This window comes from Silene latifolia, chromosome 1, assembly GCF_048544455.1.
Source record: "Silene latifolia isolate original U9 population chromosome 1, ASM4854445v1, whole genome shotgun sequence".
In the NCBI taxonomy this organism is placed as follows: Eukaryota; Viridiplantae; Streptophyta; class Magnoliopsida; order Caryophyllales; family Caryophyllaceae; genus Silene; species Silene latifolia.
In genome coordinates this window covers 194381856-194453944 of record NC_133526.1, presented here as the reverse complement: position 1 = coordinate 194453944, position 72089 = coordinate 194381856, and the positions used below count along the sequence as shown (strand labels likewise).

The window sequence follows — 72089 nt, the reverse complement described above, 5'->3', positions numbered from 1 at the left end:
TGAATTCATGGTTAGACAAATTTCCAACGGATGTTCAAGTCGAAATCCTCAAGGGATTACCCTTAAAAAGTCTACTACGATTGATGAGTACATGTAAATCGATTTACGCGATTATAAGCAGTCCTTCCCTTATGTTAGCATCATCGATATACGACACGGGCTACCATATTTACTCCTACAACAAGGGTGGACTCCAAAGATTTTTGTCATATCGCGACACCGGTAAACAATTTAAATTCTTCAAAGAAATCACTAGTATTTCAATCGAACCCGCTTATTCCTTACTCGGTTCGATTTACGGTCTGGTCTGTTTTGCTAAAATTTATCACCCGACCGATTCTAATATTATTTTGTGGAACCCTTTTTTGGGAAAGAGTCTATTGTTACCACCTCCTACTCCGGTCTCGACTTGTGGAAAATCGTGTGCTATAGGGTTTGGATTTGATCGTTTTGGTATCGACTATAAAGTTGTTAAAATCGAGATTCTACCTGACTACAACAAGTGTTGGGCCTATGTATATGCACTAAGTTCTAGGGATTGGAAGACGGTCGATGGGTTACTCTCGAAACCCGTGTCAAGTATTATTGAAGACGGTGTTTTTCTTAATAACTCTATACATTGGATAACAAAGGGATCAAATTACGACCAATGTTCGATTTTGACTTATAATTTGTACAAGGAAGAATTTACCGAGACGGATATTTTATTAAATATGGATTACAGGTTTATGACGCTTACGAAAATCACGATTCACGGTGAAGAGAAACTCGTATTATATCAATACGATCAATCTAGCGAATTTTACGTGTGGGTGATGGAAGAGTACGGTGTAACGAGTTCTTGGACTCGAGTTTGTGTTATGGAATCTAAAAGTTGTGACGAGTACATTAAGGTGTTACATACTAGAAAGAACGGTGAAATTGTGTTAACGACGTCTAAATCGAGATTGCTTTTGTGTAAGATTGACGGTGATGATAAAAAGAATACAATTACGGATATCACGGTTGTGGACGAGGAGGAGGTGGTGGAGGAGGGGAAGGTGGTGACGAAGAAGAAGAATGTTCAGCTTGATTATGTAGGTCCGTTTATAGGAAGCTTAGTATTTGTTGATGAACAATGTACGGGTTCGTTATGTGGGAAGAGAATTCGATTGAAAGACGATGAATTCGACGAGGAGGAGGAGAAGAAGAAGAAGATGAAGAATATGGCGGCGATGTTCAAAGAGGCTCGAAACAATGTTGGAGTACAAATTCAGGAAAATGTGAATCGTCAACATGAAAGTTTCATTAAGTTGATTAGTATTCTTGGGAGTAAATAACATGGCTGGCTGCGGGTTCCTTCGTCACAAAAAAAAAAAAAAATGGTTTAGATGGAGCTTAAATGCTTAATGGTGTGTTCGCAAATTATAATTAAGACACGACCCATTTTTGTAAAAATGTTATTCATTTATTACTAATAAATGAGTTACCTTTTATACAGTAAGACCGTATCACCATATAAAACCGCACAATAATCATTGTCATTGTTAAGAGAGACTACTTTTTAGGTAGTTCTTTACTTCTTTATATACTTTTGTGTAGTTGTTTTATTATTGATTGCATTTCCGTATGACATTTTTATTTACGTTTTCATAACAAGCTTATACAGTATATGATTATTAATACTCCATTCGTTCTTTTATACTCCCTCCGTCCCGGTCAATTGTTATCCTTTAATTTTGGCACAAAGACCAAGAAAATAGGAAGGGGCCAATTAGCAAATGACAAGTGGAAGAAATTGAGGGTGAATGATCAAATTGTTCATCAAGTTTATTCTTAAAATAGAAAGGACAACAACTCACCGAGACACCCAATATGGAAAAGGACAACAAATGACAGGGACAGAGGGAAGTATGTCATTTTAGCTTCTCGAAACACTCATTTCTTTATTTAGTATCTCCCAAAATATAAGATTAAATATTAATGATATACTCCCTCTCAGTCACTATATTGTTCCCATTTGATATGAGCACAATACTTAAGGAAAAGTATTAAAATAAGAGTAAAAGAGTTGTGTGGGGTTGGTGATAGGAGAGATGGACGAATTATTAGTAGTTAAATAAAGAATTGTGGGGCCAAAACATAAAGGAAAGTAATAAAACAGGAGTAAAAGAGTTGTGTGGGGTTGGTGATAGGAGATGAATGAATAAAATAAGAGTAAAAGTTACCAAAAAAGGAAATGAGAACATTAGTTGAATAATCCGTTTCGGGAAAGTGGGAACATTATAGTGACTGGGAGGGAGTATGTATATTTAAATGAAATAGTTTTTTTTTTAAATAAAGAATTAAATGGTGTAACTAATACTCTTATAATTTTTGAACATATATTTTTGTAAAATCTTGCAAGTTTTAGTTAAAATTTCCGTTTTTTTTTTCGAGTGTGTCTTATAGCATTACTAGTTCGTCCCCGTTGGAATTTTTCGCCCTCGCTAACCTCAAATTCTGGCTCTGCCGCTGATGCTCGGATTAAAGATACAAAACACAGGTGTAAATATGATATGCTTCAAGAGTGATGTTAACTTGTAGAGAAAATAAATTCACTTGGGATAATGTTTACATTTGAGATTACAGTTTACAGGAACAAACTACATGCCAATATGCCATCTAGCTCTCAATGCAATATCAAAGATAGTAAGAATGACACCGCAATGACAGTGTGGAAGGTTACGTCCGAACCCCAGAGATCCCAGGTCAGTAACATTTAGGGTGGCGAATCAATTTCAATATGTTACTACTCATGAATGATCATCTGAAACCGTAAAACAAATAAAAAACGATGAATTTATGTTAAAAAATAGCAAAAATCGTTTAATATTGCTAACAGAAGCGAACCCGATCATGTTTAGCAGAAAGACGGGTATTCCTTGCTCATTATCAGACGGCATTTGGGCTTAGTCGTCTTTATAAATGGTACCCAACTGAAAACCGAAACTAAGGTTAACCCAATTATAATCCATCGATTCAACATGATTTGAAACTAATAAGCAAAACAACCGGTTTGTCGGGGTAGTGACGACATATATCCTTAATGGGTTCCTAATTAATCAGGTTAAGGTTTACAAGTCGGATATATACTCGGATTAAGACCCTGTTCTTTTGGACATAACTTAAGTTCTAATAATAAGTTCAATTCAGTTCAGTTCAGCTCTATTAAGTTCAGTTCAGTTCAGTTCAGCTCCATTCAGTTCAGTTCAGTTCAGATCAGCTCCATTCAGTTCAGTTCAGTTTAGAGTAGTTTATTTCAACATTAATATTATTATTCTTATTTAATATTCTTATTGTTATTATTTTTAGTATATTAATTTATTTACTATTGTTATTATTTTATTAAAATTTATTATATTTATTTATTATTATATTATTATGATTAATGGCAATATTAGGGTATTAATATTTATTATATTTATTTATTATTATATTTGTTCCGGGTGTAATTTCGGAGCAGTTATTGTGACCACTTAAGCTTGTAGAATGATGTCGTTGCTTGTCTCTTCCTTTCACTCTCTCCTGTAAAGATGAACAAACTGAGGGCTCGGCTTGGGGCCGAACGTACTCACTCCGACGCTCAAGTCAGTAAACTTAGAGAGATAAGTCGTATGTTAACTTGACAAAGTATATTGTAGAGAGATAAGGGAGTTTATACCAGATTATTGGATTTCTAGTTATTATTCGCTAATTTTCTCAATGAGAGATGTGGAGTATTTATAGACTTTCACCTTTTGTCACGTAGTGGGCAGTGGCCAAGTGGCCAAGTTGTCGTAGCAGGTGGAAAGACTGTCTTACCCTCGGCCGAGGGACCCATGGCAGGCCGTCAGACCTGGTTGACTCCATGCCGAGGGGACTGGATGTGAGTACACGGATATGCCTCTCGGCCGGCTAGTTGCCGAGCCGAGACCCAAGTGACAGGCAGACAGGCTTCTTTGACTTGTTGTCTTTTGGCTTTGACTTTGGTCAATATGTTGACTCGGTCAGCGGGTGCAGAATATGCCCCATCAATTTGCCCCCAGCGTAGTTTATGCCGTGGTATGGACCTTCGATGCGTGTTGAGCGTATTCTGCGCATGTTGAACTTCTTTATCGGCTTGGTTCTGTTCAGGCCGTACCATATCCCCCCTCCACATGGTTGTGTAATGGACATCCAATGTGGAAAAGAAAAAGGCGCTGGCCGAGACCAAGGTTGGGAGTGCCATTTGCTTTTGATTGCCCCCGGCCGGTGCTGCCAAGCTTGGTTGATCAGCTGACCGTTGGAAAGTAGATACCAAGGAGCGTGTCAAAGAAGATTGGTTACTATTATGTCGATTGACATTCCGTGGCTGCATGCTTGACACGTGGCCTGGTGCTGATTGGTGGACGCTTCATGGGCTTTGCTCCGATTGGTCCGCTGAATGGGCTTTGCTCTATAAATAGAGCAGTATGCCCCTCAATTGTTCCGCAAAACTTCTTTTTTTCAAAAAATTTATTCTCTCTAGTTTTCCAAGAGTTTCCTCTCTCTAATTCTCGAAGCGTTACTCGGCGTAACATTTCCTTTCAAGGTAAACAAACAAATTCTTCCCCAATCTTTTATTTGTTAAGTAATTGTTGCCACCATGTCTTCTGCTGATGCTCTGCCTAGTACCTCAACTCCGGGGGGCGAACCGTCGCATCTCGATGAGCAGGAGCCACTGGTTGTCACCCCGGTAGGGTTCGGGGGTCGAAAGTCGCCTTCTCCTGAAATTGATGAGAAATTTTTGGAGGATTTTGATGATGACGATGATGAAAAGGCCCAATCTGATTCCGAGAGGCCGCATCTCTTGTAGCACGGCGAAGCCTGTTCGATAAACCCTGATCGCGTTTGGTCGACCAAGTTCGCTTCCGTCGCCGGGCCGGAACTGTTTGAAGACCATTACAACTTCGGCAAGGGGTATAGAATTATTGTCCCTGAGGGTGATCACGCTGTCTGTTGCCCTCCCGAAGGTTGTGTCGGCGTGTACATCAGACATCTGGAGTATGGGCTCCGATTTCCTCTTAATGAACACGTCGCGGCCATAATTAAAGCCATGAACGTCGCCGTGGCACAACTGCATCCGTTGGCCATTAGGACGATTATTGGCTTCGTATGGTTATGTCTCTTTAAGGGGGAGGTCCCAACGGTGAACCTTTTCCGCCGGCTCCACCATCTTCTTGACTACCCTAGGCGGCGAGGGTGGTACGATATCTGAGCGAGCCGGGTTATGTGACCGTCTCTAAGCTGACCTCTTGCAAAGACTGGAAGGGGCGGTGGGTATATGATTAATAGCAATATTAGGGTATTAATATTTATTATTATTATATTGTTATATTATTATTATTATTATTTTATTAATATATTCATTTTTAGTAATATTATTAATAACATATTTATTAATATTATTATATTACATCTATTATTATTATTATTATTATTATTATTATTATTATTATTATTATACTTATCATATTTTTTTTTAGATATTATTAATAATAAATTTTATTATTTAATATATTATAATATTATTAATAATATTATTTATATTACTAATATATTATTATTATATTACTATTATATTACTATTTTATTTTTTATATTACTTATTAGATTATTATTATTATATTTATTGATATTTTATTATTAATAATAATAATGAATAATATTAATATAACATTTATTACTATTATTGGTATTATTGTTATTATTATTATTATTATTATTATTATTATTATTATTATTATTATTATTATTATTATTATTATTTTTTATTCAAATCTATTAAGTTAAGTTAAGTTCATTCATTCCATTCAATTCGATTCATTCGATAATTTAAATTTCAAAAGAAAAGGGCCTAATACCTTTTCGCAATTAATCAGTTGTAGTGACACATATACTCCGTACCAAAACAAAAAAAACAAAAAAACCCTAATATTCTAAACAACCTCGTAAAATCCTACCTGAAATCAAATTATAAAGCCTTTGATATTTATTATTCATAGGTTTAAGGCTATATAATAAAGGAACCCCTCGACTGCATTCAGCCCTTCAAGCTACAGCTCTCGACAATCCGACTCCATGCCTACGCTTAAGGTATCACACTTTGCCTTCGGTTTTCTTTTATCAATGTTTAATCGTTATATTTTAGATTTTTTGTATTTTTTTAGGTACATCGATTCTGATAACATAAACGGGCAATATGACGACGATTGATCGAGGATGGTCAATGCTTCCACGCGAGTTAGTTGAAGAAATAATCTTGAAAATAGATTGGCCGGAGGATGTTCTACGTTTCTCCCGTGTTTGTCGCGCATGGTTTGACGCTTTTATGCGGATTAGACCAAAGTGGACCCCGGCAAACCCTTGGATTTTATTATCAGAGAATACACACGATAACCCAGAGTGTTTAAGAAAAGCGTACAACCCAGGTAACAACAAGTTTTATCAATTCAAATTGCCGGAAACTTTTGGTAGAAATTGTTGGGGTTCGGATCTTGGTTGGATAATTACCTTGGGTCTCGACTTAGAAATGAGTCTATTCAATCCTCTAACAAAGCTTAGACTTTACCTTCCTTGTACCAACACCCTTATGCGGACGACATTTACGAATGCAGAACCTGAGGTGGTATTGTTAGATTATGGAGTCTGCAAGGAGGATTGTGAACACTATCCATACTGGATGAGGGAAGTGTACATCTTAAGGGCGTGTATACTTAAAACCGGTAAACAATTAAAATTATACAATGACGTAAATGAGGACTTGGATGACGATGATGATAATGATGGGCTTTTTGTTGCGGTCATTCATGTCCGTGAGCGTGTAGATTACTTTGATCACAACTTGATTAAGTCGACTTACTTGTCTGTCGCCAGACCCGGAGATATAAGATGGACTCTAATTGAGACTCCTTCCGATTTATGTATTAGAGATGTAATATTTTGGAGGGATTTGTTATGGTTTACGGACAATGAAGGCTCTCTTTGGTATGTTGATCTCAATAAAGGTGGAGGACCGTCTTTCAAATCTATGGAATGTTTAGTTAATCCACAAGAACCCGAAGACGTTAAAAATCCCATGCACTACCTGGTACAATCATCTAACCAAGAGCTTCTCCTGGTTAAGCGATTCAGCAAAGCAACGATACACTACACGATGAGTGACTACTTTGAGACGAACTATACTAACAACGGACTGGAATTTGACTATGACGACAATTATTGTGCTCATCATGACCTTAATAGTATTTATAGGAAATCAATGTCGTCATTTACCCAAAGATTTAGAATCTACAAACTTGATTTGAGCTCTAACATGTGGAAACCTGTCGTCGATACTTCAGATTTTGGTGGAATTACAATGTTTTTGGGTAAAAATACTTCCCAAATTGCTACTGCTTCTAGGTCCGGTACGTGCAAGGCTAATTGCATTTACTTTACGGGTGAGCATATCATCAAATGTGGACATGATATAGGCATCTATAATTTAGACTCGGACAAAATTGAAGCATTCTATAATGGCCATGACACCGACTCTGATTATTGTATTCCTTTTTGGTTTACTCCCCTTCTGTACTAAAGGTTATCCTCTTGCATTGTGACTTGTTTTGCGTTTTATTAGGAAAGTGTAAACTTATGACCGGAACGGAGGGAGTTGTTGTTTACGGTTTTATTCTTATGTTAGGAGTATTTGAATCAAACGTAGTTGAATGTGAGCGATTAACACCTATTATTCTATCAAGTAAATCTACCGGAGTATCCATAACATGATAAAAACAGGTGCGTTCTTGATTTTGGCAAGTTCAATCTCTTGTCTTAGCGGGTCTAACCCGCTTTTTTAACCTGTTTAGGTAAGGACCATGACCAACCAAACCAAGTGATGGCTTAAGTCGAGCTAATTATATTAATTCTGCATCATCAGCGAAAAAAGACCCACTAAGACCAATAGTGGTTCATTATTTTGATCCATAGAGACATACCATTAATAATGTTGAGTAACCCAAGGCGGAGCTTCAACTGGTGTCCATGGAGTCTAGTTGGAAACAAATGTCAACTATGTAAAAAAAAAAGCCCGACCCTATTCTGAGCGAGCTACTGGTTGTTTCATTCTACAAACGGGCTAAACACAAGAAGCTACATACCGTCTTGTTGGCTAGCTACACAAGCAATGAGGCGGAAAAAAACGGTAAGTTTGTGTTTAGTAAAAGAAAGTAAGCCAATGTTCTCTTGTTTGATGAAATGCCAAGATGAAAATGCTACTTTTTTTTGCAGGGGCGATTCTAGGACTTGATCACAGGGGTACAAGTTTAACAATGATTTCGGCGACGGTAAATCGGAAACTAAAATTTAAACACAAAAATTCGCGAGGATAAAGTAAAACAGTAAATTAAAATAAAATTGGATCCAAATAATGAGTAGTCTAATAATATGATATTTTTCTTTATGTTAAACGCAATAGATAGTTGAGTACATACTATTTTATCGTAACTAAATAAATACGAGGATTTTATTTAATTGAAAATAAATTTAATGCTAAATTTATAAGTTATGCAATTATATAAAAATTGATAAAACTACCAAAAAATAATAGAACGAATTTATAACTAACACAATTTTGAAAATAAAAAACTAAAACTAAGCATTAAAAACACAATTTATAACTAAATGAGATAAAAGTGAAAAAATGACTCCCTTAGGATCAAACTCAAGACCATCAGATTGAAAATTAAGTACCAACCACTGAACCACTAAACATTTGATGTTCCTTATTACAACAAACTTCTACATATTTCTGAACAAAGGGGTGCAGGTGCATCCCCTACACCCCCATCAAAACCGCCACTGCTTTTTTGTGTGTATTTTCACTTCTCAAAATTAATTCTACTAATTGATTTTGAACTTTGTAACTCATGTTATGATTTGGGTTGAAATATGACTATGAAATCTTGTACATTGTAAAGTTGCACCAGCAGGTTCACATAGATAAAACTCATTAATTGATTTATACTTTGTATATTTGCCTGTGATTTGGATCCGTTTTCCATAATTTTTTTTGTATAAATCCGCCTTATAAAAGACTAATTAAAATGGTGTATATATTTCACTATGTTTGTAGTGTAAAACATTTTTTGAAAAGATCACCTATATCTTTAATACGTTTCATCACCACCCTCCAATCATCTACACTACCGGCCAAATTATATTCCAATGTCATTATAAACAAAAGTGAGTCAGCACCGCGGTCTTATTACTCGCTTGACCTTACTTCAGTACAAATATCAATGAACATTCAAATGACCAACTTCAAAATACTCTCAAAAATTATAACAGAAAACAATTGACAAGAGGATAACTTTCGTTGTAACTTACAACAGTTGTAAGCAAGACAAACTGTTTTAGGTTTTGTTTGGTAAAACTAACTGAAAAGGTAGTTGAAACTTGAAAAGATAGCTGGAAACTGAACTAACTAAAAAGGTAATTGATTTTAATAAAATGACGTAAAAGGATAGGATAACTATTTCATAATTTGGGTTAATGTCAATAAGGGAGATGGGTTAATGTTAAGGGAGATGGTACTAGAATTTTGTAAATAAAAAAGGATGGGACCCACTGTTTTTTACCTAAGACTTCGGTTAAAAATCACCCAAGTTTAGTTTCGCAATTCGCAAGAGGGTATCATGACTCATGAGTACGGTTTATTTTGAGAATAATTGAAGTTCGGATTATTCACGTTAATTATTCCAATAGATTATTTACCATTACAATTGACTTGGGAAAAAAAAAAGAATGGAGTAACACAGGGCAAGGAGTTATTAGTTATAAAAAGAATGTAGGACCCCTTTGTAACTAAAAAATACTCAAACAAGGTTCATCGGAAAAACAAGAATCGGAAAAACGATGAATTACGAGTCTGACTACCTGTGTTGGGAAACGGCGAAGGAACGACTGCCATTGACTCGTGGAAACTTGCATCCATTACATCGTCGACCACCAGCCGCCGCCGCCGACACCTCCGCTGCTACTACAACACCACCACCACCACCATCCGCCCATGTCACCATCAAAGTCCATTCACCGTCGTTGTCGCCGTTACAACAACCCTCTTCTTCACCACCACCGTCAATTAGCATCGTCAATCCTTTTCACCACACAACACCGCCGTCACCACCACTACCATCCTCTTCACTATTACCGTCAACTAACACCCTCTCTCTCCTTTTCCCCCACAAAACCACAGTTATCGTCGCCGTCACCACCACCATCCTCTTTATTGCAACCTTCTTCCTCACAGTCACCCTCCTCTCCACCACCTCCTTCTTCTCCCACCGTCACATAAAACAAGATGTCTGCACCACCTCCGGCTCCTCCTGTTGACGACTCTCACTAAGCGACGACGGCCACGACAGCCTTTCGCTTCCCTTTCTCACGGCGAAACCTACACCCCTTAAGCTACCCTCCACCAGCCGCCGCTGCTGCCATCACTGAAGCCCCTACCACCACCGTCATCACGACCACAAAAACCACCGCATCAACATTAGCAACACCATCGTCAACTTCCACCGTCAACCCTCCTATGCGTTCGACGACTCCGCCTCCGCCCGCATCTTCTTCTTCATGTTTATCTTCGGATGACGGGATCTCACAAGATGATCCCCGTCATCTGATCAGGTCTCGAAAAAGATGTCACTATCTACCGGTCTTCCATGAAATTACATCATCCCCGCCGTGACATGATTTCTTGTTTTTTGAATAGCAATAAGTATGATATGATGCATGTAATCTTTGTTTTCTGTTGTTTTTTTAATTTTTTAATGATGATGTCATCATCTTTCATTTCTTTACATTTCGTCATTTCCACGTGTTGTATTCTTTGTCCATGACTCCATGAGTAATAGTGTATAACAAGTTCTATTACCCGTGAAATTCACAAGGTTAGCTGTATTGTCACGTTGGTGGTGTTATACAATCCCGAATTTGCGGTTGCACTGAGCCCTGTTGACAAAAAGGACTCGTAAGAATTTTTTTTATCAAACTATAACTATACTGCCATAATATATTGTCAATATATATTTTCTACAATTTACTAAACGTTTGTCATGGATTATTAATATTTTGCCACGAATATTGTTACAGTTTTTAGTGTTTTGTCACGATTATTGTTATTGTCTTTAATTTTGTTTAGTTATTTAATTAATTCAACCTAAAAAAAATTCAAAATAGAATTTTAGAGATCAAATTTCAGATTTATCGAACCCTAGTTTGAAAAATTTTAGTTATAATTTAGAGATCAAATTTCAGATTTATTAGAATTTGGAAAACTTAATTTTCTATATGTATATTATGATTCCTTTTAGATTAATCAATAAATACAAATATTAAGATTAATGATGAAGCATTTAAGCGTCTTGACTTGAGGATATGATATATCGTAGGATGACTTTAAATCTTTTGTACTCCGTATTTGTGATTTTTTTTTTGCATGATGTTTACTATGTAATGGCGATAATAAATTTAGTCATTAATCATTGTGCTATATTATTCATTTTTTTTTAACTGTGCACCCCCACTCTTAAATCTCTGGATCCGCCACTGCTGTACTGATAGTCAAAATCAGTCAAAGAATCAGTCAAATAAACGAGATTTGGAAGACGGAAACTCGCGGATAAGGCCTCGTGGGTCGTCACCCGGTATTCCGATATCAGAACGAGCCCATGACGAAGAAAATGGAATGGTGGTGACGGCGGTGGTTGTGATGGTTGTTGTTGGTGACGGTATTGGGGTGGTTGTTGGAGTTGATATGATGGTTGTTGGAGTGACGGCGGTAGTTGTAGTGACGGTCATAGTTGTTGTTGTGGTGTTGTTGTTGTGGTGACGGTGGCAGTTGTGGTGGCTGGTGGTGTTATTGTTGTGGTGGTGATGGCGGCAGGTGCGGCGTCAGCGGCGGCAGGTGCGGCGTCAGCGGCGGAAGGTGCGGCGTCAGCGGCGGCAGGTGCGGCGTCAGCGGCGCCTGGTGCGGCTACTGGGGTTGGTTGTCGGTAGCGTTTTGTCTTTAGGTTAGAACGAGTGTAGGGTAGAATTTCAGGAAATTCCGGCCCGGTGAGTGAAGGTGGAGGTGGAGGTGGAGGTGGTGGTGCCATCTCTGTCTTTTTTTATGTTTTTCTTGAACTTCCGTCGAGTTAGAATTTCAAGAGTATCAGTTAGTTAGAGTAACGGTGGTTTGTTAATGATGATTATGAATGAGGCTAGGTTCCATTTTTATAACAAACTTCTTTTTCCCTCTCCCAAGTTCGTTACAAGTTTTTCTTTGTTTTCTTTTTTTTTCGTTGGCTTATAAACTCACTTACTAGTTTTCAACCCGTACAAAATTGCACGGGTATGTTTTTAATATTATTGATATTATGATTAACATTTCGAAAATGTTAACCAACATACATGTATATTTTATACTCTATTTCTTTTATAATGATAATTGGTTAATACACGTGAAAAACTTGGAAGGGTTTGAAACTTACGCATGTTTTAAATCCGTGATATTAATGCACGAATTTGGTGTTATAACATGATATATAGTATAGTAAATACAATGAATGGGGAATAATAAATAGTTGACAATGTAAATATTGCTATAAAATGTAAATAATCTATAAAATATTATTAAAAGGCTAGCCTAAAAATGCCACGTAGACAATGCCACATGTTATGAAAAAAAGCCACGTACACAATAACAATGTGACTTGGCAAATTAATATGACATGGATTATAAATTTATTATTATATTGCATTAATTTAATTGACTTATTTCCTTTAAATATCCATCAATATTCCATTAGCTTTAAACTTAATTAACTAAAAAAAACTACAATAAAAAAATACGCATTAACTATAAGTTAATAATTATATGTATTCGAAATAAAAAAAACTGAATACATAATAAATTAAGAACGAAGAAAGAATAAATGAAGTTGAAAAAAAAATTGAATTGTCACTAATTCACTACTTTTTTTTGCAAGGCGCTAATTCACTATTGTTGTTACTATAATTTTGTTGTATATAGAAGATGTTTTACAGAACTAATTAATTGACAAATGAGTATTAAAGATCATATAAAATATTTTCTTAGGAAATATAAAATATATGGAAAAACAAATATTTATTTAATTTAAGTAATTTACAAACAAATTCTGTAAATACTTAAGTAAAATTAAACACTAATAATAGAATTTTAAAAGGGTAGAAATACCTTGTATTTAGTTCATGAAATTATTTCATGTAAAGGATAAGGTTTTGGAAAATATAAAATATATGGAAGAGAAAATATTTATTTAGTTTAAGTAATATATAAACAAATTCTGTAAATGCTTAAGTAAATTAAACACTAATAATAGAATTTTAAAAGGGTAGTAAACTAGTAATACCATGTATTTATTTCATGAAATTATTTCACGTAAAGGATAAGCTTTTGTAAAAAAAACAAAAAAGAAAACAAATTGCATTGTTTAACAATATATTTAGTAAGTAAAAGTGTAAAACTAAAATAATTATATTTAAATGAGACATTCTCCATTCCACTTTCATTGTTTAATTATCCTTTAAAATTTTGTCCAAATTAATTGTTTTTTCGAAATTTAGTATGATAAATGATTAACTATTAGTCTATTAGTATCTATACAATATAATAAAAAGACAAGATGTGTAGTTTATTATTTGGCGTGTGTCATGTTAAGCAATTTTAAGTGCCACATTTTATGTTATTTTTCTTTGCATTTTATTAAGAACTAGGTTTGTGACCCGTGAAGTTCACGGGTTTATCTATTTTAGTTTTGATATTTTTTTCGTATTGTTAATATTTGTTCGAGCAATTAGTTGTTGATCCATTTAAAAATATACAGTCTTGAAATACATAAAAATCAGTTAGTTGATACCTTATTTCTTAGACAACTTTGATTTATTTTTTTAAATCGAATCCTGCAAGTGACAATGTGGTAGCTACTAATTTTGAGAAACTTGACAACGGAGCAATGACAAAGACGACTCATTATATATACGTGTGTTTTACTCCGCAATATAATAAAGTGAGTTTTAAATATTAAAAGTTGAAACCATCCGTATATAATAAATTCCGTATGGAAAAATCTTCAATGATGCCTTATAAGGTTGTAAACTCAATACCTCACTATAGTCATCTCCAAATTATTTCCAGATCTCCCCATCAAACCCTCCCATAGAATTATCTTTGAAGTCTTATCACCACGTGCATGCTTCAAATAGGAGTATTATTTACATCCGAAAAACTTTTATTATATCGTTAGAAAAATATTAGATACGATTCAACGGTATGGTCGGTATCTACTCCATGTATTACGAATTAAATTTACATTTCAATTGCTCAATAATCTAAAAAACACTATATTCCCTAAATCCGAATTCCAAAAGGTTCATAAAATTTTGCAAGTTCCTTATTACTATTTCAAGAATTTGATCAATCTCTTGTTATACTTATGTCCACGATCCTATGTAAAATAAAAATAGTATTAAGACTATAAAATAATCTATTCCGGTTTTGAAAAAAAAAACACATAAACTTAAATATATACGGATTAGAATTTAGAAACCATACTATTTAATATTTATCTGAAGGTTCACTTTCGTTTCCTTTTAGTACGCTTCCTTTTAGTATATGCCTTGATAATAGTTCATATGAAATGAAAAAGAAAAATATATGTTAGAGATGATTATACTCAAGAATACAAAATACAAATTCAAATAGGTTGATCGGAAAAGCATAATAGTAAAATTACACAACAATATATTCTTGATAACAAATTTAAAGAAATATTATAAGATCTCCATTTTGAGATCAACGATCATATTATAATAGTTAAAAAAGCATCAACCACTTAAAAAAGTAAAGAAAATTTTATAGAAAAACAATCAAAAGGTGGGAGTTGGAGAAAACTTAAATTGGAAGAGGAAATGACATAATTAAAATGATTAATTATTGTCATGATGGTTCAAAAAGTAAATTGTGAAATTTTAAAGATTTTTCATTCAATTATTTGTACTTATTTATTTACCATAAATTATGAGAGTAGGTTTTTTTTTTAAGGAGATTATGAGAGTAAGTTTTATGTATTATTCCTGTTTTGACAAAAAAATACATATAAACTTAAAAATATATGAAGTAGAATTTATAAATCATACTATTTAATATTTACCCGAAGGTTCACTTTCACTTCCTTTTATTACATGCCTTGATAATAGTTCATATAAAATGAAAACGAAAATATATGCTAGAGATGATCATACTCGGGAATAAAAAAATACAAATTCAAATAGATTGATCGGAAAAGTATAATAGTAAAATTACACCACAATATACGTTTAATAGCAAATTAAAAGAAATATTATAAGACTTCTATTTTGAGATCAACAATCATCCATTACTTATCAGTCTCTACCTTACATTTTTTTACCATTAATTTTACCTCAGTTTCGTGCCTTTGTATTTCTTCCCTTTTCAGATTACACACATGATGGTTTGCCTTATCTGCATTCACATACGTTTCATGGTGTTTTAAAGTTATATAAAAAATACATTGACCAAAATAAAACATCAACCTGTAAAAAACTTGACAAACGAATCAAAACATTATCACATGTAAGTCACTTAAATTAACCAACTGGAAAACATGAATTCAAAAATGATTCATAAAACCAACAACATAACAAATTAAAATATACTTTATGGGACACAGCAGCAGCAGCAACAACAACAATACTCAACAACAATACTCAACAATAATACTCGACAATAATACTCAATATAATCAAATAAGAGTAGGTCTCCTGAGAGACGGTCTCTTAATAAGTTTTAATGAGAGACCATTGTACAATTTTAAGAAAAAATGGTACTAAAGGTAATAAAATAGGTACAAACCATGATTAATGATAAAATGGGCACATTTATTATGTAAATAAGTACGAAATTATTATGTCACGATCAACAATAAAAGGGGTACGAAATACAAATAAAAGGGTACGAAAGATTGGTCTCTCAATAACTTAGTGAGAGACCGTCTCTCCCAAGTTTTATTTAGTGATCAAATAAATAAATTAAACCATAAAATACAGTCCACAACTTAGAAACTCATGACAAATGAGCATATTTTAAATAAACAAAGTAAATAGAAACAATTATAGGTATTGTAGGTTTTATAGTCATTACACAACCATAAATTCCCATATTTTAATTTAATTTTTAATTTATTTATTGGTATTATTAAATTAGATAATTGATTGTCAAGGACCTCAAGAGATGAATTAAATAGGATAAAATGTTAATGAAAATTATGGGTGTTGAGTAATATAAAGAGTTTTAATAAAATTATTAACATATTATATTACAAAAATTAATTAAATAGGAAAAACTTTTAATTAATTTTGTGTGTATTAAGTATTATAAAGGGTTTTAATCAATTTATTACCATGTTTAATTTTTAAAAAAATTAAATATGAAAATGTTAATAATGGTGGGTGTTCAGTAATATGAAGAGGTTTAATTAATTTATTAACAAGTTTTATTACAAAAACTTTAAAAAAATGAATTAAATAGGAAAATGTTAATAATTGTGAGTGTTTAGTAATATGAAGAGGTTTAATTAAATCCTTAGCATGTTTTATTACAAAAATTTCAATTAAAATTTCAATTTTAATTATAAATTATGAAATTTATTAACATGTTTTATTACAAAAATTTTATTTAAAATGTCAATATTAATTATAAATTATGAAATTTGATGTAAATTTGTAAGGATTATATAAATTTTGGAAGACAATATATTTAATATACAAAATTAATTTAAGAATAATGATAATATCCTTTAATATTATAGATATAAGGGAATTAAATTAATTTATAGATAAATAATTAAAAATTATTTAAAATTAATGTTATGTAATAATAAATTGATAATCCATGTCACATTAATTCGCCATGACACATTAAAAATATGCAACATCATATTTAAATATGTCACGTCACATTAAATTTTAATCTAGGTGGCTTTTTGGATCCTACGTGGCTTTGTCTAGGTGACGTTTATTTGTCATTTTAGGGTAGCCTTTTAATTATATTTTATAGATAGTAAGAGACTATGAGTTGGTATGTATAAATTATGACACAATGAATTATCATAATTAAGTTTATTAGTGAAATTATGATATAATGAATTTGCGTAATTAAGTGTATTAGTGGTGACTTTTCAGTTGCTCACTAAGTTTGTATAAATACCTCCTCATAGAAAAATATGAGAACTAAACAAATACAAAATCAATATTATAACTCTCTCAAGTCAAACACATTTTATATCACTCATCCTTAATTCTCCATGGGGTCATGTGAAATGTACATTGAAGGCAACCATTCCCTCCGCCTCCGTTTTATTGTAGCTTCATAGGATGTAATTTAAAGTTGGCTACAAGGGTTCAAACGGGCTAAACAAAAGGTAATGTAAGGTTTATTTGAACAGTAAGAACCGCCTATCCACATGTACTTAGTCAAATGAAAGTAATAAAAGTGTCAAGAAATCATCAATGTCACACTTATGCAGTTTGATATTACATATTCCGCAAGGAGAAATCACACTCAAGCCTAATTAACAATGAGACCAGTTTATTAATGTTTCTGGCCTAGGAAGCTTTATAGACCTCGGAATTTAAGTAGTTTACCAACATAAATTTGTTAAATCTAATTAGCATAAGACATGTCAATACAGTCAATACTTGAATTATGAACTTTGTTTTCATAAATAACGGGTCAAAATAATGTACACGAACAACTATATTGGGATTCAAATGCAAAAACAATGCAATTTAACATCACTGTTATTTAATTCACCAAGACTCGACCTAAAACAAAGTAAAAACATGTTTATGAATTTTGAAATTTTGAAATTTTTATGGGATTTTTGTTTTAAATGCACACAACATAAATAAATCATATAACATAATTAAAGACTCCTCCCCCAAACCTAAATGTTACAGTGTCCTCATTGTAACGCCTACATCATAGCAATCACACAAAATTTTCCAGCAATCTAAAGGACATTACTTGTTAACTGCTATTAACTTGTTACAGATTCCTGTTTTTATGTGCTTAGAATTTATCCGCGTTGAATAATTGACGATTGTTTTTATATATATTTACAACTAATATTTTCTTGTTTTCGACATTGAGATGGTTTAGAAACCTTAGATGAAATTGGGTTGTAGTAGGCGGTGTTGGATTGATTAATGCTAATCATGAGTTGGAAAAGTAATTTAATGGTAATTGATTATACGGTGAGTTATTGTGAAGTTGGTGATAGTTTGGCTAGTTGGTATTGATTTTAGCTACAAAGCATCAAATTATGTTCGAACTATTATATTACCTTGATGTGGCTAAAGTCGTATTACCAAATCAAAGTAAAACTATCTCAGGACTAACAAGAATAGCTAGTGATAAGACAGGTATCGAATCCACAGGGAGGCGGTGAAAGCTAAGTCTAAGAGTATTTAAATTGCCTAGAAGTAACCAATTTCGGGGGTTTTGTTTTGAGTTGATTCTAACAAACTAATTGCAATGTAATTAAATGATGAATAACAATAATATTAAAAGTCTAGGAATTAGGTTCACTAGGTCAATCAATCGGGGAATATCAATCAATTACTAAATCTATCAAGTTGTTTAAGGTCATAAGATCGGTCGACTCCATTATGCCCTTTAGATCGATTCTAATATGCGGTCGCTATGATTAGATACTCTCTATTTGATTGTCGCAGCCTATATCAATTCTAACCCGGTCGGCGATAGGATCGATTCGCTACACTAATTAATAACTCAGGCCTCAAGCGATTAACTAGAAGAATTACAACAATCAAACAACAACTTTAATGATATCAATAGCAATTAACTGACTTTCCCTTTTAATTAACCTAGATCCCCTTCATCCTAGATGAGGGGATTAGCTACTCATGACTACAATAACAACAACAAATATGATTAAAGATGAAGACATGATTGCAAGTATAAAACAATAATTAAAGAACATAAAACAATGATTAAATTGATGGGGAAAGATTAGTACCATACAAAAGGAAGATTAGGGTTCTTAAGAGTGTTTTTCAGCAATACTTAGCAAAAATATAACGTAATCCAACAATAAAACACGAGTTTCTAATTTATAATAAAAGATAAGTGTTTTAGGAAATTCCGGAAAAAAGCCCGTCAGAGAGGATCCTCGATCGAGTCGCAAGTGACTCGATCGAGGACAGTGACTCGATCGAGTCAGCAGTGACTCGATCGAGGAACTTCTTCACAGGTTCTTCTTCTCTTCTTTGACTTCTAGTCTTCATGATTCCTCGTTTCCCGTGCCATGCTTCGTGTATTCTACCGTGCCGTCTCCGCTAAGCTAATCTCAAAGATCACACTCATATTGAGTCATTTCGCATCGAAACACAAAATAGCGGCAGATTTCGACAATTCATTGAAATAAAGCATATAAATGATATAATAGGCACGAAACGGTATGAAATATGACGTAAAGGGAGCTATAAAAGTATATATGAAAGTGATACATCAAACTCCCCCAAACCAAACCTTTGCTTGTCCTCAAGCAAAGCAATCAGACCAAAACAAAGGACAACAAACATATGGTGAATGAATAACTCAGAGCAAATGTCTAGGCACATACAAGACTCGGCTGTCCATATCTATAACAAAGTAATGACCGAAGTTGTGCTAATAAAACAAATTCAAAAGCACGGGTAATAGACTCACGCAGCTCTTACTCAAGATGTGACATGATACCGAGACTCAACCAAACACCTTTCAACCTTGCAAGACCATTTTGTCGGATTCTCGCGGTTTCACTCATGCACTCATAATGGGTGATTTATGTAAGATAGAAAGAAATAAGACACTCACTCAACTTATGAGATATGCATGCAATCTAATGTGATAAGAGATCCTCCAGCTAATACGCATTCACGAAACAGACCAAGTACATGTATCAAGGACAGAGAGGTGGTAAAGTGGCATGGGTATAGAAGTGGCTTGTGCAAAAGCACGTATGGGTATGTGAGGCTCAGACGGTAGTCGCAGCTCTAGACCAATAGCCAAAACTAATAAGTAATAAATCAAACATCCAACTGGAGAAATAATCTCAACTTTGACAACATATGAGAGAAATGTAAAGGCTCTCCAAATGTGCATTAGACTCCAGTAATTACCACACACGACCTCCTAACAAAACTGAATGAAGCATACATTTTTTTCTCTTCTTTTTTGAATATTTTCATTTTTTCGAAACTTTTTTTTTTTTTCTCTTTTTTTTTTTTTTTTTTTTTTTTTTTTTTTTTTTTTTTTTTTTTTCTCTTTTGTTTTTTTTTTCTTTTCGAGACTTTCATCATTTCATTTTTTCTGCTACATAACATTCTCCTTTTCCACATAAGAGGTCACACAGTTGCTATAAAAAGATAGCTACTACCCACATGACAAATAAAGTCTCAACCCAACCAAAGTAGCTATAACAATAAGGCTCAAACAATCACATCGTCCCAAAAAAGGTAGGCAAATTCTGGAATGTAGCTAAGAAATAGGATATAAAATGGCTACATGGTTCAAACGGGCTAACAAAACTGGGTAATGTAAGGCTTATTTGAACAATGAGAATCGCCTATCCACATGTACTTAATCAAATGAACGCGCAAAAGCTAAGAAACTAATGTCACACTTATGCAGTTTGATATTACATATACCACAAGGAGACCACACTCATTAGCCTAAATAACAATGAGACCGGTTTATTAATGTTCCCGGCCTAGGAAGCTCTAAAGACCTCAGAAATTTAAGTGGTTTACCAACAAAATAAAGTCAAGTCTACTCGGCATAAGGTATATTGTGACGGTCAAGACTTGAGTAAAGAGCTTTGTTCATCATAGCTAACAGGTCAAAACAACGTACATGGACAACTAAATGAGACTCAAATGCAAAGACAAAGCAAGTTGTCATCATTGCTATACAATTCACCATGACTCGACTCAAAATAAACAAAAATAAATAAAAGACATGTTTTTGGATTTTTTAATTTTCAATTTTTTTTGATTTTTTTGATTTTTTCACACAACAATAAATAAAAGCACACAACAGAAATAAACACACTCCCCCAAACCTAAATGTCACAGTGTCCTCATTGTGACGCCTATAGCATAGCAATCACACAGAAAACCAGCAACCTATAGGACACTACTAATAAAGGAAAGAGGGTAAAAAGGAAATGCAATAAAAATAAAAAGAAAGATAATACCACCGTAATGCAAGCCTCCCCAAACCAAATGGAAAAAGAGGGATGTAGTGACCACCGTCACTCTGGGCTCCAGAACCATCATCAAAACCATCAATATCAAAGATATAAGGACATAAGCTCGGGATCGGGAACGGCTGCGCCACGGCCTCTACCACGAGTGGGTCTCCGAACACGGCTGCGACCACGAGTGCCTCCGAGAGCGGCGGTGGAAGTAGAAGCGACAAACGGCCGAATGGGCCTCTCTGGGAACAAGGGATGCCGGTGTCCTCCCCGAAAACAGAAGTAGGCTGAGAGGGGCGGACTGGAGTGTAGAAGGGACGGCCTAATGCACCAAACTCGGTGCTAAACTGTCCAAACTCTGTAGGAGTCACTCCGTAAAGATGAAACACACGGCTGTCGTCACCAGGAGTAGTGTAGTAAGAAGGTGACACACCGCGATCCGCCCCCGAAGCTAAAGTCATAGCCTCCATCCGTTCCCACATCCTCCTCTCTGTCAGCGGTGTTGATGCCGCATGCATCCTCACTTCCCGTTCAACGACGGGATCAAAATGGTAACCTGGAGCGTAGCCTGAAGTGGAATAGGCTGAAGGAGGTGGAGGAGGAGCGGGCTGGTAGGAACCTGGCAAATGGGTAGTAGGTGCACGACGTCTCCGGCGCCCGCCGGTCGTAGTAGTAGTACTAGACCCAGGAAGAGTGACAAGAAGGTCCTCAGGAATCAGGTAAGTAACGGGTGGGGGTCGCTCCACAGCCGTACTCTCCTCTAGTGGGTCAACAGAAGGCAAACGGGCGCAAGGTAGAAGCATATACGACTCACCCCGGACCTTCCAGTAATGGTCCTTCCCATTCCTAATGTCAATATACGAAATGTCATAGCGAAGGTGGTCATCATCAACAAGCGGCTCATACTCAGCAATGGGCTCATATGGATCACCACCCGCAAAATCACAAACAGCTCTAGCAATCTTGGTGACAAGAGCACCACAATCGAGGTTCCCATATCGCCCAATGGCCCTATCAAATGCTGAACAGACAAGAGCAGGGGGAGAGAATTGGAATGTCTCCTCCCTAAAAGGGTTCAAGTAACTAGCAAGTATTAAGACCTCAATAGTGGAGGTCTTGCTCTTATCAGTCCGACCATACAGCAAATAACTCAGATACCTCAAAAACATACGAAGGCAAACGTGTTGGACATCTAACAAAGCCATGGCACTAACGTCGGCGTCCGCGTAAACCAGATAAATAAAGGGAAATAACGAGTAGCGGACAACCCACCAACACCATACAAGTCCCCTTCAAGATGTTTATCCAATCCCAGGATTTCGTAAATACGGCCAAAGGTCAAAGACCGTTCAACATTAAGCAAACGAAATCGATTAGGTGATCACCGGGCAAATAAGTAAAAGAACTCGAAAATTCAAGAGTCGGGGGCGGGGTAAGATAACTCGTGGAGCGTGAAAAGACCCTGCAGCCCAATCTCGTTAAACATACCAAACATAATATCATCGATCTTCAATGTGCGCAAAATTTCTCTGTCCACGCATCGGGTGGCACTCATAGACTTAGATAACGGTATTCAAACCTCGTCCTTCGGCTTTGTCGCGAAACTCGATAAATGGATAATCGTCTAAGGGGGACAAATCATCCTCCGAAGACACAATCGCCTCGGAATTACTTAAGGTTTGTTGAACCGGTGCTCTCCTTTCTCTAGTCCGCTTATTACCTTGCCCGGAAGTTGACATTATCTACATAAGAACAAGTAGAAAATCAAACTTCAAATGTCCAAAAAAACAGTCCCGGTTTTGGCATTCATGGGTCCGAAAAATCAATTTTTAAGACTCCAAATGACAATGAAAGCATCCAAAAACTTAGGGGAACATGAGTATATATCAAATATTGAAGATTCCAAGCAATAGAATACAATTCTAACCAATTTAATGCAAAATTTCTACCCGGATTTTGAAGAACCCTAATTCCCAAATTAGCAAATTAGGCATGAATTTCAACAAATAGGGGGCTAGAAAGCAAGGAAATAGCAATTGTATACTAGCAAGGGAATATTTAACACAATAAACTCAAGATTTAAGCAACAAAAATCAGAATTTTCGAGACAAATAAGAGCAATTTCGTGACTTACCCGAGTAATTCAAGCAATGGAATTGAGAAAATAAGCACAAGAGAATAATTCAATCAATTAATAAGCAAGAAAGCACAAAGTTTTAGTGAGTTGTGATGATGATTATGATGAATAAAGAGAGAATGAGTAGTAGAGGAGGAAGGAATGCAGGAAGTATGTCGAAAAAGGAAGAAGAAAAGTGAAGGAAATAAGAGCAATTAAACACAAAACCGGCAAAAACAAAACGCGGAACCGGGTTTATTTTGGTTCCTCGATCGAGTCGCATGTGACTCGGTCGAGGATCCAATTTCTGGACTACCCAACTCTCGTTTTAAACTTTTCTAAATTCAGCACAGGTTCCTCGATCGAGTCGCAAGTGACTCGATCGAGTCAATAGGTTCCTCGATCGAGTCGCCATTGACTCGATCGAGGAAGTAGGTTCAGGCTCCTTTCTTCGTCATTTGTTACTCATAACTTCAAATCCCGTCAAATTTCCTGCAAAAGACACTTGAAAGCGCATCAAGTACCCTCTCCTCGTCTCTCCAAGTTCAAAGAAACATAAAAACAAAAGCAATACGTGAATTTAAATCCTAATTACAAACTAATGATTTACAAAATCCGAGCCGCCTCTCGGTAGAAGGGCTGGTTTTTGCGGTCCCGCACGACCGTAATTCTTCATCAGTAAGAAGAATCAATGGGGAAGAGGTCAAGAGCCTCTATTACCCCCACGAAAGCACCTTCATAATAAGTCTTCAAGCGTTGCCCATTCACTTTGAAGGTCTTTCCTGTGTCAGAATGCAGTGTAACTGACCCAAATTTGTTCACATCGATATAATGTGAACGGTCCAGACCATCTACTCTTCAATTTACCTGGAAACAAGCGCAAACGAGAGTTAAACAAGAGAACTTTCTCACCAACATGAAATTCTCTTTGCAAGATATGCTTGTCATGCCACTTCTTCGTTCGCTCCTTGTATACTTGAGCACTATCATAGGCATGCGAATAAATTGTCTAGCTCATTCAATCGCATCGATCGTTTCTCACCCGCCAGTGAGGGATCCATATTCAGCTCCTTGATGGCCCACATAGCCCTATACTCAAGCTCCACCGGTAAATGACAGGACTTGCCATAGACAAGTCGGTAAGGTGAGGTGCCAATCGGCGTTTTGAAGGCGATACGGTAAGCCCACAAAGTATCATCGAGCTTCCTCCAATCCTTCTATTCTTGCTTACCACCTTTTCCAAGATCTGTTTCAGCTCTCTGTTGGAAACTTCTACTTGTCCACTGGTTTGAGGATGATAAGCCAGTCCTCTTCGGTGCGTAACGCCATACTTCTTCATGAGGGAATTTAGATGACGCTCATTGAAGTGCGTGCCTCCATCACTAATCACTGCGCGAGGCACTCCAAACCGTGGAAAGATAGTCTTCTGAAACAACTTAACAACAGATTTAGCATCACAAGTGGGGGTGGCAATTGCCTCCACCCATTTAGAAACATAATCTACAGCTACTAATATGTATTGGTTCCCAAAAGATGTAGGGAACGGCCCTTGGTAATCAATGCCCCAAACATCAAAAATCTCAACTTCGGAGATTCCAGTTTGAGGCATCTCATGCCTTTGCGAGATATTGCCAGTTCTTTGACAAGCATCACAAGAACGGACAAAGTTAGTAGCATCCTTAAGGATAGTAGGCCAATAAAAACCCGATTGCATTACCTTAGCAAATGTCCTAGAAGGACCATGATGACCACCATATGAAGAAGAGTGACAATGAGAAAGGATGGCACGTACCTCACCCTCTCGGGATACATCGTCTCAGTATATACCATCAAAGACACTCTCGGACAGATAGGGATCGTCCCCGTACCTCTTCACATCATGCATGAACCTCTTCTTCTGCTGATAAGATAAGTCAAGAGGAAGCGTTCCTCCTACCAAATAATTGGCATAATCTGCAAAACCATGGAGTATTTGCAGCTACGGCTAGAAGATGGTCGTCTGGAAAAGAATCATCGATGGGCAAAATCTCTCTTCCGAGAATCTCAATCTGGACAAATGATCTCGCAACAACATTTTTCAAAGACTTTCGGACTTATCACGGATTTCAAAATCAAATTCTTGCAATAATAAAATCCATCTAATAAGTCTAGGTTTAGCCTCTTGTTTGGTTAAAAGATATTTTAAGGCTGCATGGTCAGTGTGTACAATAACTTTAGAACCAACAAGATAAGCTCTAAATTTGTCTAAAGAATAGACAACTGCAAGAAGCTCCTTCTCTGTAGTAACATAGTTGATTTGTGCATCGTCGAGAGTCTTGCTTGCATAGTAAATGGCATGTAACACCTTATCCTTTCGCTGCCCCAAAACAGCTCCAACTGCATAGTCACTAACATCGCACATAATCTCAAAAGGAAGGCTCCAATCCGGTGATCGGATAATAGGAGCTGAGATAAGTGCTTGTTTGATCCTGTCAAAGGCTTGAACACACTTGTCAGTAAACACAAAAGGAGCATCTTTATGAAGAAGCTGAGTTAGAGGTTGAGCAATTTTAGAAAAATCCTTTATAAAGCGGCGATAGAACCCTGCATGACCAAGAAAACTACGCACACTTTTAACATTAACCGGATGCACGGAGTTGCTCAATTACCTCAACCTTAGCTTTATCCACTTGAATGCCCTTACCGACACCAAATGACCGAGTACCACTCCTTCAAGAACCATGAAGTGGCACTTTTCCCGATTGAGAACAAGGTTGCTCTCCTCACAAATGTGCTGCAAAACCTTAGTCAAGTTTCTCAAGCAAACATCAAAATCAGTACCATATACACTGAAATCATCCATAAAGACTTCCATGATAGACTCTATGTAATCAGAAAATATGGCCATCATACAACGCTGAAAGGTAGCAGGAGCATTACATAAACCAAAGGGCATCCTCCTATAAGCAAATACACCATATGGACAAGTGAAAGTGGTCTTTTCCCCGATCCTCGGGATGAATGGGTATCTGAAAGAAACCGGAGTAGCCATCTAGGTAACATAAATAACTATGACATGCTAATCTCTCTAACATTTGGTCAATGTAAGGAAGTGGGAAATGGTCCTTTTTAGTGGCCGTGTTCAACTTCCTATAGTCAATGCACATCCTCCATCCTGTGACAAGTCTAGTAGCAATCAATTCATTTTTATCATTCTTTACTACCGTAGTACCTCCTTCTTAGGTACAACTTGGACAGATCGACCCATTTAGAATCGAAATAGAGAAAATAATACCAAAGATCAAGTAATTTCTGTACCTCTTTTCTTACCACCTCCTGCATAGGAGGATTTAATCGTCTCTGACCTTGTGCACTAGGCTTGTGGCCTTCTTCCAAGTGAATTCTATGCATACAAAAGTCAGGACTAATACCTTTGAGATCGTCGATGCTATACCCAATTGCCTTTTTATGAGTTCTCAAAACAGTCAACAAAGCGAGATAGTTGACCTTGATAAGGTTAGCATTGACAATCACTGGGTTCATCTCACAGTCATCAAGAAATTCATATTTGAGATGAGAGGAAGGGGTTTCAATTCGGGTTTCTTTACCTCGCTTACCTTAGGTGTGACACCCAAACTGTATACCTTCGATGTGGGCATTCCTCTCCGTTAGAAGCTTCTCAATTCGATGAACTTCGGACTCCATGAATCCGTCGATCACCGGATCGAAATCGGGCAATCTCCGGAGGATCCTGTCAAAACACATAGGAAGACACTCATCAATAGTAAAATCAACAATATCTATACTATGACAAGTCTCTTCTATCATGGGGTTTTTCAATGCTTTTTCTAAGTTGAAAATAATCGTGTCATCCCCCACAGCTAAGGTCAATCTCCCTTGCCTAACATCTATGACCGCCCCCGCAGTATGTAAGAACGGTCTGCCCAAGATGATAGGGATTTGGTTGTCTTCAGCCATGTCCATGACAACAAAATCAACGGGGATGAAAAACTTCCCTATTCGAACGGGAACATCCTCTAACACCCCCAGAGGGTGTTTAACAGTTCTATCGGCCATCTGCAGTGTCATATTAGTAATCACAACGGACCCATATTTAACTTTTTACAGATAGAATACGGCATAACACTGACACTAGCTCCCAAATCACAAAGAGCTTTACTAATAGAAAGATGACCAATTTGACAAGGGATAGAAAAACTTCCTGGATCCTTTAATTTCGGTGGTGAATTAATTGGCAACATGGCACTTTGCGCACTTCGAGTGTAAGCAATAGTTTCTACCGCGTCAAAGGATCTCTTCCTTGTCAAAATCTCCTTCATGAACTTTGCATAAGCCGGCACTTGAGTGATCAATTCAAGAAAAGGGACACTTACCTGTAGATTCTTCACGACCTCCATAAACTTATCGAATCGCTTATCCACTTGGATTTTTGTTGTCGGTGAGAAAAAGGTAGAGAAATAGTTATGGGCTCGGCTTGCTTCTCTTTAGAAATAACTTTTGAAACACCGTCTACTGACAATTTGGGATCCTCGATCGAGTCAGGGGTGACTCGATCGAGCTGGGTGGATCCTCGATCGAGTCGCTTTGTGACTCGGTCGAGAACCTTGCAGTTCAACTTTCTCGTCTTTTTTTTACTTTTATCGTCAGCTCGTGTTTCAACTTCGTCAGGCTCTTTCTCATCATCACTAAGCTCCAAATTACCCAATCCTTTGGGATGCATGTAAGGGACTTCATCAACAGTAATGGGCGCTTCATTCTCAAGACTTTGCAGGTCGGGATTCGTATAAGAAGTACCGCTCCTCAGTTGAATAACATTAGCTTGCTCATGAGCTTGCTTGCCTTGAGGAGGAAGACCCCGGCCTGTTTTGATGGGTTTTGAAGTGCCATCCGAGCCACTTGATTATCTAGCATCTTGTTATGGGCAATCAACTCGAAAATCGGCCGCCGCCTGCTTCTGCTGCATTGACAAAGTTTGTTGCAAAAGATTGCGCAACTCTGCCATATCATTATTCGGAGCTTGTTGAGGAATTTGTTGAGGAGTTTCTTTGAGGAGGTCTGCTGATATTGATTGTTGAACTGCTGGCCTCCTTGATTTTGCCTTTGATATCCCCCTTGTTGTTGATTACCGCGATTATTGGGAGGGATATAAGTATTCTTTTGCGGTTGTGACTGCTGCGGATTTTGCACATTCTGGCTAGACCATTGAAGGAAAGGGTGTTCCTTCGTTCTTTCATTGTAGAAGTTGGAGAAAGGTGTACCTTGTGCACCTTGTCTCGTAAGCCCGAAAGGCGAAAACCCGCTCAAATGTGCTCATACAATCACCGCACCATGACCATCCAAACCGCATCTAGCACAAGTCTCCTCTACTTGCTGACTCATAGCATGAACTCTCTCTTTACTACCCAATGATTGGGTAGTCTTTATCTCAAAGAATCTGGGCGAAAATAGTCTCCACCAATTGTGCGCCAAAGCACTATCAACTCCGATTACCTCGCGTGCTTCCCCTAGGATTTCCATACCTCGCGATATGGGTAACAATCTGATCAATCAACTTCCACGCGTCACCATCTAGTGTGTTATCTTGAAACCTCCCATTAGCAGATGAATCCAAAAGGGCACGATGATCGTCAAACAACCCGTTATAAAACTGGTTGCAAAGGAACCACTTTGGGAAACCATGATGGGAACGATCGAACTAAACGCTTGAAGCGAGTCCAAGCTTCGTTCAAATCTTCAGTGGCCGCTTGCTTGAAACTAGTAATTTGATTCCTCAAGGCATTAGTCTTCGAGGCGGGAAGTACCTCTTGTAGAAAAGCAAGGGCCAAGGAATTCCATCTGTAACTCCTTCGGATCCATATCCATATCTCTTAACCACTCAAGACTCCATCTTTCGAGAGAGAAAGGAAAGAGCACCGCTTAACTTGATCTTGTGTCACTCCAGTGTTAATGGGATTGAACAACGATAAGTGACAAACTTTTCCATATGCGTTGCGGGGTCCTCAAAGCAATGTCCCTCCAAACATGTTTCGTTCCACCAAATTAATGTAAGATGGCCGAATTTCGAATGTTCCATTGGTAGAAGTGGGCGACTTGAAACCTTGTGGAATAGAATCTAAGGTTGGCTCGAGTGACTAGCTAGGGTAGACATGATGATATTTTCGAGAACAGGAGTTTCAGGAATAGGAATATCAGAGATAGGAATTTCTTCCTCTTCCTCTTCGTAGGACCGATCGGCTGTCTTTGTAGAGCTCGCCGTTTCGACGTCAAGTATACTCAAGTCTTCTACTTGACTCACTTCTTGATTAAATTTCCGTCTGTAGCGAAAAAAGTCTTCTCGGGTTCGGGATCAAAAGGAATAATCTCGGACCTATTAGACCTGGGCATAAACAGAACTAACAAGAAAGTGTGAGAACGGTCTCAAGGAACTGGGTTCCCTGAGACAAAAAAAGACAAAATAAACACAAAAAGACTAAACAATTGTTGCCTCCCCGACAACGGCGCCAAATTTGATGTGGCTAAAGTCGTATTACCAAATCAAAGTAAAACTATCTCGGGACTAACAAGAATAGCTAGTGATAAGACAGTGCTCGAATCCACGGGAGGCGGTGAAAGCTAAGTCTAAGAGTATTTAAATTGCCTAGAAGTAACCAATTTCGGGGGTTTTGTTTTGAGTTGATTCTAACAAACTAATTGCAATGTAATTAAATGATGAATAACAATAATATTAAAAGTCTAGGAATTAGGTTCACTAGGTCAATCAATCGGGGAATATCAATCAATTACTAAATCTATCAAGTTGTTTAAGGTCATAAGATCGGTCGACTCCATTATGCCCTTTAGATCGATTCTAATATGCGGTCGCTATGATTAGATACTCTCTATTTGATTGTCGCACCTATATCAATTCTAACCCTATTTACGATAGGATCGATTCGCTACACTAATTAATAACTCAGGCCTCAAGCGATTAACTAGAAGAATTACAACAATCAAACAACAACTTTAATGATATCAATAGCAATTAACTGACTTTCCCTTTTAATTAACCTAGATCCCCTTCATCCTAGATGAGGGGATTAGCTACTCATGACTACAATAACAACAACAAATATGATTAAAGATGAAGACATGATTGCAAGTATAAAACAATAATTAAAGAACATAAAACAATGATTAAATTGATGGGGAAAGATTAGTACCATACAAAAGGAAGATTAGGGTTCTTAAGAGTGTTTTCCAGCAATACTTAGCAAAAATATAACGTAATCCAACAATAAAACACGAGTTTCTAATTTATAATAAAAGATAAGTGTTTTAGGAAATTCCGGAAAAAAGCCCGTCAGAGAGGATCCTCGATCGAGTCGCAAGTGACTCGATCGAGGACAGTGACTCGATCGAGTCGTGATGACTCGATCGAGGAACTTCTTCACAGGTTCTTCTTCTCTTCTTTGACTTCTAGTCTTCATGATTCCTCGTTTCCCGTGCCATGCTTCGTGTATTCTACCGTGCCGTCTCCGCTAAGCTAATCTCAGCTTGATCACACTCATATTGAGTCATTTCTGCATCGAAACACAAAATAGCGGCAGTATCGACAATTCATTGAAATAAAGCATATAAATGATATAATAGGCACGAAACGGTATGAAATATGACGTAAAGGGAGCTATAAAAGTATATATGAAAGGGATACATCATACCTGTTACACAATTTTTGGCGTAGAGTTTGATTATTGGTGAATGGTGATTAAGCTTTGTTATCGTGTAATTGTTGTTGTTTCCTTTAACCTTGATCAATGGGTGAGTAGCTTATAGGTAATCTCTAAGTGTTGAGCACGGTCCCTTGTTGGATCTTGGACAATATCGATTTGAAATGGAGATAAAAATTGGTTATTGGTATTGAGTTATGAGTTATGAGTTATGAGGTCTTTGAGCCGAGTTATCTTTACGGTTCAGCGTGACCATGGTTATTGAGTTATTTGAGTTTGAAATCGATATTGAGATGGAAATATTGTTTTGCGGTTTTACCCGTCAGTTCATTCACCCCTTGTATTTGGCTTAGGTTCGACGATGAGAATAGATATCAGCTGGTAATTTGGAGTATTATATTATGAGACAGTAATGAGATGAGACTTGGTTTAATTATTGAAAAAAAAGAGTGTTTTCTATTAAAGGAATAGTATGGAGTATGTTTGAGACTAGTTACGGGGGGTGTTTTTGTTATTCTCTGTGTTTATTTTTATTTTTTACGTGTGTATATTTACACGCCATGACCAGAAACTATGTTGCTTATATTGAGGTATTATCTGTTACTTAGCTCTCCGACTGACATGTTTTCTCCCTTATGGGCTACTCGTCATGGGAGTAGTCCTCTTTTTGTCTTCTGAATTTATTTTCAAGCGACCTTCCGCTGCTGTTCAAAAAAATTTGATTTCGATTCAAGATTTTTATTAAAGACTTTGAGAAAGTTTAATTTCATTTTCTATCTTTATATATTTTATTTTAAACTTTTGTAGGAAGAGACTTTGTATATTAATTATAATATTTCTGTATTTCGGCGCGTTTTATATGTAAAAATTGTTTTTAATTTATCCGAAAATCAGGGGTGTTTCACTATGTCAGTAAATACGTGACCCGATGTTATTGTAGATATTGTTAGACCTGATCAATAAATCGTATCGTGTCGAATTTGTGTTCGTGTCACATGTAAATGGGTCACGAACTATTTAACCCAAACCCGACCCATTTAAATCTCGTGTCGTGTTCGTGTCGACCCACTTACATAAATGGGTTATCGAGTATCAACCTTAACCTGTTATTTTCGTGTCGGGTTCGTCTTGTTTTCGTGTCATGTCTATATTTGGAAAGTGTTAGTTTATTTATGTGATGGACGATCAAGAAAAATTAGGATTAATTTAGTAAATAGGTAATTTGTGTCAGGTTTGTGTCTAACGAGCTCAACCCAAACCCGACCCAATTAAATACCGTGTCAATCCACTTAATAAATCAGTCATTAAGCCTCAACCCAAACTTTCGTATCGTGTTTTCAGGTCGGTTATTTTATACTGGCTCTAGATATTGTATCAACTTGATGTGGAACTTTGCTTAATTAATACGGAGTAAATTTATTTTTGTTTAAAAAAAGAGAAAAAAAAAATTAAGTCCCCTCTTACATCTCCACCTGAAGGCCCTGATCTCTAAACTTCCGTTAACTATCCGGTTAAAATTTAATAATAGCTACGAAAAGGGGAAAAATTAGAATCGATCTAGGGTTTTGGCAAACTTACTTCAATTATTTTTCACAATAATTTCAAATTCTGCTACAAATTCGTTCACGAATCACTCAATCAACGCCGATTCGAAATGCTTGATCATCTAATCGACGATCCCCGGCGATAATTATCGATTTCTCCTAGGTTTTCGCGCTCGTAAATTCAAATCACCATTTTTGGGGATTTGCAATGGATTCTTCTTTATCTCCATCTTCATCAATGGACAACGATCAAGAACCTTCAACACCAACGACAACACCGCCACCACCTTCAACTACGACGTCGTCTAATTCGATGGAGAAGGAAGCAGTGGAGCCGCCGCAGCAGGTGGTGGGACCGCGGTGTGCGCCACCGTATACGGTGGTGAACGCGGTGATAGAGAAGAAAGAGGATGGACCGGGGCCGAGGTGCGGACATACGTTGACAGCTGTCCCGGCGGTTGGAGAGGAAGGGAGTGGTGGTTATATTGGCCCAAGGTTGATTCTTTTCGGTGGCGCTACCGCTCTTGAAGGGAATTCGGCTGCTTCTGGAACTCCATCGTCAGCTGGAAGTGCTGGCATTAGTATAATTCTTGCTCATTTATTTTTATTTTAGCTTTATTTTGATTTTGATTAGTTGTAGTTTCATATGTTCAAAACCGGAAGATCATTTTATCGATAATAATGTCGTACTACATCTACCAAAGTAGGAATTGGCAAGGTTTAGCATTGTTCACTGGTAAAATAGATAACATTTAGGGTTGATCGATTTCATTGATAATAGTTAGTCGTAATAATGAGTCATACGGCATCTACAAAAGTAGGAATTGGACTACGGTTTAGGACATTGCTTGATACACCCTTTCACGAGGACTGGTAAAATAGATAAATTTTAGGGTTGATCGATTTCATTATTAATAGCGAGTCGTAATAATAACGAGTCATATGGCATCTACAATAGTAGGAATTGGACTAAGGTTTAGGACATTGCTTGATACACCCGCTCACGAGGGCTGGTAAAATAGATAAATTCTAGTGTTGATCGATTTCATAATTAATGGTGAGTCATAATGATAATGAGTCCTACTACATCTACAAAAGCAGGAATTGGACTATGAAGGCTTACCTAGTTCAGTTATTCGTTAAAATTAAAGTAATAGATTGCTTGATACAAACATTTAGGAGGACCTATTGTGATTGGAAATTGCATTTCTTTTGATCACAGGGCTAGCAGGTGCCACGGCCGATATTCATAGCTATGATGTGCTTACAAATAAATGGTCTAGGTATGCCGAGATTCTGTACTTTTCTTGACAGACGGCCGTCTTAAATTGTTGGTTGTTTGATTACTTGATGTTCAGAAATAAGAGATAAATTGGAACACTTGAACCAATTTGCAGGATTGCACCAATCGGGGAGCCTCCAACCCCAAGAGCAGCTCATGTTGCCACTGCTGTTGGCACCATGGTAGTCATACAGGTAGGTAATAGTAGCAGCTTTTTTCAGTTACTGTGATGTCTTCTATCGTTCATTGATCATACTGGTATATGAGTACCGACTGGTTCTGCTTCTATGTGATGATAGGGTGGGATTGGTCCAGCTGGTTTGTCTGCTGAGGATCTACATGTTCTTGACCTTACGCAGCCAAGGCCACGGTGGCATAGGTTTGGTAACCTAGATATTACTATCAATTTTTGTTTTTCTTAGGGTGAGAGCGTTACGATTTATTTTTTGTGGGGCTAGGTGGTTGGTATGGTAGTTTATATTTTCAATTTTCTTGGGATCGGAAATTCTGATACTATTTGGTATTTGTTTGATTAGGGTGGTTGTTCAGGGCCCTGGACCAGGTCCACGTTATGGCCATGTTATGGCCCTTGTGGGACAAAGATATCTCATGTGCATTGGAGGCAATGATGGTTAGTTTATTCCTAGTCCACTTTTTTGCTCGAGTTATATTGTTAAGATGTTCTTGGTTTGCTGATATTTGTTCTTTTAACACCAACAAACTACAAATTTTTTGCTTGTGTAGGAAAGCGGCCATTGGCCGATGTTTGGGCATTGGATACTGCTGCAAAACCATATGAATGGAGGAAACTGGAGCCTGAAGGTGAAGGTCCACCTCCATGCATGTAAGATCCCTCCTCATAGTGATGAGCCCATTGCATGCTATTATTATCATTTTATTGCTCCTCTTTCTTTTATTTACTGGTACACTTGTTTTAGGAATGGGAGAAGTACTTCCATGAAGTCATGATTTCACAAATGCCAATAGAAGTGAGCCTGCTTTCTTTTAGGAAGAAGGGATTAAAATAGTTGTGCTGCTAATTTTTTGATATACTGCTTTAACTGAAACTTCTCTGTGAAATCATGTCTTGTAGTTTTTAGTTATATACTCGTATAAAATTTGGTCTTTCTCTTAGAAATTGACCGTCGAGAGTGCAGTCATTGGGATATCAACAACCTGTTTAGCTGTAATAGTCTTGGAGCTAGATTCTGTTACTTGAACTCCCATGAGGTTTATGGCCTGGATGGTGGGGCTATTTGTTATATAGGTAGTGTTTGCTCGTTGCTGGAAAAGAGTGATTCAATTAATGTTTATATATACTTTTTGCCTCAAAGATTAATCCTATGAATCATTTGTTGGGCATTCGAAACAAGTAACCTATGTTCTACTGTATTTACTGGGGTTGATTGACCTGTGTTAGAGGGTGAAAATCACATAGCAGTTAGATTGAGTTGAAGCAAGTAGGGTTATTTACTGACCAGAATACACTATTCGTCTTAACACCTGTTTGTAGGTTAGGCTCGTTGATGGAAAAGAGTGATTCAATTACTGTTTATAGATGCTTTTTGCCTCGAGATTAATCCTATGAATCATATGTTGGGCATTTGAAACAACTCGCCTATCTTCTAATGTCTTTACTGGGGTTGATTGAACTGTGTTAGAGGGTGAAAATCACAGAGCAATTAGATTGAGTTGAAGCAAGTAGGGTCATTTATTGATCAGAATACACTATTAGTCTTAACACCTGTTTGTAGGTTAGGCTTCTTGATGAAGGGAAGTGGCTCTATGCATTCCCTTTTCAGTTGAAATAGGTCTTAGACCTATGTAGATGTTGAGGTGTGGTTGTTGTGCGTTGAATGCAGGAAAGGCTGGACCTGTGTTAAGCATCTTCGTGTTTATGCTTGGGTCTTTCGCGGGGCTGGAAGTAGACTGAATTAGACTCAACCACTGTCGGATTCGGTGCTAGCTTTTTTCTTTTTCGTTGAGTGAACTCTAGGGCATAAACCTGATTACTTCCTCCAATTCCTTCACCCCGCAAACCACCTTGTTTTGGTCAATCCCGCTGTTGACACAGCAGTCGGTAGTAGAAGTCACTGTTGGTGGTAAAGCCACTGGTACCTCACTCAAAAGCCACACAGATTTCCGCTCGTCCCTTGGATGATCAACCCTGGAAAGACATAATCTTCTTTATAGGATAGTAAGTACAATTAATTCGCGGGAAAGGAACGAACGAGTGCTTTTGGCTGGTGAATGAAGCTGGCAGGACCAATCGCTTCTGGGCGTTAACAGAAGCTGTTACTTGTTAGTTTTCCCCGAGATGTTGGTCAATATATTATTTGGGAACTTTATTATTCTAATATTATGAGCAAGGACAAGTTTTGACGTCTGTTCTTGCTATCACCCTTTTGAGCAGAGATAGTAGTGTCTTACGGCTTGAATATTTTGTGGTGATACATTAATGTGTTTTGGTTGAAACCTACTCCTGTCACTAATATTGTTTATATTCTACATTGCAGAAACACTATTTGCCATTGTTCTTTATGCTTACCTTCCCAGTCCTTTAATTGAGAGAAACCGTCGTAGCTTCTTCGAATGTTTGATACTGTATATATATTTCTTTTAGGGGAGGGTAATACTTAGAATTACTTAGAAGCTTTTTTGGGCAAATTCATTGGGGGCTTCTGAGGGATTCTGTGCCAGGATTGTACTAACAATGGAAATAGTTTATACTTTGTTGTTTGCTTTCTTATGAAGATGTCTTGTCCTTTTTCTTTTTATCTTTATTAATTCGTTATCAAAACATTTTACTGACAATCCTTCTTGGCATGAAAACATGACCTTGTTCGAGAAACAATGAAAACCAAACTGTTAAAGTTCTTTGAAAAACAAGTCTTGGGAAGATGACAGAAAGATAGCAGTTCGAAGTTTCGAACGGATTAGTTATCATGAGACGTAATTCTCATATGGGTAATCCATAAATTATCTCTTTTGTTTCTAAAGTATGGGTAATGTTGCCTACATTTAACCACTCTGCTATATACGGCTACCTTTTGAGGCATTAAGTTAATGTTGTTGAATTAGTTATAAACTCCTAACATCATGTTTATGCTGACTGCTTCTTCACTGAAAAGTGTACTAAGAAATAGTTCATCTCTCTTGGTTGCGAGCTTCTGGTGTGTTCCTTTCTTAGTTACGGTTTCAGTCTTTCTTCTCCAAGAAAGAATTTATTTATCAAAGAGTACAGGTTCACAAGAGAAGTGTATAGACTTTGATTTATAGTTTTTTCTCTCCGGCTTGCATATCTTTAGTGTTTAATTCATGTTCTTTTTCTTGTATGCGTACCATCACTGCATCTGCAACGTTTTGCTTGGATAATTCATTGTTGTTGCTTTAATCTTTGAAGAGTCCCATTTTGACATGGGTGTATTCCAACATTGGCCAGGTATGCTACAGCTAGTGCACGTTCTGATGGTCTTCTTCTACTTTGCGGAGGGAGGGACGCAAACAGTGTGGTGAGCGAAATCTTTGATCTGGTTAATTGAAGAGATGTTTTCTAATCGTTCTTTTTATTGTCATCCTTTTCGGTGGATAGTAAACTTGTGACATTGTGTTTGCTGCTGAGTAGATATTTAACAAATTTTTTTTCGGAGAATGTGCTGCATGCATTTGACGTACACCTTGTAGATATGAATATTGTTTAGGTCTTTATTTTCCTGCATAATTCATAGTTCACAAGTCACAATCATTTATGGTTATTACTCATTGATCATTGTGTATGTTAGTGAAGTGGTGAACACAGGTGTACTTTATTGTTTTCCGATATGGGTTAACCAAGTTCTAGAAAAACATAAAGATTAGTAGTTTAGGATTTTTAGTTGATGGCTTGACGGCTGACGCAACCTGCTTATCTCTTAAAAAATTGAAAATTTATGGGTTTGGTATCTCTGAATTTGGATTATTTGTTTGTATGCTTTGTGCAGCCGTTGGCAAGTGCATATGGACTTGCTAAACACAGGGATGGTCGGTGGGAATGGGCAATTGCTCCTGGGGTTTCCCCGTCTTCTAGATATCAACATGCAGCTGTAGGTTTCACTTCTTGTCTCAATTTAGGAGTTGATCGAAGTCTTTCAGCGATCAATCATTTACGTACTATCATCTACAGGTTTTTGTTAATGCACGACTTCATGTTTCTGGAGGTGCTCTTGGTGGAGGACGAATGGTGGAGGATTCATCTAGTGTAGCAGGTACGTATTTATAGCCTTATAGGTGCTTATTTACTTTGGTTCAGAATTATTATGCATGTTTGGATAAGTGAATCTTTTAATATACTCCAAATCTTCGAAATTTCATTGCTCACTTTGGAGTTATGAATAAGCTCTTTCTACATATCGGTTAATATATTTCCCCTTTCACGATCATCATTTGATGATAATTTATTACTGTATAAATTGCTCTGTACTCCATATTTCTCTTGTGTTTCAGCAACAAATTTTGTGCTGATGTTTCTTTGATGGCCATACACTTGTACACTTTTCTTCTGAATTTGCTGTTATTTTATTTCCCCTTTGTAAAAGTGGTTCTTTCCCTCCATTGCAGTATTGGATACCGCAGCAGGAGTCTGGTGTGATACGAAATCAGTTGTCACTACCCCGAGGACTGGTCGTTACAGTGCTGATGCTGCCGGTGGAGACGCTTCAGTTGAGTTGACGAGGCGTTGCAGACATGCAGCAGCTGCAGTTGGTGACTTGATATTCATTTATGGTGGTCTGCGTGGAGGTATGTCAGTAACTTAGTAGCTTGCACTATTATGATATGTGCTATAGTCTTTAACATAACGGCATAGTCCCTGTGTGCATCAGGATCAATTTGTGGTCTTTAAGAAAGAAAAATTCCAGGACATATGTTTAGTTGTGCCACTGAAGAAGGCTGGTGTCCTAAGTGAAACTTACTGATTATGTTTGCTCTTGTTTTTCTTTTTTTGCTGGACAAATTCTAGGATAAGACTATATTGCACCATATATCAAATACAAATACTAAAAAAAACATAAATATATGATACTTAGATCCTCTCTCCTCTTCCCCCCGCTACTCCCACACTGTCTCACCTCCTCCACAACCACCATCACCAGTCCGCCACTACCGGCCACCATAGCGCCCATATCAGCCACCATCACTGTGACCATGCATTGTTCAACTCCTTACGATCTTGCCCAACAGAACTTACTAACTACCTTTAAGATATCTGGCACATTGTGAATAAATGTGGCGGTGAAGCTGATAGAGACATAGAGTAGCCCAAAAAAGGGTCTACCATATTAATCCCTTTCCGGAGCAAAGGCATTCTCGATCGGGCGAGGGAGTTAGCTAGATGTGAGGGGTGAGTCGAGGTCCAGCTTTCTAGGATAGTGCGGAATAGCAGTGGCGGGTGGCCAAGTGATGAGTCAGGTATGGTGCGTTTGGTGGATTTAAGGATGAAGTTTGTTGTGTTCAAAGTTCTGAGAGGGAGAAAGAAGGGGGGGGGGGGGGGACAATAGGTGTGAAGTGGATTTGGGAGAGTGCAGAATAGCAGTGGCCAAGGGATGAGTAGGGTGGGGCCCATGAGGATAAGGAACTAGAATGGTTGTCAAGTGGGAAAAGAAAAATAAGAATCGAACTAAGTGGTGATTGAATGTGATAGTGTTTATGTGTTAACTTGACTCAAATTAGAGGGCGTTTAGGATGAGGTTTTATTTTAGACGTGAACCAAATAGGACTTGCTGAGTTAGATTTCTCACCCCATTGAATTTGTAGTTTAGGTTGACCACATGGTCTTAAGGTTGTTACAATCATGCTTATGGTTGCGAATCCTAGTAGGGCTTTATGACACAGTGGCACATTCACTGTTGAGGATTATTGCACCATGGTTATGTATTGGACTGATGTTGTATTAATCTAGTATCAGCTATTTTTCTTGTGTGGTGTATTCAAGTATAAGCATGTCGGCCATATAATGGTGCAATGTTCCAAAAGCTCTTTATGTAGCGGCGGATATTTTCCCTGACATTGGAATTGTGTAGTGTAACTGAATCTGGCTTCTGCTTTTAATTCATTGTTGGCAAATAGTGTGTGTAAACCATAAAAATTGAAACCTGGGATAAACATAAAGAGGCACAAAAATAATACGGAAAACAAGAGTTTTATTATTGAAAGATTAAGGGTTACAATTTCCGTAACTCTCTTGATTCCATCTCTAAGGGATTTAGGGTTTTGATAGTACTACGGGGGTCTTATCGACTTAATCCCGTAGGGAGATGATGGGGTCGTTTTGTGACTTATTCCATCTACCTACAATTTGGTAGTAGGAAGACGGGATCGTTTGAGACTTATTCCATGTGCTCTCCCCAAACCCTAAAACACAACAGCTATATTTATAGTTCTAGTTAGCTTATAGGGCAAGACGGAAATATTCTCTATTATCCTAAGATATTATCACAATCTTTAATGATAATTATCTCTAAATAATAAATATACCATCTAATAAATATCTACCAAAATATAAAATTTCGGTGTCTACAACCAGGAAGGGGGAGCAACTAATGCACGTCTACAGTGTGAGTCACATTTTTTTCCATCAACTAAAACTCATTTCATATTAGAGCCATCTCATAACATTTGTCGAACTTTTTAGCTATACATAATTTGCATAGATCAGCGTAGTTTAACTACCTGAGTTAAATCAAACAAAATTGAGTTAAAGTGAATAGAGTTGGGGTGGAAGAAAGTAGAAACTATGGGGAACTGTGAAAAATCTTTTGAGAAGATCTGAGAATTTCATATTGTTTGGACTTTGGATTTTTGTTGGTGCTTTTGTGCTTCTAACCATAGATTGCTTGATATTATGTCTGCAACTTAAATAATTTATTTGTTTTCATTGTTAGCCTCTCCATCTAAATGTGAACATATTTGGCATTTAGCATTTCCATTTTCCGCTCTCTTGACACTCCTATGGCCTAGGGGTTGTTTAGTTCAAAAGGTCGGAAAGGAATGAATTGGAAAGTGATACCATAAGAGGTATGAATGGAGAACCCCATACCTCCTAGTGCCTGTTTGGTTTATTTTAAGAGAGTATGATGAAGGAATCCTGGGGGGAAGGTGGGTATGAGACTCCAAGGGGTTGGAATTATTAGGTATCTAACTCCATTCCAAACTACTTCGACCATACAATGAGATGGATCAAATCCATTGCAATCCATTCCTATATAGCCAAGTAAGCCAACCAAACACCCCTTTAGTGTTTAGCGTATTGTAGAAATCGATTTTTTTTTCTTTGTGTACTTTTAGACTTGTAGTTATGTGATGGTCTATGGACACTTGCATTTGTTGCTCTTTTATTTTTAAGTTTTACCCCTTTGTGTGAGGCAGGATGGCGAAGAAGTGTATGTCTTGATTATAGAACTATAAATTTGAAGACTTGATTATACTGTAGGTGTTCTACTTGATGACTTGCTCGTTGCTGAAGATCTTGCTGCTGCTGAAACCACATCTGCAGCTTCACATGCTGCAGCTGCAGCTGCGTCCAACACACCACCAGGACGATTACCTGGAAGATATGGTTTTACCGACGATAGAACAAGCGAGAATGACCTCGAATCTGTTCCTGATGGTGCAGTTGTGCTTGGTAACCCTGTCGCCCCTCCAGTCAATGGCGATATGTACACTGATATAAATCATGAAAATGCTATGATGCCAGGAACCAGGTATGCTTTTTGGTTGAATGTACAGAGAATGACTGCACTTAGGATTGTTGGAAATTGTACATGCTTGCAAATTGTAAGAGGAATTGAAATAGAAATAAAAACTATTTGCAGGAGGCTTAGTAAAGGTGTCGAGTATTTAGTTGAAGCCTCAGCAGCAGAAGCAGAGGCTATTAGTGCTACACTAGCAGCTGCTAAAGCTCGGCAAGTTAATGGTGAAGTTGAACTGCCAGATAGGGACCGTGGTTTTGAGGCAGAATCTAGTGGGAAGCAAATGCCAACGATGATAAAGCCTGACGCTTCTGTACCCTTCAGTACTCCGCCTCCTGGCATCAGGCTTCATCACCGAGCTGTTAGTGTTAGATTAGAATTTCTTGCTTAGTTATATGTTGTTGTTATTGGTCTGGTCAATTAAAACAAGCTCAGATGGTTGCTTGCTTAGTCAAATCTTTACTCAAAATTTTAAAGAGAATCTTTTATTAATCCCTGAGGTTTGAAGATAAAGTTTTTAAAGTAACACAAATTTGGCCTTCCCCTTTTATCTTAAACCTTATTCTCCTTTTTGTTTTGTTTTATGTAACGCAACTACTTAATGATCAGATTCTTTTGTGTGGTTTGATCATTAATTAAGCAACCATCTAGCTTTTGCTGTCATCTTTTTTCTTAGAAGGGATGCTCCGTGCTTAGTTTATAAGAAGTTTCTTATTCCATCAGAGCAGCGTGTTTAACTTGCTGTTAAATATTCCTCTGGTATTTGCAGGTGGTTGTAGCTGCAGAAACTGGTGGCGCCTTGGGTGGCATGGTCAGACAACTTTCTATTGACCAGTTTGAGAACGAAGGCCGGCGTGTCAGTTATGGAACGCCTGAAAATGCTACTGCAGCAAGGAAACTCTTAGATCGGCAAATGTCAGTTAATAGTATTCCAAAGAAGGTTTGTGAATTATATGCTTTGTGGCTCTAATGTCAGGAATTAAGCTTGCTATGACTACCTATTGTGAATCCTGTAATTGGCATACTTTTCGTGAGCAGATAGATGTATCACTTAATCCCTTTTAAACGTTTGGCGGTTAAAGATAGATATAGTGAGAGCTAGAAAATTAGTAGTGCGTGCTTGTGATAGAGTAGTAGAGATGCAACAACATGTTTATGGGAATGCATTCCTTTGATTGCCAAAACATAGTTCTCCCCGATGGTTTAGATAGATTTAAGCACGACCTGTTAACACAGAAAGAAGCTGGATTTTGATTTATTATAAGCAGTGTGCTATCTTAAAATTTTCCAACCTGTACTTGGGCGTATGTCTCCCTTCACATTTTATGATCTCCCAGAGTTCCAATGATATGCTAGTACATTATTCTTGTTTCACTGTTCTCACTTCTACTACAATGGGTCCTACTTGGGAAGAAACATGGTATTGGCGAAGCTCGAGAGAAATAATTCATGTAGATGATAGGTTTTTTGCGTGTTTATTCTTCACTTTCTTTTGGTTAGTTTCTGACCTTTTTCTTTCATTTGATTATATTCTTTGTTGTTTCCAAATGTTTTGTCTTTCTTCTCCATCTTGATATTGTTTTTTGTTACACAGTCCTTTCAAAGTGTCTTCTCAAGATTTAATCTAATTCTCAATCCTTCTCCTTTTCTTCTCTAATTCTCTAAACCTTTTGTTTTCCGCCTATCTTTACTTCTAAGTGGTACTTTTCCTCTTAATTTTTTATTTTTATTTTTCTTCCACCTCATTCAAGCTTCTATAAAATTGGTTGCTAGCCGACCCAAGTCTTGTTGCTGATCATGCCATTTAATTGTGTTGGTAATTTTTATCCTATAAGCTTGCAGATATCACACCGTTGACTTTCATTGTAGGTTATAGCACATCTTCTAAAGCCTCGTGGCTGGAAGCCTCCTGTCCGACGCCAATTTTTCTTGGATTGCAATGACATAGCAGATCTCTGTGATAGTGCTGAACGGATTTTTGCAAGTGAGCCAAGTGTCCTTCAACTTCGGGCTCCTATTAAAATCTTTGGTGATTTGCATGGACAGTTTGGCGATCTCATGCGGGTCTTTGATGAGTATGGTGCTCCATCTACAGCTGGAGACATAGCGTAAGTGTTCACACTTCTCAAGTCTCTCACATGGTTGAATACATATGCTATTCTTACAAAAAGTATGGCTGGACGTTGTAAGAATAGACTCAATGGCATAGGGCTTATCGTCTGCTGCATTTTTCAGTTAAAAATTTCAGATATTGTTTTTCCATGTTACGGTTTTACTGTATTACATTACTAGTTAACTCCTTTGCCTGTTTGCCCTTGAAGTCCCGGGCCCGCCGTTGGTCAAACTATCCTAAATTCTCGAGAGCTCATAGCAAGTTGCATGTATTTATCTTCGATAGTGTGAATATGGTTGTTTATCTAGTAGTCTTACGTGGGTCTTTGATACTTTGTGTGCTTGTTTATCTCAATCATAGCTTAAATTTCAACCTATGTGATTAAAGTAAATCTGTTATAGAACATGAATGGGTTGTTAAAATGCTACAGCTGTTTAATGAGGTTGGATGATCAATATTTATCTTTATAATGTTCTGTAGCTCGATATTGCGTACTGATACTATGTCATAATTTATTGATAGATACATAGATTATCTTTTCCTTGGAGACTATGTAGACCGGGGTCAACATAGCTTGGAGACCATTACGCTTTTACTTGCATTAAAGGTATATTTATTTCTTGGCCAACTTTTATACCATTTTCACACATCTTTGTCAATCTTCATTGTGGGAACAAATATTTCCTTTATCTGTGTTATCTGTCATGTTGTTTCAGGTTGAACATCCCCACAATGTGCATCTAATTCGAGGGAATCACGAAGCTGCAGATATCAATGCCCTTTTTGGTTTCAGGATTGAATGCATTGAGCGCATGGTATGCCGCATAGTACATTTAGTACTCTTTAAAATGCTGGCTGTTCGTTTAATGGATATATTTAGACAGACCAGGTTTGTTGATTTGGCATATTAATAGGGTGAAAGAGACGGAATCTGGGCATGGCATCGGTTCAACAGATTGTTCAATTGGCTTCCATTGGCAGCCCTTATCGAGAAGAAAATTATATGTATGCATGGTGGGATCGGACGATCAATTAATCATGTGGAGCAGATTGAAAGCATTCAGCGCCCTATTACAATGGAAGCTGGATCTATTGTTCTCATGGATTTGTTATGGTTAGACCCACCTTATCGTGTTTGTATTTTGGTCCCTTGATTAAGGTCAGTTTCTGGATTTTAGAGGATATAAAAAAAACTGGATTCTTACAGGTCTGATCCTACAGAAAATGACAGTGTGGAAGGCTTACGTCCAAACGCCAGAGGTCCCGGGTTAGTAACATTTGGGGTGAGTGATCTCTTGTGTAATTCCTGAGTTAAGGGAAAAATCATGGTTGAGTTGTCTGCTACTGTGCATCATTTTTCTTAAAATACCCCTTTGTTATATCCCTCTCCTACCTTCTTGTCTACAATTAACGCTCTATTTAGATTGGTGGCGTGAAGAGAAGGCCACAAGGGGAGGAAGAGGGAGGGTTCTATGATACTTTGGCCAGCAATTGGATCACTGCTGTGGAAGGAGAGTGAACAGGAGGGCAGGGAAATAGAGGGATTCATTTGTGGGCATGAGTTTAAGGTTTTTGTGCCATTTGTCTTTTTATGAATTGTTTAGATTCCTTTTATAGAGTTCTTGATGTTGTTTTATTGTGGCCACACTTTTTAGGGTTTAGTTTCTACAATATGTCGAATTTTGTTCCTTATCTGCTTGTTTCCCGACATAATGGTCATGAACATTGGCATGTTTACTGCTCTATGTTTTTTTGTGGTGGCAATGTTGTTGCCCGTCTATTCTTTCAGATTCTTACAATGATTGATTGGTTGGTGTGTTCTTATACTGCAGCCAGATCGTGTCATGGAATTTTGTAACAACAATGACCTTCAATTGATAGTACGTGCACATGAATGTGTCATGGATGGTTTTGAGCGTTTTGCTCAGGGACATTTAATTACTTTATTTTCTGCTACAAATTATTGCGGTATGTTGACTTCTCTCTCTCTTTTTAAATTTTATTGTATTTTTTTTACATGGTGCCCGTTCCCAAATACACTGCAGCATGTTTACAACATTTACCCTCTTTGTTATCTAGGCACTGCAAATAATGCAGGAGCTATCCTGGTGTTGGGTAGGGACCTTGTGGTGGTTCCAAAACTCATACATCCTCTGCCACCCGCCATTTCATCTCCTGAAACTTCCCCAGAGCGCCATATAGAAGATACTTGGATGCAGGTTTGGACATTTGGCCATCTTCTTGCTTGTTTTGTCTTTTCGACTGTTCTTGGCATTTCCAATGGGGCCAAAGAATCCCTATTTTTTCTGACAATGGAATGTAACAAAGCTTGATGACCGATTCACTAAACTTTATGCTTTTATTGGGTTATTGGGCATAGGGAAACAACCTTAATGTGTTTAACATCCAGAAGTAAGGCTGCGTAACACCATAAGCAGGGCCCATTATAGAAATAAGATTAATGTTGCAGTAGTGTATCTTGTCCGTGTCGTCATTTGTTAATTCACTATTACTTCTCATGCTTGTTTGTTCTTTTATGTTTTGACTGCAGGAGCTTAATGCTAATAGACCACCAACGCCAACTAGAGGTCGTCCTCAAGTTGCAAATGACCGATCTCTCGCTTGGATGTAATTGAGCTGATACACAGTGGTTTGCATTGTGCATCCTTAATTAAGCTTTGAACCCAGAATTTGGCACCCGGTATAGCAAGACGCTGTATATAGGATGTCCCAAATTCATTTACGGTCTTTGGTGGAGAAAGACCACAAGGATTACCGAACAATCTAAGGTCTTTGGTGGAGAAAGATAAGATTGTATGTCCAAGCTACCAATAGATATGCTTGTACAAGAGAACGGTGTCCTCGCGGTCGACCTTTGTACATTGATCAAGTTTGCTGGCAGAAGTCGAGAGCCGGGTTAATTCTTTAGTGAGGTTGCTGATAGTTTTGGGTATTCTTCTGATGAGTCTTCTGTAATTTATTTTTCTCCCTTTTTGGCCCCTTGTTTATTTATGGTGGGTGTATTTGTTACACGAGTTGGGTGTAGGTTATCATTAATGATGTATCGTTGTATTATTATTGGTCTATAGTGCGACTGTCCCTGTATAATATAGGTAAGCTATTGTGAAATCATCGTTTGCTGCTTGTTTTTGCCCCCTACATTTTCTCTCTAGTAAAATATGGCAAACAGACCCAAGACTGCCATAGCGATAAACGACTCGATCATCCGATTCTTTGGATTTGCAACATATTGTTGTTGCCTGTTGGATTTGACTATTGTTCTGTAGGCTTCGTATAAATTTGGTTCAATCTAGTGAAGACTGAGGAGCGTACTTCTGATGGTCGTGTTTATATAGTTCACCATTCACGATAGTTAAACTTAAGCTTGTTTGTTTCTTAGCTAAGAGATGTACGAAGTTGATGTATTTACTCTAAAGGAGTTTTATTTTGAATGTCATGTCGTTAATATTAGCCCTACACTTAAATCATCTTCTACAGATGTCAATTAGCTAGTTGGTAAATTAATTAGAGATTGTACTTATGCCCTGAGTTTAAATCTCGTCGGTATCAAACCTGCCCTGGTGGCTCTCTTAATACAAAAAAAACTTTGGGTTTTTGTATGATGTACCCTGTGTTTATTCGAATTCTACGATATGCCCTCAGATTTTCAGAAACACATAAGATTACCTTAAACTCTTTAAAATGCTCTAGAAATATCCTAAATGTCCAAACTTCATCATCATTTGCTCATCAATATACATTTTTATGTGATAATATTTAACGCTTAAAAAACCTAAATTTGGATACTTTGAGTATTTAAGAAAATAATCTAGGAGTTTAGGGTATATTAAATGTTTTTTTAAAACATAGGGTATACCGTAGAAAATTCCAAAAACTATTAACCATATTCAATTGGCACTTTCAAACATTCTCTAAAGCCTTTAACTAAATGATTTATCGTTTTTGGTTTTAGCTGAAATTGATTATCATAGACGAATCTCTTATGTCACGACTTCAATTGAAGCCGGCATTGACAAATAATGTTGTCACTCTTAGAAATAAAATCATAGGGATTCATAGGTAACAAGTTACGCCATGTTCTTTTGGAGTTAATTTTAGTTCCTATAAGTTCAATTCAATTTAACATTATTGTTATTATGATTTCAGATTGGCTCAGCTCAAGCGATTTCAATTCAGAAAAACAGAATCCTTCAAAATAAACATATCCGTCTTTTTATTCCTACACAACTTTTCTTGCCTCTTAAAGCCACCGTTTCACACCAGGACATAATACTTGTCACGGACCCCTCTCAACTTTTCCCGCCTCTTAAATTAAAACTCAACTAGTAGTTCAAGTCCAGGCATTGCCCGGGTCCTATTGGGATAATGACTTTCATAATAGGAAATGATAAACTGAATTTCATCTGGAAATTGCACGTCTCAAATTGGCATTATTTATAACTCACCCGTAAAAATTTATAAAACGGAGTATAATTTATTTCTAATATTAATTTTTCTAAGATAAAGGACAATTATTTTTCCTAGGCCTCCTAAATGTGGCAATAAAAATAAATAAAAAATACAATGAAGCTCACAAACAAACAAAAAGTTATGAGAATAGTTAAGTCGTATGCTTCATATAATATGTAAATAAAAATAAATTTTACTCCCAAGTCAATATAACTATATAAGTATAACAACCCGATCCACCACCGCCGTAACACACCCCATCTAAAGATGAGATGTTCAACTTTGGGCCCGTTTTGTCCTCATTTAAGCCCAAAAGCACAAGGCCTTGTTACTAAGTGGTGGGTGAAATCCTTTATAAACATATCACAAGCTATATATTTTCCCAATATGTGACAAATTACTCTCAATCATCTCTTAGAGTGTTATAATAAGCGAAGTATATAGATAAAATTCTTAGATGTAGGAAACGAAGGTATATAAAGTATTTTGATTTTTTTTTCTTATTTATGAACGAACCCATCTTAACTATTGTCGGAGAAATGCTCTTGCGTGCCTTAAATGAGTACATAAAAGTAGACCCGGCAAAAACAACTCGACCCGAAAAGACTGACCCGAGATTCGAAGTGGCCTGAACTACATCACCCGAATGTGATCCAAAAACCCGAATTGACCCGACCCGACCCGAACATGATCCGAGTTTCCTTGATCCTAACTGACCCGACCCGAAACCACCAAACCCGAAAATGACCGGACAAAATATAACTCTAATTGAACCGAAAAGACTTGAAATGACTATTTCTCTATTATTCACTGACTCAAAAATGACCCGACACGCTTGACCCGAAACAGACCCGAAACACGAAAGGACCCGTCCCAGCCCGAATTAACCCAAACTCAATGAGAAACCCGAACAAACCCGGCCCGACCCAAACCCAACCCGTTGACCCGTTTTGCCAGGTCTACATAAAAGACCTTGTATTGATTCCGACATTGTAAGCCTTGATCCGATTCTGCATACCCATATTCGTTTTTAAAGTGGATTTTGCCCAAAACTATATACTCCCTCCATTCAACTCCACCTTACAAGTTTCTTTTATCACGTTTGTCAACGCAGCTTTTACACGATAGATATCATTAGCTGCGTATTTACAAAAATTATAAAAGTTAGATATTTTTAATGTACTTTTAAAGACGAATCAAATAAGATCCCACATAAATATATTTTCAGTTATGTATCGAGAGAAAATTGAAGTTGAATGTCCACTTGTGAATAGTGCACAAAATACAAAGTTGCAAAGTGGAGTTGAATGAAGGGAGTAGAAAGTAGAGAGCTCATAAAATTACTTAAGTAGAGTTCGCCGGAGCAAAGTGTTTAATGCTAATCACTTACTTCTCTATCTCTCTCAACTACCATTATTACTAATCCAAGCTATTGTTTTGATTGTTAAATTCTCAAATTACGGTTCTATAACTCAATTACATCACCATTTTTCATCACATTTGCTAGAAAACCCCCAAATTATCTTTTGTTTTCTGTAAAAAGATGAGATTTTGAGAGATACCCAGTTCAATTAAGCATATTTTCTAAAATGGGTCAACCTCCAAGCAATCGTCCTCCTTCGTTTCGGTTCTATCCAGCTGAGGTCTCTTGTTTTCCCTCTTTTTATTACTTTGATTTGATTTATTTGATGAAATTGACTTTGTTGGGTTTGATTGTTTTGTAATGATGAATTTTTTGATGAATTTAAAGTTTAATCTTTCCCTTGTGCATGCAAAATGGTGATCAGTGGCGGAACTAAGGGGCTAGCAGGGGTGCTGGAATGGTTACTGGATTCGCTATGAATACGTCCTTACCAATTCGCGATTCGCTCTTACAAATGTGCGTTATATGTATTTTCAGTAAGCAACATGTTAAGATTATGTTAAGATTATAGGAGGGAGACGATAATAAGGGAGAATTGCATTATTGAATTGTGATTCTTATGATAACAATACATCTATTTATAGTCTGAACCCTAATAAACCCTAGACGGTTGCCGCCATATTTTGTAACCTAACCCTAATAGGCCTAATATCCTAATACAACATGATAGAAATCGCTTTTAACAATCCGGGATTCGTAGGGTACCTAGCGAATTCGGTAAACCATGGGTGCTGGCCCCCTAGGCGATAAAAAGTTTGAAATTTTTGGTTAAATTTTTTATTTATTTTATTCTGGTTTAAACTGTTGCATTAGTAGTTCGTCGTTCTGAGTGTAAATCCTGGTTCCGCCACTGAAATTGCCAATCTGAAAAGGTTTTGATATGTTTGAAGTGTTGAATTATATTTGCTCTTGGTTGGGTTGGTTCAATGATTGGCGATTTGAATTTCCGTCATTGTACTCTGATTTATCATGTCATTTCTATTTTTCATGTTTTTGCGGAATTGGTTATGATTAATTGACTGTTTATGGTCAATTCTAGTGTTACTGGGTCAGGGTTTATCTCATTGGAGTTCTTCTGATTTTGACATATTTTTTCATGCTTATTTGATCAACTATGGGACTCGGAATCTTTAATCTAATGTTTATACTTTATACTGTAGTAGCATCGGAGCCAACAACTTGGTTGTGAATTCTCGCACACAACCTAGGACTATTTATACTGTTGTTTTGGCATCCTTTAGCTGTGAGGTTTGAATTTATTCCCGAAACATTGTCCGTCCTACCATAGATGTTGTAGTTATTGTAAAAAAAAAGTATTGTGCTTGGTGGTGAGACACTTGGCTTTTAGCATTTTGAGAATATATGTTATGAATCTTGAGTATTTGTTTGTACGTGTTAGTGGTGTATTCATGGGTTTTTTCTCCACTTCTCGGGTTGGGAGAGAGTTCAGAGGTATGACTAATTTGAGTGCTATCCTTTCTGTCTCTCTTTTTTAGGTTGCTCAAATGGATGCCATTTTACAAAAACATGAAGGTTATGTGCCACCTCGTGATTTTCTTGTGGCTTTGGCTCACAGATTCAGGTTTGTTTCCGATGTTAACTTAGATAAGCTGTTGTACCCACTTTTGATGAGTATCAAACTCACCTTGAGTTAATTTGTGACTCTAGTCAATCGCCAGAGCGAGCTGGGAAAATAGTTGTGCAAATGAAGCAGGTAGCTTGAGCCTTTAGGTCTAAACATCTTTAATTCCTATAATCTTAAAAAATGTGATAAATCTCTTTGAGCCTTTTCTTGTTGTTAGGTTTCGAACTGGTTCCAAAAGAGAAGGTATGCATTGAAGGTAAAATTGGTGAAGTCACCTGTAAAGCATAGCGCTTCATTTGTTACTCCATTGAGAAATTTAAACCTTGGTCTCCAACAGATGTCTACTTCTTCAGGTAGGGTCAGTTATGCTCGTCAAGCATTTTCTGTTATTGTTTCCCTGATGTCAAATACTTGCGTGGGTTTAATATGATTATATACCCCTTTTTTTCTTTGTATGTATTCGTGGTTGTTGTCTTTGACTCTTGCACCTTTTTGTGTAGTGTATATAAAATGTTTTGAATTTACAAACTTCTCTCATTTTGTTAACACCTTTTTATATGCATTATGAATATGCTTCTGACAGCTTAGTACAATGACGACAATAAGCTGCATCAAGTTTAGAGATCTTTAGTTTGATGCTAGCTTTGTTCCTTATTATTTGTGTGTTTTTTAGGACAGAATATCAAACTTACAATCTATATTTCCGAAGCTAAAATTGCACTCATAAGAAAGGTTCATTTTTTTACTCAATAGTTTTCTTTTTGCGCCATATAAAGTTCTTGCTAATAATATTACAAACTTGAGTACAGTCAAATAAAGATTTTAGGTTATATTTTTTAAATAAACATCATAAATAATAGGGTTATTTCATGAGAATAATCCAACCTATATCTCGTCTTCTCATATTAATCCATACTACCGATTAACTGAGAATAATCCAACTTATAACCTCATTTCTCTTTCACTAAACTCATGGAGGGGATAACTGATGAGCCGGTTACCTTAACTTATTTCTCTAACAACACTCCCTCTCCCCTCTCTTTTTATAATAAAAAAAACTCACTCACTACTCACTTTAATCAAATTATAAAATGAGTAAAAGCCTAACAACCACGTCTCTCTTAATTAATCTACTCAATTAACCTACTAATAACCAAATCATACCCAACTACCTATCAATTAAGATAATTAATCTGTAATGCCTAGCTCTCTTCTTCTTCTTCACTGTCAAAACATACCCAATTACGGTTTTCTTGGAAAAAATCCAAATCAGTTGAATTGAATTCATTATCTTTTTCCGTATTTTCCCTAATTTACCCATTTAACCTCATACAAACTCCTTCCATAAAAATTGAGGTTTTTTACTTCCTGAATAAAATGAAAAACTAATCAATACCCAATTCAATTCAATTAACAGATCTGGGTAACACACAAACTCGAAATATGAAGAATATTTTCCCACACTCTTTCGTTAATCAATATCCAATTCAAATAATTAACAAATAAATTATTGTTGAGTGAAGTGTTGTGTGCTAATGGCAGGTGTGGATGATGGAGTAGGTCCATATGAGAGAAATGAAAATGGAATGAGTAAAGAATATTTCCTATTCAATTCATTTATCTTTACTAAATGATGAAGGTTACCAATGATGAAGAGAGTGTTGATGATGGTGTTGATGAAGATTGTCAGATGAAGAAAAAAATGGAGGAAAGTTATGTACAGTAGGAAAGATTGTCTGTTGATGGTGTTATGAAGAAATGGGGAAATTATATACAGGAGGAAGAAAACAAAAATGAGTAGGTGACCTGATTGTTTACCTGTAGTAATAGGTCAAAAATAGGCAAAGTTCAGTGAGAGATAAATGAGGTCATAAGTTGGATTATTCTCAGTTAATCGTTAGTATGGATTAATTTCAGAAGATGAGACATAGGTTGGATTATTCCCATGAAATAACCCTAAATAATAATGCATTGAGAATGGAAAATAAATGTTACACTTGCTATTAGTTTTTGAGAAAGATCAGTTGGGGGTTTGTGTTACACAAATAATAAAACACTCTAATGAGTAGTATGTATATAGTTCAGCTTTGTGCTAGGATAAAACACTTTGAGTATACACATATTCTCTCTAATAAATTTTTTATTTAATAAATCATTCTCATAGTTGATATAATAGCTTAAGTATTGGATATAATTTAAGATATTATGAAAGACACTATTGATTGCCTTGTGCATCGTCTGAGCATTTTTCCAATATCAGCCTTAAGATAAATATTATGAAATCATTGTTGTGAATAAAGTGATATAACCTGAGTCATTGCTAATAAAAGGGCTATTTTTTACACACGAAAACCGTCTCAAACTGCAAACAATCTTACGCAATAACAATATAACAATTAACATTGTCGAGGCTTCTAATTACGTCTTCATCATGAAATTCCAAGAACTTTAACATGCATGTGGAGAGTGGAGTAGTACACAGTTTGTTGCATTGCGAAAACGTAAGGTGGTATAATTATCCTTATGATGAAATTAATCTATTAAATTTCAAATGCGGTAATTAATCCCATATGATTTACCAAAAGAGTAAAATTCAAGTGCTCTTCAATTCATAAGAAGTACCTTCTATTTGCCTTATTACTTCAACTGTTAATTTGTAACATGACGACACCTGAAACAAATATAACAAAATCAGTTATCAATTAATGCATAGTAATAGACAACAGGAATCATAGAACTGATAATTAAAAAATATAAATCAAATGCATCCATCTACAGCTGGGATTAAAATGAGCAAATGGCATAAAAAAGACACAACTCTTTGTATAATAATGTACGTACAATAAACAATTGGACAAAAAAATACATTGAAACTAAAACATGAATTAACAATGAAGAAAGGGAAAAAAATTTATGAACAGGAAAAAAATTTGTATTGAGGTTAATGTGCATGATAGTGTATTTATATATATATATATATATCTGACAAAAGCTCTATATATAGTTTGATTATGGTATATGAGTTGAAGTGAAACTCATTATTTCATATCTTAACTTTATTTTCTATTCAAATTTGTATTGAGGTGCGATGTTAAAGAGTAATAGGAATTTGCACCTTTTCTATTCAAATTTCTTATCGGTCATATTTTTATTCTTCTATTTATTGATATTTTATTGAACGAAAGTTATAGCCAATATATGCTCGAAAAGTTTCTCTTTTTAAGTATAGATATTGATTGATTGATTGATTGATATTGATTGATATTGATATTGTTATTGATACAATCGGACTTTGGCCAAATAAAATCCAAACCCGAAAAATCGATCTGCCATTGATGAACTTGACATTTCACTTTTGAACTCTATCCTACCTCCATTTTTCAATGCTTTTAACTTCCGTACTGAACGCAGGTATGCATTTGATTTGACTCTTACTTTTTCTTTTTTCTTTTTAGTTTAATTAATTTCACGCTTCGTGAAAAAAGTCGTTAATTGAAGTAACTATTGTTGTTTGTATGATTTGATTGAATGAATTAAGGTTTAATCGCATATGCTGATGATGAGCTGATCAATCGATTTGTGAATGGTTATTTTGTAGTGCATTTACTCGCCATTAATATCATAATTTGCCTGGTTTGGGGCTTAAATTAGGGTTTCTTTGGTAATTGGCGGAACCTCGATGAATTAGAGTAGCATCAGATCGTGTAAAACTTAATCAACTCATTCAATTTGCTGTTATTATCTACTGAGAATTCAGTTTGTTTTGTGTAAGACCGTTGTACGAATGTGTCGCCGTTATTATTGTTATCATTAATTGAGGTGCATGACGTGAGAAAATTAACTTAAAGACGGAAATTTAATTAGCTACAGAGAATTCACTTTGTCTTGGGTAAGATCGTTGTTGTTATTGCTATCATTGAGTGAGGTGCATGCCGAGTGGAAATATCGCTTTGCTAATTTACAATGCTATCATTAACTAGTTTTTGTAATTTGAAGTCGGTGTTTAATTTTGTTTTTAGAGATGTTGGGAGTGCTAGAGGAGGCAGAAGGCGGTCCTCAAAACACGGCACTGGTTAGACTTGGCAATTTACTGGAACTTGCATTCAACAAGGTATTGATTGATAAAAAACTTTTCGATTGACTAAATACAACAATGTTCATGTAATATCAAAATGTTAATTGATTACGAGACTGTACTTTGAGGTGAATGATGAAAGTTGTGTTGGCTACTTACTCAAAAATTTCTGTTAGGTGTCTTCTATCATAAATTTGTTCACTGAAAGTAACAGATCGGTTTAACTTTTATGTTTACAGTTGGTCTTGTTTCAGACAAACCATTTTGGTCTGAAATAATAAGACGAGATTTTTTAACCATTTTTCAGCCAAATGTGACCACTATTGAAAAACAAGTTACCATAAGCTATGACACTTACTGTACCATTGTGGTTACATTTAACCATAAAATGGTCACATATTCCCCCGTCTGAGTTTCAAACGAAAAGTGGCCATCTGAAACAAGAATTTGTGTTATGTTTATTAATGAGATACGTAATTGTTACTTTACGCATCAGGGACACTGATGTTAATTAGATGTTTGTTTTGGTAATGTGGCAATATGAAGAGTGTTTGATATTTTATGATAATGCACCATTGAAAGTGATGAAGAGTAGCGGACTTGCACATCATAGATTGTTCACTATTGTGTTGAGTGTTAAGTACTGATGCAGGCATCAGTGTTTCACTATTGTGTTGGGTGTTAAGCATATATATGTTGATACTTTGTGATACATCGGCATAGTGTATCTCGAACTTGGTTATGTTGAAAATTGAAACTGTTTCCAGAACTCAATATTGCGAGACCTTTTCCAGTTTTGCCATGTTATATTAGTTCTTACTTAGCAACGGAGAGAAAATATAACATCAATTGCGAATCCTTTCCATTCTGCCATGTCTTATTAGGTTTTACCACTGCAATAGAGAGAATATAACATTAATTGTTCGTTTTACATAATGTGTTGGGTGCTGATCATCCATTGACATTTTCTTGCAAATTTAAGAAATCTTTATCTATGATGATCCATTTTCCCTCTGTAGTAGACCTGTATGTTTTCATGATTGACTGTCTGTGTTTAAAGTGGCGTTATGTCGTAGATTTCTTGTTTAGAGTATCCACCTTCCTTCTAGCGCTTTTTTTAAGGATTTTGTCTGACTAAATAGTGCATTGTCCCTCTCATTTGAGAAAAGTTCTTATTATTTAAAAAAAGAAATCGTCAATTCATATTTATTATGCCAAATGGCTGTACAATATACTCCAGGGTCTGCAGGTGTGGAATCCTATGCTCAAAAATATCTATGTTCTAATCCATTCATATCTGAGTTATGGGATTAATAATTGCAACTATTGGAGCAGTACTACGAAAAGTGGTCTCGAACTCACGTTGGAAGATACAAGTACGCGTTCCATCTTCTTGCTTGAGGAGCTTCACCGAATTTTGTTCTCTCTCTTACAAGAGGTCTCCTTGGGTCAAGATGTGGGATTGACCTTATCAGACGATAATCATAGGGACTCACCAGAAGAAATACTTTTGCTATTGAGATGCTGTTGTCTTATAGTATGGTTGCATCCACACGATCAAACAGTCATAAAAAAAATTAAGGATGTTGTTGCCTTACTCCGAAGATTGTCCCATCTTATTTGTTCTCTGAGCAACAAATCAACTGACTCATCTATCCGTTTTGTAAAACAGATGCTTGAGGTAATCTTCATGACTCATCTATCCGCCGTGGATTTTATGTATGATTCCCCCCTCACCTAGAATCATATGTCTGCCACTGTGTTCACTTAGTATGGGTTTTTAATAGAAAGGTATTGTCTCTATTGGATTCGTCACATTATTTTACTTCTCTGGTCAGCTGTTCTTTTTATGTGCTTTCATATTACTCAGAGACTGCAGCAACTGTCGAATGTGTTAAGAAAATTTCATGCCTTTGGGCTTAAAACAATTTGTTTGCATGTTGTGTCTTGACACACTATAATTGTGGATTGTGGTATGTAGAGAGTCAGGGTAACATAGATGGGCACCCAATGTCCTAGGTCAGATTTGTGCTCGTAAGTCGATAAGTTGATTGTTAGGCCTACTTGGATATTCTGTTACCGACACACTCAATCTAGTGCGTGTAATAATTTGGAGGTTTGTAAATTGAACTTCCGACTATTTTTGAGGCACAAAATTGCTCTTCCGATTTTTTCTTTAAAGTCTGATTTTACATCTGCCTTCTGGTAGTTACTCTTGATGGTGCAACTAATCATTTCCGGTGCGTCTACGCGTTTACCAAGTTTCTAATAAATTGTTTTGTAATAGGTGGAATTAATTGGAATTCTATATATAGGTATATGTGGATGAAGTGTTTGCTGACAGACCTTTCCAAGAATGCCTAGCAATTTCGGAGTCTGTCTCCTATCCCCGGCAATCCCCTTCAATTTGCTCCACTTTGCAGATTAAAAGCGTCCTAGAAGTCATGACTGCTCATTTTTTGTTGTCGGTTCCGAGAGACTATGCCCTTCAAACTTTCCTTGAAACTCTGATTTGGACAGAGAAAAATGTGCAATCTCATCCTGAACTTTCTATAACTGTGGGATTATCCTTAATCAAACACCCAGAGGTGCTGTCAGTTCCTGTGATCTTTAGATCACATATAGTCTCTTTGGTTTCTGAAGCCATCGGCATCTGCTCCTTTCCACATATGGCGGGTGTGAATGTCAGTAGATCAAAACTTTATCTGTCTGCATTTTATGACGCAGCCATTTTGTACAGGTCGCTTTTCTCTAAACTGATGACTAGCTCACAAGGAAAAACTGTGAACGGAGATTTTCAGTCTCACTTTCAACGCGGTATATTTGATAAAGTTAACTTGATGCTTGCGGATATGAACCATGCATGGAGAGCACAAATCAGTGAGACAACATCCATTGTGACAAGTGATGCAATATCTTACATAAAGATGAACATCCACATCATTGGTAAAACTGATCAAGATAATGTCGTTACCTTCATGAGTTCCGTGGTATCAAAAATTATTTGTGCTGAAACTGACGAAGGTTTACTGGAAATGGTCAGGGCAATGACACTGCAGGATATATGTCTGTTAGCTTCAGCGATAAAATTGATGAGTTGCTCAGTGTTGCAAGCAACGAGGTGTTCTGATAATAGAATAAGCAAAAACATGGTTTTGGATAACAGCCCTCTATCTGGCATTATGAGCTGCTTCGCACAGTACAACCTCTTACCCGTGAAAATCCAACAACTCCTAATTGATGGCCTGAAACCAGTCCCTTCTTCATACGATGAATACAAATTACTGTTTGTGCATTTTGCTGGGCTCTTATCCTCATGCATGGTTAGTGGCTTGGGTATCCTGGTTAAGGGCTGTTTATTTTTGATGCTTGCTCTTTTGAACACCGTAATTTGGAAGGAAGGAGGTTCGGATTTTCTGAGACCACTTGCAAATGACATTTCACAAGCCAATTCCCCTAGCACGCCTACAGAGAATACTCCTAATAATACTTCTGGTAGAACGAAAAAGGTAAACTTAATGTTGCATTGATGTTTCGATATGATTGCGAATTGCTTTCTCCTTTTGTTAGTTTGTTTGTAATTTTTCTCTTAATTGATGATGTTTTATGCAGAAAATTCTTTGCGTAAGAATGGCATCAAAATTTCAAAGCGCAAGACGTCTTATGTTGAGGTATATAAGTCCATTGCATCAAAATTTCAAAGCGCAAGACGTCTTATGTTTAGGGTGTAACGTTGCTACGTAAACTTTGCTCAGAAGTTGATATTTCTGTTCACTGTATCGATTGAAACCCTTGCATTTTTAAAAAAAAAATTCTGTGAAAATTTTTATGCTACTTTTTAGTATTTTTATTTCGCTTTTTTGGCTACAGCTCTATGTATGGTGCTGTTCTTCAGTTTTTTGGCAGTTCCCTTTTATTTTACCTTTCCCGCTACTCGTAACATTTCTGATAAGTTGTCTCTCATTTGCCAGGCGGCAGACATCACTTGACTCTGCTAATATCTCAGATGAGGAACCTTGCAATGGAGAAGCTTATTTGAAGTGTTTTACATCTAATTCGAAGGATATAGCCGAGTTGGCTGATTTCATTGTGTGCGAGCCAGGAAAAGACTACACTTCTTGGCTGCATAATAGAGAAAAATACAGGTCCAAAAGACGGGAAAAATTAGCCAAGCGACGAAAAAAGAGGATGATAAAGGTGTGTCGTTCCTTACGTCACCAAAGTCGTGTTAAATTGTAATTATGTGCCGTCAAAATACAGGTCCAAAAGACCCTGAAAATTAGTCAAGCGGCGAAGAGATAGGACGATTAAGGCGTGTCATTTCTTAGAATACCAGTCGAGGTAAATTATAATTCTGCACCGAAACATGGATCAGTATCAATGAACTAGCTTGGAGGTCCTTGCCGGTTTGGATCAGGATCAATGCATGACATTGAAATTTGAATGGCTAATATTAGAAGATTAGGATTTTTGATTCGAAACTGAAAAAAGACATCATCAAATAGCCAAGATTAGAAGAATTTAGCGGTGACAAACATTGTCGAAAACCTTGTAGTCTTACGACCTGCAAGGTTATATGTATGCATGTAACTCTGTAACTCAGTTAACCGGTATTGTTGCTGTAAATTGGTGATAGTTGTTGTTTTCGTCTTCAGAAACCTAATTTAAGCAGTTAATGTATTATACAACTGGTTGTATATACAACTTATTTAATGTAAGCTTTATTATAAAGTTATCGAGCTCTACTAACAAAATTATCGAGCTATGATACAAAGTTATTGAACTTAACATAATAATTATTAAGCTCAATAACTTTGTAAAATAACTCAATAACTTGTAAAATAGCTCAACAACTTTGTGTAAGAGCTCAACAACTTTCAGGTAGTTGTACAATGCTACTATACAACTGGTTGTAGGATAATATTTGTGTAATTTAAGACTGCCTATTTATTTTCGGACTCCATGTCTCCTCGAGTCCTAGTGTGTGGGTGAAAAATTGTCGATAAGTTTGATCCGGACTGAATCCAAACGAATCCTTATTAGAAAATTACTCTGCATCCAAATATGATCTCGATGGTAATGACATAAATTGGATGTACACATGTTGGATTACCAACTAAGTACAACTAACTTTGTACAAATACCAAAAGAAGGTTACCTTGAACGTTTTCTAAAATAGAGCAAACAATTTCGTAATCTATCCATTTCGTTGTCGAAATTATCTCGAATCAGAGCATATTGTTGAAGGTGATATCGTAGCCATCCTAAATAAGATGCTTCATAATGTTATACGTACGCTATAGGGGTATTTCATAAAGAATTTCCCTTTCACTTGTAAATTTATGGTTCAAATGTTGAATGAATCACGCATTTACCAGAATATATAACATGTCTCTATCGAAAAAATTTCGAAGATATCGGTGTATTAATGTAGCTTATACCACATTCTTACATTTTCCTAACACAAGTATTATATATACACGTTACAATTTGAGCTGTTCAACGTTGCGGGCCAGCCCGGCCCAACCCGCATTAGTGGGCCGTTATTTTTCTAACCCAATCAGCCCGCGTGCCAGCCCATCCCAGCCCGCCCCTCTACCCGGGCCAGGCCAGGGTCCCAAATTTCCAACCCAGCTCGGCTTGATTGGCCTGCTAAAAATTCAAAAAACACTATATGGGTCGGGGCCGGACCAGACATTATGGAGCCCAGCCCGACCCCTTTTTAGTGCCGGGCCTAGGCCACAAATTGGCAGGCCGCCCTCAGCCCAGCCCAATGTACACCCCTAGTTACAACGGTCACTGGTCAGTACAGACCTCGGACATCGTCGTTGTTCGTAACAATAGTCGTCGTCAATAATGTCTACTTTTTCTTCAATAAACACCTCCAATAAGCGAAAAAAGAACGGATCGGCAATTATTAATTAGAAAATCAATTAGTTTAAAACGGATTAAATAGAATCCGTGTCCGAAAATAGAACATTAATAGATCACCCCCCTTATACTAAAAGAATAAGAGTTTCTTAAAAATTTCCCGTCTAAATGACTTGATTCGTTATAAATTATAAATTATATTATATCTACAATTGAGGCAACTATTCTATGCAATAGATAATTTTATTCCGTTTAAAAAGGGTAGTGTTTTTTCAATTTGTATGAACATATTGAAACGATTTTTTTAATTTTATTACATAAATGAAATTGCACTAATTATAGGTACGATGTGATAGAAATATTTCATTATTATTATTTTTTGAAACTAAACATGATGACCACGAACATTTTTTTAGCAAATACGTTCTAATTAATTCTATTATTCTGTCTTTTGAAACAGACGTATTGCAAGTTGAGAGTATTCATAAATTGTTTTTGTTTTATACTTCTAAAAGGAAAACCTTATGAATAATATTTGTTTTCTTATCATTTAACTTAATATCTATCTCTACTCCATACTATGTGAACATTTAAACTTTGGTTAATTTTTAAAAATTTTTAATTTAACATATACATAAACATATTTATTACAATACATATCCTTCCATTTTTCAGCTTTTCATAAACACTCTTGCTCGAGCTACTCGCCTAACTCTGGTTTTTTTAAGAAGCCCTTCATTTGAAAAGAAAAATCAGCACCCGATCTATGATGTAAAATATTTTTTTATTTTTTATCTGATTGTATTCTCAATGTCATTCCTTCACGTTTATATTACGCCTTTAGTGAACATAATGATACAATAACAATATTTTTTAAAATAAAGTTAATCTTATGCGAAGTATAAGTGTTGAACCTCCTTTTTTTCTACCTCTTAATAATATATTTCTTAATTAAATTTCAAATGGAGTTATTATAGTGGTAAAATTTTCAAATTCTCTAATATTTCTATCTAAAAGTAAATTTCATATTTAAATTTCAAATGGAGTTATTACAATGGTAAAATCGTTAAATTCTCAAATATCTCTATCTAAGAAACTGCGCATTTGCGCGGGATCTATACTAGTCATAATTAACCTTAATTAGAACCAGAAAAGGCAGAAAATCAAAGGTGTTGGATCGTGATGCTCCCAAAATAGCATCATGTGGAGGTCCACATTTGCATGAATCACGTACCCTTACTTACGGTTATGTTAAGGGCACGCATATATAACCTTCCCAAGATTTGAGCTATATTATGGTCAAAGATTTTGTTGGATCATCATCATCATCATAAAATAAAATAAAAAATAAAAACCATCGATTTTTGTTCAAAATATTCGTCTGAAATATGAAACGAGTCAAACAGGTAGATGAAATAAAAAGTAAAATGTTTAAAAAATGCTTATAATATTATCCTATATATTCGTCTTAATTAAAAGAGACCAACTGCAGAAAAAAAATAAAAAATGGCGAAATAATCGATGAAATAATTTAAAATAAAAATCTCAAACTTTTCATACTTGTTCATACGTTCCTTGATAAAGTCTCCAAATGAGAGAATTAATACATGCATACAAGAAACGTTGGTAATTAACTAATTAATAATTCTAATTCTAATATCCCCGTGCGATAAACTCAAGACAGTTCGTCTTTTACAAGTCTTTGTGAAACGTTTCCTCCTTTACACATAGAGATCGGTATTTATTCTACTACACATAGAAATTTCTAATAATTGTGATCTAAATAGGGTAGTCATGACGATCATTGATCGATCAATTGGAAAATTAACAACCAATTAAGCAATAATTTTAGAGAGACGGTCATACGATAAACTTTTGATTAAGGTGATACTTAGTCGACGGTAATTAATTAATTAAACTAATGACGGATTAGGAAGTGGCAATGCAAAAGGGCTCCCAGAAGAAGAGAGACCTTCTAGGCTCTTTACAGCCTCTCAACATGGGAACTAGATACTCTCCTCCAACTGTTTCAGCTTTCACTAGTACCACTTCCCCTTTTGGTACCCCTTTAACGTTATGGCCTAAAAGTAACTTGTTGGTATCTTTTACCACTTGCGGGGAAACAACAACGCCTTTCGCGCTGCTCTGTTTCCCAGCAAGTGGTGTGAGCAGAGCGACAGCTGCAGCGGTCGGGCTATCGCTCCTACGCCAGTAGTACTCGTAGGCGTTCAGCACGTCCGCTGCAGTTTTCGCTGTGCTCACCCTGGGTCGAGGTGGAAGGAGTGCACTGACTTTTTTCTGTGCCGGCTTGGATTCTACCTCGACCTGTTTTCCCAGCACGTCCTCATCTCCCTCGTCGAGGGAGGTGATGACGGTCCTGTTAGAGGTACGTGGCCAGCTCGACACGTTCCTGGTGCTCGTCAGCTCCATCAGCTTGGTCATTATCATCATTGGAGATGCAGTGTGCACATTGATCACCCGTGTTTTAGGCAAACCTGAGGCGGCCTCGCTCTCCTCCATCACAAACGTCAATGCATTCGCCACCTTCGCTACCACACCGTCACTCACCTGAACATCGTCACCAACATCCTCAACTACTTCATCATCCTCATCTTCAAACTCCTCTTCCTCATCATCTTCATTGTCATTGTCATTAGTAAGAGTCAGAAGAAGACGTCCGTCCTCACGACGAGCGCGGAAGCAGTTCCTAGACGGAACCGAGACCGCTTCAACGACAAGCCTACCGTCCTGACGACGGGTTCTCATTTCGACATTCGACCCGTCGTCACGGTGGGCCAATGAAAGCAAAGGTGGAGGAAATGACTTCACCACCCCATAACCATTACCATTACCATTATTATTATTAACCTTCTTGTTATTCTTAACTTGATAATTATAACTACACTTATTACCAACGTCAACATAATCATTATTCCTTACAATCACATTTTCCACAATATACTCCTCATCAACAACCTCATGCTCCTCTCCATGATCCGATAACGGGCTCGAAAACCCGTCCGACCCGGTCTCGGACCCGAGACTTTCAGTACAAATCTCCAAACTCTTCTCACTCAATGAACTCGCCCGCTTCACAAGCGGGTGCACGTACGGGGCCGGGTCAGCACCTGACCCGGCCCCGTCCGTCTTCTTATTAATCAAAATGGAGCTCCATATATCCTCAAATGCAGCTCCACCCTGGCCCACCTTCTTTCCTTTATCATTCTCTTCTTCTTCAACTAAGCTTTGTAAATGATCAGAAGATTGAAGCCTCTTCAATGGAAACTCATTGGTTTGTTGCCATTTTTGTGATGACATGTCAGCAGCTGACATACTTCTTTTAATAGTATTATTAATATTAATATTAATATTGTTATTAAGAGAAGATGATATTTTTGGGTTTGAAAAATCAGAGCAAAGTATAGAAACAATGCCCTTTTTCTCAAGTGATGAGTTATGTTCATGTTCTTCATTGTTGTTGCTCATTTTATAAGGACGACTTAGGTTAAGGCACACTGACATTTTTCAAATTCTGCAAAACAAACAAATAAAGATTCTTCCAATTAGTAACATTTAAAAAAAAAAAAAAAAAAAAAAAAGACGCGTAAACTCAAATAAGACCGTTATATGTACACATGCATGCAATGACCGTATACTATACTAACTAAAAAAACGTAAACAGTTCAATTTGTCTTCCTTAAGACAGTTATATTCTTTTTGAATGCAAAACAGGTCAAATACTACTCGTATAAATAGATAGGACGCGATTTTGTTAATCCTTAAACATTTTGCTTTGGGTCTACGTACAAGTTACAACGACCTTATTAGACAATATAGGAGACTAAGTTAAATAACGTAAATAAAATGAAAAATTTGTTTTTATTATAAATTAATAATTTCAAAAAGGGCATTAAAGAAAGACAACTGTACAAATAAGTAAGTTACAAAAGAGTAACAAGTTACAAAGCATTCTGAAAAACATGCAAGTGGTTTAATTTTAACAAAAATATAACAATAAAACATGCATAATGCAAAATTATTAGACATGGGTTTCAATCATAGGGCAGTCAGAAATTTCACCTTTTACTATAAAATTTTGATGATTTTGTTGATGATATAACAAATCACAGCAAAATACAGGTTGTATACCACTTTAGGTATTAATTTTTATTTTATTTTTTTCTGAATTTTTTTTGGTAAAATAAAATAAAATAAAATAGAAACTCTGTTTTTTTGTTGTTTTAATTGTTGATATGTGAAGGAAAAATGAGAAGGGTGAAGAGGGGTATTTGTAGTGCGCATAAAGTGAGGAACCATGTCCACTATGCCTAACGCCACCCATCTAAAAGTTTTGCCTTTTTTCATCTTTTTTTTTTCAAATTTTTTTTCTGAAAATATTTTTTTATGAAAAAATAAAAATTCCATTTGTTTTTCACTATTTATTTCGCCGTGATTTTTCTGTTTGAGTTGTTCTGTGATATGAATTGTGAATTTATGTAATTGAAAAAAGTTAAGAGGCGTCGAGGCGATACAGAAGTATTGAGGCCTGAGGGTCTTTTTTTAGAATACTCGCTAATTCTTTGCAATAGCTAATGTGAAATGCATGAAAAGAAAGTTAAATTATCAATTTAAAACCTTAAAAAGTATATGTAGATTATGCTGAAAAAAATACTTTTTTTTTTGGAGGAACACTCAATTTTTTTAAAAAAAAAATGAAGAAAATTTATTCAAGTCCGTTTTGAAAGTTTTTGTCTACAAGGGTACACGTAGAACAAACAATTTTGTAATAAGAAATCTAAGTATATGAAATCAAAAAAACAAACGGATTATGCATGTTTTATTGTAAAAGAATTATTTGGAGGTCTTTTGGCAAAATAGCCGTTTAACTCAAACTATTCTCCAAAATGACCATTTTTTAAATCTTATTACCAAAATGACCATCTAAGTTATAAAGTTGTCATAAAAAAGCTAAATAATTTTGTTCTCTTCAAATTTATTTATATTCCCTTAAAATAATACAAATATATAAAAATTATGAAAAAATTCTACAAAACTGAAGAACAGTAATATTTCAATATCATTTTCAGAAAATTAAGAAAAGTATCCATTGACTAGTGAATCTATTTTTGACTTTTGAATGAAAACAAGTGATTTTTTTTTAAAGTTTCACAAGAACATGATTTTATAGATACACTTTCATAAACTATTGTTTACAAAAAATAAGAACAACATTTAAAAAAAAAACATGCAATTTTCTTTCTAATTGTCAAAGCAATATCAGCAATGTAATTATGTAGTTAAGAGTCTTTCTACTCTTTTAGCTTCTTTTAGCTACTATCGATGCAAATTTTATAGATAATTTCAATTTGTAAAAAAAAGATTATGAAAATAATTTTTATATATCATGAAAGTAAATGATTTCTTTATTTATCATGATAAACTTAAATAATTTTTTAAATTAAATTTGAATACTATGGTTAGTTAATTACTTAGTTATAGTCATATTACTATGCCATATAATCATTTTGGTAAATATAATGGTCATATGATCATTATAGTAAATAGTTTATACCAAATGGTTATTTTGATAAAAGATCCATTATTTAGGTCGATGTTAAAAGTATTTGTCGAATAGCGACTTTACAACTTTTTTTCTAAATTTTTGTAGAATAGTAGTTGAATAGAAGTGATGCTCCTTTCCAAACGCGACTCTAAGACAAATTCGTCACACAAAAATGGTAACTCTAAATCAAATTGGCAAATGTTTAATTTGTACTCTGTATTAAAACAATCCAACTTAACAAATTGGTCTTCATCCCTCCTACTACTAAGAGAATAAAAATTCTCTTAGTTTTCCCTTCAAAAGGCATCTAGCTAAATAAGGTAACAAGTAAAAAAAAATTCATTACATTATTATCTTTTCAATTAATATATTCTTATAATTAAACTCTAATCTTTTTAATTAAAATTTATATTTATGATTTTTTCACTGAAATCCGTAATTTATTATGCAATCATTTCTATTTACATAAATATTATTTTTCATCAGTTACACTCTAAAATTACGCAAACCTGCTTCTTATGCAGTCTTTAACATAATTATTGTCATCACTTACACCCTAAAATTACGTAAATCTGTTTCTTATATTATCCTTCATGGGTTACACACTAAATATGGTGTATATTTTAAAAGACGTAACAATTTTTATGTTTTTTTTTAATTAAAAATAAGAAAATATTAGTCTAATTATTCGTAAATCGTCTTTTTAAGTGCGTGGTATACTGTTCTACCTCTTATTGTTATAAGGTTTATACGCATTTTAATTAGATTTTACATTTTTACATCACTTAATTGTAATTTAATGTCATAAATTAGTTTCAAGCAATGATATAGCATTATAGAGTTAATTTTTATAATAAAGTAAAAATAATTTAAGACAAAAATAACTTAACTTAAAATGTTTTTTGATGGTAATAAACTTTCATTTTCTACTTCTTACTAAGATTATATTAGTACATTATAACATTAAAAGGACAATTAATTTATGCAATTAATATAATGAGAATGTCTCTTTATAAAACAAAACAAAAAAATTAAGTTGAGCATTAATTCAAAAAACAAAAAATTGAAAAAAATAAGAGTATAAAAGTTTGTGACTATAGATAATACTCCGACTTTGCAGCCTTTACTCGTATTTCGTACTAGTTTGGAACTTAAATACTCCGTACTTCGTAGAACTTTTAGTGAGTAATCGTCAATTTCAGATGCAATTTCGACCTATTATCGTTAGAGTCTGCGTCATGCTCATGCATTTTAGATCAATATTACGGGCAGGGGCGAATTTAATTAGAAGTAAAATTTTGATGTAGCGAATTCTCGTTATATTGTTTTATATATGTACTTATGTTAAGACTTAAGATTTATATTTTAAAGATTTTTGAGTAGTAAATATCGATAATTTTAACCATTTTTAGAAAATTTGGGATAGCTAGTGCTACCATTTAATACTGGTTAGATTCCCTCATGGTACGGGGTTCTTTTTTTTTTTTTGAAATAAGATAGCGGCTAAGACTGTGTTTCGCAAGCGCATGAGCAACTTTGTTCCTAGTACGTCTAACGTGTAAACAATTAAAAGACTCAAAACTACAAGTTAAAGAGAAGATATCAGCAACGATCCTGCCAAAGGACGATCTTTCAACATGTTTCTTGCTACGGGGTTCTTGGTACCTTATGGAGTATGTGCTTATTAGGGGTCGATTTTTTTTTCGTGGTAGAAATTGTGAAACAGTGTAATATTTTTCCGCCCTATGTGCTACTATTATTTCTTCGCTTTGATGAAAAGTACGAGTAATTTTTTTTTTCTTTTTTTTTGATGACGAGGGGTTGAATCCCCCCTGGCTCATGTATTAACGCACCACCACATGGACCATGTAAGCCACCCCCATCGAGGGCTGCAGTGGCCAAATGATCATCGCCCCAACTGGTAGTCGAACCCCGGACCTCTCAACTCCTGCATTTTTGCAAGCTTCAAGGTTTAACCCGGTTACCACTGGACTAACACCACTTGGTATACGAGTAATTTATTTTATCTAATTGAGGTTGGAGAAAAAGAGAGACGGGGAAAAATATTAGTCTCGATTTTTTGAGCTTTTGATGTACGAGTAGTACTCTAATACGTAATTCACCAAATTATTTTTTTTGAATAAATTTTCAAATTAAAATGTGTTTAATTGTTACCAGATATTCTCGTTTATCGTTTTTATTTACAATAAAAGGTTTTTTCTGCGTGATACCATTGTATTTTTTTTTTTTGAATTCTACATAATACCTCTCGTCTCATAAAAGAAATCTCACTGGTACCGCTAAACTTAGTAACTAGTCCTGAAAATAGTCAAACTACTAAAAATCGAGTTATCGAGTTCTTCTCACGTCATCAAAATACAAATAATGCTTCATCTCTATCAACGATGGTTCCCGATCATTCAATAATGTTGCATAATTCAAATAATTTGTGGACAGAGAACTATGAATGTGTGTACTCTATTACTGATGAACGAATACAATCGTACATATGAATATCAGTTCACGCGTATATGATATTATTCACAAAATATATATAATAAAATAAAATAAAATAAAATAGTTTGTATAGAGTGATATATTGATTTTTGGAGCGGTGAAATTGACTTTACTCGTAGAAACAAGAATATAAATTATATACACATTGAAACCGACCAAAGTACTTGAAGCTAACTATCACTATGTACTTGGCATGAAAGCCAAGCTATTTGCTTGTCTCTTCATCCCTTGCTCACAGCCACATTTTTATTATATTTATTTATTACACTCCATTTGTGCCTATAATATAATGTTTGGATAAACTTTTTAAGAGACGGATTCATAACAAATTTATCGTAAAATTATTTTACAATTTGAGTTAAAATGGCATGAAAAGTAATAATCTTAACCGGTAACGATTTACCGTAAGATGAGTATGTATATTCATCATGGAAATATGTATTAAATGAAAGAGTTGTTTTGAATCACGGTTATTGAAAAAAGGGTTATAAAAAAACATAAACGGGTGAAAAAAATGGTATATCTCAATAATTTATTAAGATAGACCGACTCTCACAAGTATTTGTGATTCTGTATTTGAAATGGTTGTGATTATAGACTTGGCAAATGGGTCATTCAGACAGGTTCAGATCGGGTCATTTTGGGTCAATAAATTTCAGGTCATTTTCGGACAGGTAATTTTTTATTCGAGTGATTTTGGATCCGTTTCGTGTCAATAAATTGCCTTAATAACTCATTTTGGGTCTATCGGATCATTTGGGGTTACTTCGAGTCAGATCACATCGGAATTTCAGATCAGGTCAATTCCGCTCTATTGTGTCAAGTTCGGGTCACACTTTTCGAGTCATTTCTGTTCTCGGGCCAGCTTTATCGGATCGGGTCCACTTTGCTAGGTTAGGTAATTAGCAGGGGCGTATACAGGATTTTACTAAAGGGGGGGCACACCCCCAAAAAAAAAATTGCGGACAATATTTATACATTAGAATTTGAACATCGTCAATACATAGTAATATAATCGCAAAGAAAAAAATATACAAACAAGCCCAAGTGCATTATTTTAGAGGGAATATCCATTTTCGGCGATGGAATGTACCCCGGGCCTATGTTGCTCGGACTCGGGTACGGCGTACGGATACGGGTACGAATCCTTGTATCCGACACTTGAAGTCATAAAATCAAGGATACGAGGACACGAATAACTAACGGATACGGCAACATTTGGACACGGTCAACGTATCCACTTTTCAAATTTGGACACGGTCAACCTATTTCCAATTTTATATTTTTCCTAGTTTATAATTAAAAAAAAAAAAAAAAACTCCATATGTATAATTGCGTGTTGAAAATTAGGTGGGAAAGTATTATGGTTGGTTGAAATTGACAGATGTAAAAGAGAGAATAAAAGAGAATAAAAAAAGAAAAACCCAGACCCACAGACTGACCCCCACCTATTTATTAGTGAGAGAAGATAACAAAAGCTTTTAGTCTTTTATCGAGACAATTAATTCCTTCCAGTAAAAGCAAAGATAAAAAAATAACAATTTTCTATTCCCCATAAATCTACCAGTCTTTCTTTTTCCTCTCCCTCATAAACACATCTCCTTCTGCTCGCCTTCTTCCATGGCTTCCGCGGACTTTTCTTCAATGGCGTCAGGTACTCCTCTTCTAAAACCGTGTCTATCTTCTACGATGATCTGGACCTCAGACGTGTCCGTTTTTCAAGCTACCGACCGGACACGAATTCCGTGTCGGTATCCGTGTCGGATCGGCCGGATACGGGTACGGCGAGTAAACAGGCGAGTCCGAGTATCATAGCCCAGGGCCGTCCCTGACATTTTAGGGGCCCTGTGCAAAAAAAATTCGGGAGACCCCTTCAATTTCATATATTATCGTCATGAGGGTAGTAAAAAATTAATCAAAGAGTATCATAATCTCATTTATAAAATAGTGGGAAATTTTACATGGAATTATTTCTAAAAGTGTATAATTGTATAGATATAAAAATATATATGTTTAACAAATAATACTAATATGCAATTGGTGTGTTGGACAATTATTGAATATCCTAACCTAACGTCCCAGGTTCGATCACTTGTAGCATCATTTTTGTTGAAATTCAATTAATTAAATCTAACTTTAAACATACCAAAAAAAATAAGACAATCCTAACTACAACAAGATTCGAACCCCTGACCATCAGGCATGTTTGTAAGCCCCTTACCACCAGACCAAGAGCATCATCATGCTTAGAAAATGGCGCTCTAATTATCTAAACATAGATTTTCAGTTTTTTTTTTCTTTTTTTTTTTCCTTCACGTGAGGGCACGTGCCCTCACTATCCCCCCCGCAAATCCGCCCCTGGTAATTAGGTTGTGAACAGTTAACCAAAATCTAAACAAATTGGATATAATATGAATTTATGATGTAATAAAAATGTATTGCATAAAATAATAAGACTTGAGTGAAGTTACCGTAAAGGTTTAACCAAGATAAAAGTTGTACTCCGTATTAAATTAGTGGTAGTTCATTGATGTTCTTGAATTGTGCCGTTTATTGTGGGTGATGAATCTGATGATTGATGAAGCACACAATACTATTACCCGTACGTAATTCCTATTTATGTAATTATCTCGTGTTGTATTATATAGTTGAATAATATAATTGAATAATTGAATAATTACTTTGAATGGGTGTGTAAAGACTAAAGAGCATTAGGTGGGTTGCTAGAAAAATGAAAT

The 72089-nt window shown here is 36.1% G+C and overlaps 4 protein-coding genes across 8 annotated transcripts; 3 read left to right on the top strand and 1 right to left on the bottom strand.

Moving 5' to 3' along the window:
- The first annotated feature begins 6032 nt into the window (after positions 1-6032).
- LOC141619591 (putative F-box protein At3g25750) lies at positions 6033-7678 on the top strand. The gene is made up of 2 exons (XM_074436631.1): positions 6033-6114; positions 6189-7678. The coding sequence occupies exon 2, from the start codon at positions 6221-6223 to the stop codon at positions 7595-7597; it is 1377 nt and encodes a 458-aa protein (XP_074292732.1). The 5' UTR covers positions 6033-6114; positions 6189-6220; the 3' UTR covers positions 7598-7678.
- Positions 7679-32595: 24917 nt separating this feature from the next.
- Positions 32596-46990, top strand: LOC141614807 (serine/threonine-protein phosphatase BSL3). Its single transcript, XM_074433544.1, has 21 exons — positions 32596-33309; positions 33951-34011; positions 34126-34204; positions 34310-34389; positions 34547-34641; positions 34755-34854; positions 37453-37522; positions 37991-38092; positions 38173-38254; positions 38607-38786; positions 41476-41746; positions 41858-42095; positions 42504-42674; positions 43604-43842; positions 44370-44454; positions 44564-44662; positions 44762-44961; positions 45055-45130; positions 45680-45815; positions 45927-46066; positions 46399-46990. Exons 1-21 carry the CDS (start codon positions 32937-32939, stop codon positions 46477-46479), a joined length of 2958 nt encoding a protein of 985 aa, XP_074289645.1. The 5' UTR covers positions 32596-32936; the 3' UTR covers positions 46480-46990.
- A 2630-nt stretch (positions 46991-49620) lies between these two features.
- Positions 49621-60135, top strand: LOC141614775 (uncharacterized). Of its 5 annotated transcripts, XM_074433525.1 has the most exons (11): positions 49621-49960; positions 50105-50196; positions 50901-50988; positions 51237-51322; positions 51409-51454; positions 51543-51678; positions 55345-55436; positions 56641-57081; positions 57716-58909; positions 59013-59071; positions 59372-60135. In XM_074433525.1, the coding sequence occupies exons 2-11, from the start codon at positions 50138-50140 to the stop codon at positions 59637-59639; spliced, it is 2469 nt and encodes an 822-aa protein (XP_074289626.1). In that variant the 5' UTR covers positions 49621-49960; positions 50105-50137; the 3' UTR covers positions 59640-60135. The 5 variants fall into 5 exon arrangements, with proteins under 5 accessions (XP_074289626.1, XP_074289634.1, XP_074289628.1 ...); XM_074433533.1 differs by lacking the exon at positions 50105-50196 and having other exon boundaries at positions 49623-49960; XM_074433527.1 differs by lacking the exons at positions 50105-50196; positions 50901-50988 and having other exon boundaries at positions 49624-49960; positions 59372-60047.
- A 2651-nt stretch (positions 60136-62786) lies between these two features.
- Positions 62787-65528, bottom strand: LOC141614768 (uncharacterized). Its single transcript, XM_074433517.1, has 2 exons — positions 65352-65528; positions 62787-64803 (listed from the first exon to the last, which is right to left on the bottom strand). The coding sequence occupies exon 2, from the start codon at positions 64791-64793 to the stop codon at positions 63201-63203; it is 1593 nt and encodes a 530-aa protein (XP_074289618.1). The 5' UTR covers positions 64794-64803; positions 65352-65528; the 3' UTR covers positions 62787-63200.
- Between the last annotated feature and the right edge of the window lie 6561 nt (positions 65529-72089).

Excerpts from the sequence above, each read along its gene's own strand:
- LOC141614807 (XM_074433544.1), top strand. The coding sequence starts at position 32,937 with ATGGATTCTTCTTTATCTCCATCTTCATCAATGGACAACGATCAAGAA. Across the intron at positions 34,642-34,754 it reads GTGCATTGGAGGCAATGATG|GAAAGCGGCCATTGGCCGAT; the intron begins GTTAGTTTATTC and ends TTGCTTGTGTAG. Across the intron at positions 44,962-45,054 it reads GTTCTCATGGATTTGTTATG|GTCTGATCCTACAGAAAATG; the intron begins GTTAGACCCACC and ends GGATTCTTACAG.
- LOC141614768 (XM_074433517.1), bottom strand. The coding sequence starts at position 64,793 with ATGTCAGTGTGCCTTAACCTAAGTCGTCCTTATAAAATGAGCAACAAC.
- LOC141614775 (XM_074433525.1), top strand. The coding sequence starts at position 50,138 with ATGGTTACTGGATTCGCTATGAATACGTCCTTACCAATTCGCGATTCG. Across the intron at positions 51,455-51,542 it reads TAGTTGTGCAAATGAAGCAG|GTTTCGAACTGGTTCCAAAA; the intron begins GTAGCTTGAGCC and ends TCTTGTTGTTAG. Across the intron at positions 58,910-59,012 it reads CTTCTGGTAGAACGAAAAAG|AAAATTCTTTGCGTAAGAAT; the intron begins GTAAACTTAATG and ends TGTTTTATGCAG.
- LOC141619591 (XM_074436631.1), top strand. The coding sequence starts at position 6,221 with ATGACGACGATTGATCGAGGATGGTCAATGCTTCCACGCGAGTTAGTT.